This window comes from Hibiscus syriacus, unplaced genomic scaffold (genome assembly GCF_006381635.1).
Source record: "Hibiscus syriacus cultivar Baekdansim isolate YM2019G1 unplaced genomic scaffold, ASM638163v2 tig00111309_pilon, whole genome shotgun sequence".
Taxonomy (NCBI): Eukaryota; Viridiplantae; Streptophyta; class Magnoliopsida; order Malvales; family Malvaceae; genus Hibiscus; species Hibiscus syriacus.
Genome location: NW_024063052.1, coordinates 1,367,461 through 1,439,549, shown reverse-complemented (window position 1 = coordinate 1,439,549; position 72,089 = coordinate 1,367,461). Strand labels below are relative to the sequence as shown.

General features: G+C 35.1%; 2 protein-coding genes and 3 pseudogenes across 5 annotated transcripts; 1 reads left to right on the top strand and 4 right to left on the bottom strand.

Annotated features, from left to right (window-relative positions):
• Window positions 1-24,958: 24,958 nt before the first annotated feature.
• On the bottom strand, window positions 24,959-30,455 carry LOC120158197 (annotated as a pseudogene).
• Window positions 30,456-33,612: 3,157 nt separating this feature from the next.
• Window positions 33,613-34,271, bottom strand: LOC120158247 (annotated as a pseudogene).
• Window positions 34,272-35,907: 1,636 nt separating this feature from the next.
• LOC120158246 (probable galacturonosyltransferase 6) lies at window positions 35,908-40,461 on the bottom strand. Its single transcript, XM_039169136.1, has 9 exons — window positions 40,145-40,461; window positions 39,807-39,841; window positions 39,682-39,723; window positions 39,438-39,585; window positions 39,272-39,342; window positions 38,862-39,094; window positions 38,362-38,719; window positions 37,396-37,911; window positions 35,908-36,599 (listed from the first exon to the last, which is right to left on the bottom strand). Exons 1-9 carry the CDS (start codon window positions 40,254-40,256, stop codon window positions 36,324-36,326), a joined length of 1,791 nt encoding a protein of 596 aa, XP_039025067.1. The 5' UTR covers window positions 40,257-40,461; the 3' UTR covers window positions 35,908-36,323.
• A 5,923-nt stretch (window positions 40,462-46,384) lies between these two features.
• LOC120158253 (E3 ubiquitin protein ligase DRIP2-like) lies at window positions 46,385-52,509 on the top strand. Of its 4 annotated transcripts, none has more exons than XR_005519210.1 (7): window positions 46,385-46,841; window positions 47,458-47,557; window positions 48,341-48,674; window positions 48,837-49,279; window positions 49,384-49,434; window positions 51,255-51,451; window positions 51,496-51,616. XR_005519210.1 is itself a non-coding variant. In XM_039169141.1 (7 exons), exons 1-7 carry the CDS (start codon window positions 46,727-46,729, stop codon window positions 52,246-52,248), a joined length of 1,290 nt encoding a protein of 429 aa, XP_039025072.1. In that variant the 5' UTR covers window positions 46,385-46,726; the 3' UTR covers window positions 52,249-52,509. The 4 variants fall into 4 exon arrangements, 3 of the variants coding, with proteins under 3 accessions (XP_039025072.1, XP_039025073.1, XP_039025074.1); XM_039169141.1 differs by lacking the exon at window positions 51,496-51,616 and adding an exon at window positions 52,075-52,509 and having other exon boundaries at window positions 51,255-51,327; XM_039169142.1 differs by having other exon boundaries at window positions 51,255-51,327; window positions 51,475-51,832.
• A 14,374-nt stretch (window positions 52,510-66,883) lies between these two features.
• LOC120158196 lies at window positions 66,884-68,096 on the bottom strand (annotated as a pseudogene).
• Window positions 68,097-72,089: the final 3,993 nt, after the last annotated feature.

Genomic DNA, 72,089 nt, shown 5'->3' with positions numbered 1-72,089 from the left:
CATGAGAGAACCACGAGAAGAAATTAAGAAAATACTTACAAAATGTTCAAGATTATGGGCTAAAAGATCTCACGTCTAAGCCAGAACAACCTCACAAGCCGAGTTTTTTCAATCGGCTGTGTTTGATGATAAGTTTCTGGTACATAAGGTGCAGTTTGCTGTACAATACGTTCGGAGGTTCGTAGTTGCCAGGTGAATTCTGGGAGTCGAGATCACATATGGTCATCCCACAATCCATGAGTTCAAGAAGAGGTAGTTGAGCAGCGGTGAACTGCATTCCACCTGAGAAATGTAGATAACATGTGGAAGTATTAATGAATAGATTTACCAAAAGTTGGACAAAGAGCAAGGAGTCTTGGACGTTAAGATTACTTGAAGTGATTTTCGGACAAAGAGCAAGGAGGAGTCTTGACAATGTGTTGGGGAACACATTGCATATCATTCCGATGCCACTGTCGGTAATACTTGATCTGAACCAACCAGCAAGCATCATAATGTATGGTGCTGAAGATTGATTGGTATTAGCAATCATTTTGGATGAATAAATCAAAGCTTACAGCAAAACATACCCACTCAGATCAAGTAATTCGAATTTTGAATAGCTTGAAGCAATAGCAGCAACAGATGCATCCGTGATTTCTGATCCAAGAACAAGAGAAAGCATCCGCAAGCCCCTGGATAATGGACAATCGTTATCAAACCGTTAATTACTTATCCTCCATATGCACAAGTCCATGAAACAAAACAGGGAAATGCTAGTACTCGATATAGCGCGGGGCTTTGAAAAGATCCATAAAGGCGGTATGAGATGATTTCGTATGGAAAATAGAAAGGATTATGGAAAATAGAAAGGATTTAAGAAAACAGAGAAGAATAAGATGAAAGGAAGAACTTCATAATATTTTCATTCATAATTTCATTTGTTTTTTACAACCAGTATATAGTTGAATTTGTTAAGAATTTAGTGTCGGTTGTACTGTCTTTGCATAACAACTAGATTCCTTTAACTGTTTTCATCTTTTAAATTCCATGACAGGTTGTTGGGCTCATGTTCTCCACTTTGGCATCGTTATTCTCTGGTCCACACCCGTCTGATCCATGCAGCCCATTCTTCTCTTCAGGTATGTTTCCTGCTTGGTCCATCAAATTAAATCCCTTTTTCCCCAAATCCTTCACATCCCTCTCCATTTCTGCCTCATGAGTCATGACAATACCCCCAGCTGCAGTTGATGCTTGTCTCAAAGGATCGAAGTCAGGAAATTAAGATCGAAGAATCGTGAAATCTTCTCAGGTACCCCTAAATTCAACCACTGTATGAGCAGTTGAGTCACTGCCTTGTTGTTTCTTTTGATAACGCGTTTATCTAAAACAATCGCAGGATAAACCCACAGCTGGCCATCAGTAGTAAGTTCAGGTGGGTCTGTGGAAGCGACATCTTTGTTTCCAATTTTTTTCTTCAAAAGGCTAACGTGAAATATTGGATGTAGCCGAGAATGATTCGGTAATTCCAGTTGATAAGCGACTGACCCAATTCTCTTTGTGATTTTGTAGGGACCATAATAACGAGCAGATAACTTTAGATTCTTGCGCAAGGCTAAGGAAGTTTGTCTATAAGGTTAAAGTTTAAGGTAAACTTCATCTCCTTCTTTAAATTCTCGATCACTGCGCTTTTTATATGCATAATGCTTCATTCGATTTTGTGCCTTAGTAAGTTGATCGAGTAGTATATTGTTTACATTATCCCTTTCTTGTATAAATTGTTGCACATCCGCCACTCTTGATTCAGTCACCCAGGTCATTGTAGGTGGTGTATAACCATATAGGGCAGTAAAGGGAGTAGTACCCAAAGTTGTATGAAAACTAGTGTTGTACCACCATTCTGCATGAGAAATCCACTTAGCCCAAGAATTTGGCTTTAAAAAATAAAGGCCTCTTAGGTACTGCTCCAGGCATTGATTAAGTCTCTCTGTCTGACCATCCGTTTGAGGATGATAAGCAGTTGTAAATAGAGATGTAGTCCCTAATAACTTTAATAGCTCCTTCCAAAATATGCTAGTGAAAATTTTGTCTTGATCAGAAAGAACAACTTTAGTTTGACCATGAAGTTGGTAGACCTGATCTAGGTAAACTTTAGCAACTTCAGTGGCTGTGAAGGAATGAACCAGGGGTAAAAATGCCCATATTTGGTGAATTTATCAATGATCGCCAAAATAGAATTGTATTTATTATAAGTAGGCAAGCCTTCAATAAAATCCATGGTGATAAACTCCCAAGCTTGCTGTGGAATATGTAAAGGCTGTAGTAGCCCTGACTGTAGGACATGTTCAGTTTTGATTCTTTGACAGACATCACATTGTTGAACATATTGTTTAACCAATATTTTCATCCCTTTTAATAAAAATATAGCTTCATTCGATGGTAAGTAGCTTGTATCCCAGAGTGTCCCCCTTGTGGTGAATCATGAAGTGTAGCAAGGAGCTGATTCCTTAAGCCACTTGTCTCACCAATATATACTCTGTCTTTGTAACTTAAGACACCTTTAGTGTAAGATCAAAGTGGCATATCTTGATTACCAAGTAGCAGCTTAGGAATTAAATCCTTTGCAAAAGAATCCCCTTCATAATTGTTTTCAACTTTATGTACCCAAGCAAGAATTATTACTGTTGTAGATAACTGATTTAATTCAGAAGTTTCCTCAAACCTCTTTGATAAAGCATCAACAGCTTTATTGTTTTTCCCTTTCCAAAATTGTATGGAGTAGTCCAATCCCAACAGTTTAGTAAGACCCTTCTTTTGAATAGTAATAGTGAGCTTTTGCTCTAGCAAATGCTTCAAAGACTCATTATCTGTTTTGATTGTAAATGGGCTCCCTTCTAGATAGTGTCTCCATTTAGAGATAGCCATGAGGATCGCTAAATATTATTTCTCATAGATAGACAAGTCAACCTGCTTTGGTCCCAAAGCTTTACTAAGGTAAGCAATTGGCCTACCCTCCTGAGATAGGACTGCCCTTATACCTTTGAAACTAGCATCAGTTTCCAAGCAAAACCTTTTGTTGAAATCAGGTAGGGCCAATACTGGAGCACAACACATAGTCTTTTTAAGGATGAGAAATGCCTCCTTAGCTTCTTCAGTCCACACAAACTGGTCATTCTTTAGCATTGTAGTAAGAGGTTTACTAATTTCTCCATAAGCTTTAATAAACTTTCGATAATAGCCTATGAGGCCCAAAAAACTACGCAAAGACTTCAAATTCTTTGGAATAGGCCACTCCTGGATAGCTTGAATCTTGGAAGGATCTGTAGCTACTCCATATTGAGAAATAGTATGGCCAAGATACTCCACTTCTGTTTTCCCGAAAAAACATTTACTTCTCTTAGCAAAAAATTGATTTGTCCTTAGAATCTGCAAAACAATTCTTAATTGCTGCACATGACTAAGCAAATCAGAACTATAAATTAAAATGTCATAAAAAAAACTAGAACAAATTTTCTAAGGTAGGCACCAAATAGATCATTCATAAGAGCTTGGAAGGTAGCTGGTGCATTAGTTAGCCCAAAGGGCATAACCTTAACCTCAAAATGACCATGATGTGTCCTAAAGGTTGTTTTAGGAATATCTTCAGGTGTATTTTTGATCTTCCAGTAACCAGATCTTAAATCCAACTTAGAAAAATATTTAGCTCCAACTAATTCATCCAAGAGATCATCCACAACAGGAATAGGAAACTTGTTCTTCGCAGTTAGTGCATTTAACTGTCTATAATCAATGCACATTCTCCAGCTACCATCTTTCTTTTTTACTAACAAACATGGTGAGGTAAAAGGACTTTTACTAGTTTGAATGATTGATGCAACTAACATGTCAGCTACTTGTTTTTCAACCTCAGTTTTTTTATGGTAAGGCATTCTGTAAGGTCTTACATTAATTGTTTCAGTTCCTATTTTTAAGGTAATAGAATGGTCATTCTTCCTTCTTGGAGGCATTCCAATAGGTTCTTCAAACACATCTTTAAAGTCAGCTAATATTGCTTGAATTTCAGGAGGTATATCAGTGTTGCTAACCTCTACATTTAACATATAAATTTCCCCCACCAAATCATGATTGTTTTTCATCAGCTTTTGCATTCTGGTGCCTGAAATTATCTTCATTGCAGTAGTGTTCACTCCTCCCTTTAACACAGTATCTTGATCACTCATTTTAAAACTAAGAGTCATATCATTAAAGTCCATCAATATTGGGATGTATTTCTTCATCCAATCAACTCCAATCACCATATCGCTACCTCCAAGAGGTAAAACTCTGAAATAATGGATAAAAGTGAAGTTTTGCATTTCCCAACTTAGCTGGTCACTTTTTGTTGTGCTGTGAAGTTTATCACCATTAGCAATTGTAATTACCAATGGATTAGTTTCTTCCACTTCCAATCCTTCCTTAGCCCACCTGTTAGTGTCAAAGCTATGAGTACTGCCACTGTCAATCAAAATACTGAGTGGTTTCCCTTTAATGAATCCTTGGATCCTTAATGTGCTACTGCCAGAATTGCCAGTTATTGCATTCATAGAAATCTTAGGATCATTTTCCTCCGTTGGCAGTTTATTAGAAATATTTTGCATTGTCTGTAATTCTTCTGATTCTTCTTGTTCATCCACCTCTTCCATTGAATTTAATTGTTTCAGTTTGCATTGATGGCCTGGAGTGAATTTATCACCACATTTATAACACAAATTATTTGCTCATCTATACTCCAACAATTGTTGTTTGTTTTGAGCCAAACCTTGGTTTGCTTTTAAAGGTGAACTCAGGGAGGAATTAGATGTTTTGTAACCAGTGTTATACTCTTGCATTACTGGCCTAGAAACACTTTTTAATTTCTTGTTTTCCACTTCCAAGGGCAGCTTCAGCCACAGTTTTAGGCTCCAAAACCTTTACTTTATGTTTCAGTGCCTCCTTAAGGCCACTCAAAAAACTTGAAACAAAATAGTCCTCTCCTAATTCAGGATTAATCTGAAGAATGAAGGGTTGAAGTTCTTCAAACTGAGCTTCATACTCTTTTACAGAAGATAGTTGAGTTAATTTATTAAACTCATCTATCACATCAATATATCATTTAGCAGAAAATCTATGACATATATCAGAAATAAATTCATGCCAAGTAACTAGCAAGGAATATTTTGTTGAAAGGAATATTTTTCAGGATCATCAATAACTGTAACTAGCAAGGGCAACTTACTTGTTGCTTTAATCTGAGTTGTTGGTAATGGTTGTTGTTCTGCATGAGAAGAATGGTCAGACTCAGTTTCAGTTTTCTGCATCAATCCCAAAAGTTGTTGTAGCAAGTTTTTAGTTTCAGTAGTTGTTGTCTCCAAAGCCTGCATCCTCTGCTCCAACGCACTTTGTTGATGAAGCCACCGTTGGAATTGCTTTTACATCAGAAGACTCTGCTAGATTAGCAGGAATGACCGACGGCTGATCAGTGTGAGGTATTTGTTGATTTTTCCTTGTTTTACCCAATTTGAATTTTTTTTTGATACTTTTGGATCAAAATAACCTTGCTCTAAATACCAATTGAGATGATTTCGTATGGAAAATAGAAAGGATTTAAGAAAACAGAGAAGAATAAGATGAAAGGAAGAACTTCATAATATTTTCATTCATAATTTCATTTGTTTTTTACAACCAGTATATAGTTGAATTTGTTAAGAATTTAGTTTCAACTGTACTGTCCTTGCATAACAACTAGATTCCTTTAATTGTTTTCATCTTTTAAATTCCATGGCAGGCTATTGGGCTCATGTTCTCCACTTTGGGCTCGTTCTTCTCTGGTCCACACCCGTCTGATCCATGCAACCCGTTCTTCTCTTCAGGTATGTTTCCTGCTTGATCCATCAAATTAAATCCCTTTTTCCCAAAATCCCTAATTCTCTCGTTTTCCCCAAATCCTTCTCATCCCTCTCCATTTCTGCCTCATGAGTCAAGACACGGTACTTGATTAAAATGAACATGTAGATCAAAAGATTCAAGAAAACCATAAGTTTGCAGCTGTAAGAGAGCATGTGAAAGTCGAACTGATGCAATGTGTATATTTTGCAACCTTGGACAACTTCCCATAGCATCAACCAGGTTAATGAGATCGGTTGTATCATGTTCTTGGCGAGAAAATTCTAAGGATATCTCCTTCAAGTTGGGACAATTCAGAACCTACAAAAGGAAGCAAATGAAAACACAAATTCGCTTAAATGCCCCAGAAATATTAAATTAAAGCACAAAATGGACTTGATGAAAAATGTTACCGTCTTAGAAAGAGAATAAAGATGAGAAAGCCAAAGCGTAGAAAGACTTGTGAAGACAGCACAAAGCTCCCTAAATTGGAACACCCTTCCATCTTAAGGCTCACTAGACAACGTTTATCGGCAACAAAACAAAATTAAAGAGTAAATCAGAATAAGTTGATCTGGCAATATTTTTCAAATTGTGCCTACTCACCATGCAACCATAAGCAGGATCAATAAGCATTAATCAGCAAATAGTTTGAAATCCAAGATAGATGCAAAACGACTGGATGGTTTTCTAGTCTGTGGGGTGAAAAAACTCAAATCAACTTAAAAAAGTGATTTTTAAATTGATTTTTTTAATTTCAAGTTATTTGAATCAATTTATTTAAGTTATTTGATTACTTGAATTTATTGTTTAGATTTCAAATATAAGTTAAATGTGAATTTATAAAATTCGAATAACCGAAAAATCAAAATCAAAATAAAATTTTGATCTTCAACGAAATACTTTAATTATTTTGTGATTTTTTATTATTGATTTTTTTGTTTTTTGAATTTCTCATTAATTTTAAGTTTATTCTTTTCCCAAATTTGAATTAAATGCTTGTCAACCATTTTAGAATATTATATAATTTTAACTCTTCCTTTCGACTACGTTTTTACAAATTTATCTCTTAACTTTGTGTTTTATTCAATTTGATCCTTTAACTATAACTTTTAACAAATTCTTTATTTCCCTCGCTTACTTGATTCCTTAATACTCTCATCAATACATTATAGACAATTATATTTAAATTTAAACATAAAATCGAACAAATATATTCAATTCAACTCAATAGAAATTTTATAAATTTAATTTGAAAAAAAAAATATCCATACATTCAAATAACTTAAATATTTTACGCTCAAATCAACTTGACAGAATACTCACCTCTACAAATTTCATCATGAAGATGAATTTTAGCCTAGAACACGTTATACATGACAACCTAAAATATTAGGAGACAGTAAAAAGTAAATCCACATATGAAGTACAAAAGTGATTCATCTGAAACATGGGTACATAACTTTACTACCTTTTTTTCCGTTTAGGTTATAACATCTCGAATTAAGAATACCTCTCATGACACTCTTAATATATGACTAAGAAAATGAGCTATCGAAAATATTAATATTTTTTTAATATTTCCGGTAAAACGCTACCTAAAACATTATTTTTTCTACCGAAAATGTTAATATTAGGTGTTGCCTAAAATGTTTAAGATTTTCGGTAAAGCGTTACCTAAAACATTATTTTTTTTTCTATCGAAAATGTTAATATTGGGTTCTACCGGAAATTAATTAGCGAAATTAATTTTTTCGATAAAAAAATAATATTTTAAGTAGCGCTTTACCAGAAATATTAAAAAATATTAACATTTCGATAAAGCGTTCACCTATAATTATCTGTACATTGTTACCCTGGTTTTATCTTCTTAGTGTTAGCCGCTAAAACTGTCCAATAATTTTAATGGTCAGAAGACTGATACATTTCAACCAATTGGCAGGTCTAAAACAATGACTCCGTCGGAAAAATCAAGGGTGGTCAATCAAACAATAATCAAGAATAATGTTAGAAATGACACCCAGTAATCCTATTGACGGCTGCATCCGAGGAAGAAATCTCCATGGACTCCAACTTAGGGTAAGCAAACGCAATGCAGGCCAGCATTGTTGCATCCACATCAATGCAAAAACCACCAAGAAAACAAATTTATAAAAATGTAAACTGATAATATTTTAAAATTTTGAGAGAGCATAAACTTATAAAATTCAAAGAACTAAAAATATATTATCAATAGTTTATAAAATTCAAAGAACTAAAAATATATTATCAATAGAAAATATAAAAAATATTTTAAATATATGATAATTTAAAAAATTTAGAAATTAATCCCCCACCACTAGACTCATCATGGGGTATGGTACTGGTATAGCTCTCCAACTGAATAAAAATGACAAATTTTTGGCTTTTTTTATAACTAATCCAAAAGAACACGGTTAAAACAGTGCTCGGATTGAACACGATTTTTTCTGCTCTCATGGCTTTTCCTAAATCTTTAATTTCGTCCTTATTTCACTGATGATTTTCCTGTGTATATAATTAGATCAACACACATTTCAAGATTTTGATTTTATCTCCATATCAAACATCTGATCCAGTCCATAAAACACTAGATCTGTATAGAATAGTTCGTATTTTTATGATTTTAACATTGATTTCGATAGCTATCAACTAATCCAGTCCATAAAACCTTAGATCTTTCAAGATTAGTTTAGATCGAACCTTTCCACCTTAAGAGAAAGGCTAGTAAAACCGATCCAATGAATCTAAGCTGAGCCTTAGGTGGGACCAAAAGCCTCAGCTCCTCCGCTGCCCTCCACAGTCTCTTTGTGGTTTCTCTCTACCATTTACACACATTACCGGAGATTTAAATAGCATTCGCGGCCGCGTCGCGTTTATCGCGATTATGAACATAACGGATGCAATCGCGGTCATTGCGGGTGTCGCGGTCGTGAATTTTTTTAAATTTCACACAACTTATCCAAAAACATAATAACTATAATTATAATTATAAAGTTTCATTTTTAATAATTTTTAGAATGTTTTCTAAGTGAAAATGACATATATATTATATAGTTTAATCAAACAGAAAACTTTAAAATCCCAGTGATAAGATAAGATTACTAAATCAAATAGAATTAAAATAAAAATATAAAATTTAAATTGTAGAAATTTATATTACTAAAATTAAGACTAAATTAAATAAAATCTAAAGTTTACATTCTAAACTAAATATTCAATTTTAAATTTTAAAGATGGGACTAAATTATAGATTTTAAAAGATTGGAGAGAGTGATGGCAAATAAACATACCATTTAATTTTAGAATTAATTTAAAAAATAAAAAAATGGAAATATGAGGGTAAGAGTGGGACGGACAAAAAAACCTTTAAGATATAAGAGTTGAGGAAAATTCCAGAACCTTTCTTCTTTTATTTTCTAAACTCTCATCTCTCTAAACTCCCTCAAATTCCATCCCAATTCTCTCAACTTTTGACTATCAAATCTTTAAGGCTCTTAATTTTTTACCTTCAATGGAAGCTCGTTCTGTTACTCCTCTTCTTCATCGGCGACAAAACATAACAGACGCAAGATTTGCTTCAAAATAACTTTGTCTTGTCGGTTTTTCCCTTTCTGTTTTAATCTTTATCTCTTTGGTGAGTCTTGATTTTGAACTCTTGATAATCGATATGCTCTCTCTCTTGATTTTTTGGGTGTAAATTTAGGTTTTCTTACTATTTTGGGAGTAACGGTGGAATAGCGTTAATAGCGTACTGTTATCGACGCTATCCACCGTTACCTGCTAGATTGCGGACGCAATAGACCGTTGTCGACGTGAATCCTATACCCACCGTGAAATTCGTTAATATCGGTTTCGGACGGCGGCGCTACCGTGAAATAGCGACCGCTATAGCGTTTGTGGTCCGCTATTTGAATCCCTGCACACTACCAGCTGCCAATAGCCCCACCGGTAGCAACCTCCGCTGAATTTCCCATATACACACTATCGGTAACCCACCAGAGACTATTTCACTATTTGGATCCGGATCCCTACAGGGGAAGGAATTATCGTAACCATCTAAATCCTGTTCCGACGAGTCACAGCGGATATCGATGTCGTCAAAATCAAGAGCATGTCGAAGATGGGAATACAACTGACGTGCAGAGTGAGGATGATGAGGACGGGCTGCAGATAAGAAAGTCTCAGTTGTGATGGTAGCGACAGCTGAGGTTGAGGTTGGTGTGGAAGTTGAAGTAATGGTACTACCGAGGCTTACTTGGAAAACATGGCCTTTCTTGGCAACCCACATCTCCTACAGTTGTAACTATCACAACGCTCGGTGGGTTTTAAGTCAAACGCGACAGAAGCGGCAGTTGCCGATGAAGAAGAAATGTGAGGCTGGGGGCAGTGCATGGTCATCGGGAAATGGACGTAGGGGAAAAGAGTGGGAACGAAGATGTGAAAATGATTGGAACAAAGAGAAAAGAAAAGGAGCGGAGGGTGTGAGTGTTTTAACCAAAAATATCACATTCCTTAAAAAATTCACCCTATCAGACACTTATTTCTAATTATTTCCCGATCTAACACCCTTTTTTAGGAGAGAGAAAGAGCTGTTGTGCACGGAATGTGCCTTTGGTGGGGGAGACAAGGTGCGTCGCATAAACGTGCCTCCCACCTAAGGCGTATCCTAGGAAACATGCCTCCCTTGAATGGCGCATCCTGCGACATGTGCCTCCTTTAATCAGTAGGTTTAAGGTTTAATTTAAGACAATTTTAAGGTTTTGATTAGTGGTTTAGATCATTTTCTTAGTGGTTTAGGTTATATTTGCATGATTTATGGTTTTTAAAGAAATTTAAAATTGGTTGCATGCTAGAATGTTTGTGTTTTTAGTTGTATGTTAGATTGTAAGAAATAAACGTTAAACATTTAATTGGAAAAAATACATAGATATAAGAAATAAAAAATTGAAATCACATTAATTGAAACTATAAGGAAATGAAATAACAGAAGTTGAAACATAAGATGATATGATTACATGAGTGGTGGTCAACGATTACATGATGATAAAAGAGATGGACAATTTTTCCTATTCTGGTCGGGGTTTCTGCAATGGCCACATCTTAAGTTTTGTCTTGATGTCTCTCGAATATTCATATCACAATAAATTTGAGTGTATTTTGGACGACCTAGCTCTCTTAATAAGTCAGATTCGGTATAATTGGTAGCCAAGTCCGAATCTCATTTGGGTCTTTGTCAGTACCTATGGGGGGAAACTCATATTCATATACCTTGAATACTTCAAAAAGTTGGTTTATAGGATCCACATAACGTTTATAGTTTTGACGAGAAAATGAGCAATCTGCTATGACATGGGAGCATGGATACTTCAAAGCTTGGAAAACCGACAATCACATCATCTTTCCCGTAGATTAAATCTGAAAGAGTTAAATTCAATATCTTGCAGGGGTCGTGGCATTTCTGTGACCTGAAATAATTCTTGGGTGCGAGAAAAACTTATTACATATATGATGTTTGATATTGCAACCTTTTGCTATAGATCTGCTACTAATCGTGGGTAATAAACATGATCATTTTGTATTAAAGTAAGAGATTGTCCCCTAAGCTTAGAAAAAAGTTAACCCAAGCGGAAATACGTCGCTTTAGCCAAAGCTGTCACTGGTAAATGATGGACCCCTTTAAGGTTGAATTGATTGCCTTAGCCAAGTTGGTTGTCATATGTCCATATCGATATCTACCGTCGAGTCACAAAAAACCTCTTAATGAGCCATAAACAGATGGTGTTGAAATTGGATTATTCGTTGAACCTGAGTCATCACAATTCAACATGGACTCTAATGATGATGATGATGAAGTTCCTACAAATACGATACAATATGAACCTCCGGCACACATGTATGAAGTTGACTATGATGCGATGTACGAGTGAGAATTTCCTGATATGCCTCATCTTGGAGACTATGAGTGGCATTTATCATTTAATGATGGTGATTTATATCGTGGAATGAAGTTCACATATAAAGAAGAAGAAATGGTGGCAATTAAGAATTAAAATATTCATAATTCAGTTCACTCCAGAATCGACTGATCTACCACTGAAAAGTATACATGTTATTGTGTCCAACCCGATAACGGATGTAGCTGGATGGTTCGTGTTTCAAAGAGAAAAAAGACCGGCATATGGGAACTAACAAAATACAACGGCCCTCATACATATTGTGCACATGGGATCAACCAGGACCATCGAAACTTGGATTCCAACGTCATTTACCAAGCTATCATGCCCTTGGTCAAAGCAAGCTCTCACGTACCTATTGCAGTGTTGATTTCTGCAATACAATCTCAATATGGGCATATTATCTCCTACAAAAAAATGTGTAAGGCAAAACAAAATGTCGTTATAAAACTACACGGCGAATGAGATTCATCTTACAACGAACTACCCAATTGGTTTAACCTGGTTCAACGACTTAATCTTGGGATAGTAGTTGAGTTTGAAACTTGCCATGCCTACTACAATGATCGAGTTCTTTGAGATCGTTGCCAATTTTACCGTGTTTTTTGGACTTACCCATAATGTATTAATGCAGACAAAAATTGTAAACCTGTTGCCCAAATTGATGGTACATTATTGTATAGGAAATACAAGCAAGTTTTATTATTGGCAGTTGTGCAAGATAGTAATCACAACATTCTTCTCGTTGCCTTTGCCCTTGTTGAAGAAGAAGATGCGGAGTCTTGAGCTTTTTTCCTAAGAAATCTACGGCTACATGTCATCACTCGGGATCATATTTATATCATTTCAGATCGAGGAGCTGAGATCAAAGCAGCAATAGACTCTTTGGGTCCAATGTGGAAACCCCCAAACGTCCAACATCATCTCTGTATCTGACATATTGCTGCAAACTATCATGACAGATATAAGAAGAACGATGAATGACAATTAATTATACGCATGGGTATGTTACATTTTTCCCAATTTTATTTTTCACTCATTTTTATTTTTTTTATATTAACTACTTCATTTTGCTTAGGTTACAAACTCTCACCTCAAGTATTTGAGGATATGCTTCAAGAATTGCGAGGAAAAAATGAACATGGATACAATTACATCAATGAAATCATCAAAGAAAAGTGGACAAATGCATATGATTGTGGATATCAATAGGGACATATGACAACCAACTTAGCTGAGGCAATCAATTCAACCTTAAAGGGGCCTTGTCATTTACCAGTGACTACTTTGGATAAAACACCGTATTTCTATTTGGGTCAACTTTTTTCCAAAATCGGGGGACAAGTTATTACTTGGATACAAAATTTTCATGTTTATCACCCACAATTAGTAGCAGATCTGCAGCAAAATGTTGCAGCATCAAACATCATGTTCGTAATAAGTTTTTCTCGCACCCAAGAATTATTTTAGGTCACAGAAATGCTACGACCCCTGAAAGGAATTGAATCTAACTCTTTCAGAGTTAATCTACGGAAAAGATGTTGTGATTGTAGGTTTTTCCAAGCTTTGAAGTATCTATGCTCCCATGTCATGGCAGCTTGCTCATTTTCTCGTCAAGACTATAAGTGTTATGTGAATCTCGTAAACCAACTTTCTGAAGTATTCAAGGTATATGAATATGAGCTTCCCCCATAGGTAATGAAAAATACCCAAATGAGATTCAGACTTGGTTTACAATTATACTGAATCCGAACTTATTAAGGGAGTCAAGTCGTCAAAAATCCACCAGAATTCATTGTGATATGGATATTCGAGAGACGTCAAGACAAAACTTAAGAAAATGACCACTGCTCATATAATCGTATCATCTTATGTTTAAACTTATGTTATTCCATTTTCTTTTAGTTTCGATTAATGTGATTTCAGCTTTTTTATTTCTTATATATATGTATTTTTCCAATTAAATGTTTAACGTTTATTTCTTATAATCTAACATACAAATAAAAACATAAATATCCTAACATACAACCAATTTTAATTTCTTTGAAAGCCCTAAACCATACAAATATAACCTAAACCACTAAGAAAATAACCTAAACCACTAGTCAAACCCTAAAATTATCTTAAACTAAAACCTTAAACCTAAAACCACCGATCAAAGGAGGCGCGTGCCATAAGACGTGCCATTCAAAGGAGACGTGTTTCCTAGGACACGCCTTAGGTGGGAGGCGCATTTCATACAACGTGCCTTCCCCCCACCAAAGGCGTATTTCGTGCACAACGCCTCCTTCTCTTTCTTGAAAAAGGGTGTTATATCGAGAAATAGTTAAAATAGGTGTCTGATAGGGTGATTTTTTTAAGGAATGTATTTTTTTGATCAAAATACCGAGTTTTAGTGGGTAGGGATCATATGGATAAAAAAATAAAGGGAGGGTTTGGTCGTAAAATGTGCGAGAAATGACAAAATTTTGCCCCTTATTTCGAAACCTTAAATACGAGCGTTCTTATGATATTTATTTAGAGAAAATAAACTCAGTGACCGAAAATTCCTTATAATATACGATTTTGACCAACCTTTTTTCGATTTGCCAAAATGACCAACAAAATCGCAATGCGATCTCTAAATCGCAACGCGATCTCTAGTATTGCAAATACGCAATTTTGACTATCGCATTGCTATTTTCCAAATTTGCTTAAAATCGCAATGCGAATATGTAAATCAAAACGCGATAATACATAATCGCAACGCGGTTCTGACTATCGCAACGCGATTCTGACTGTCGCAACGCTGTATTTCAAATTCGCAACAAGTTTTAGTTTCGCAACACAAATGTTTTGGGTATATAACTACACAGCAACAATAACTCATAACCTAAATCCCTAAATCCCTAAATCGTAACTCATTCCATCTCCATCTATCACTCTCTCCGGCGACATCCGTTCCTATATACAACGACATCCTTCCCCATCCGACAATAGGTTTTAGTTTCGCAGCTCGTTTGTTTAGTAAATTAATTTACAATAATGAAATCATCTAATGTTGATCATGTTTGGATAGATTTGTGTTTTGGAGGGTCATGGGAGAATGTTCATGGTGTTTTACAATATATGTCTTTACCCATGAATCTTCAACTAAAACTGTCATTAAAAAAGTTAACTTATGAAACTCTAATGTTATGTGTTGCAAATAAATTGAATTTAGAGCCCTTAAGTGGATTTAGGCTATCTTATCAGAGAAAATATAAAGTTTATTTGTTAACCGACAATGAAGATGTTGAATGATTCATTGCTTACATTAGTGTTTCGCAAGATGATGTTACATTGTATGTTGTTGAACCTAGAAGTAGTGAAGTTGGGTCAGTAGCGGGTAGTAATCAACTAAGTTTTTTAACCCCAGTTTATGGTGCTCAAAATTTAATAGTTCCACCACAATTTCATCACCAATCAAATTTTGTTTCACCACATTTCCAATACCAAACACAATCTCAAAACCCACAACCTTTCCCTAATCCAAATCCCAATCAACTTTCAGCACCAAATTCCAGTTTTCGTATTGACCAGTTAGACGATGATGAGCCAACAGAAAAAATTGTGAGTACTAGTCAGTAATCGAAATTTGATCTTGGTCAATACCCAGGACTTTGATCTTGGTCAATACTCGGATTTTGATGATGTTTCAGAAGAAGAAACAGACCTTGTGTGTAATGATTTTGATATTGGTCAATACCCAAATTTTGATGATGAAACAGCCGCTGCTGAGGAAGATGTTGTTGATGATAATGAGGAGGAAGTTACGACTGTGAATGAACATGTTGAACATTCATTCTGTAATTCATATAACCCTGAAGAAGAAAAAGCAGAAATCCCTAAAGAAAAGTCCCCGAAGAAAATGCCACGGGAGTATAACTGGAATATGCCAGAATTACTTCAGATACCGAAAGAAGAGTTGGTAAAGATAGCAGTTGATTGTTACACAAAAATTATTCGTATCAAGAAAGATGATTGTTTTGATACAAATGAAGACTTGAAGATAGCTTTGTATATGAAATGTGTGGAAGATGGCTATCAACTAAAAGTTAACAAATCAAGCAAAGATCGTTTCGAAACAAGGTGTATGATTGACAAAAACTATACGTGGCGTATGATTGCAAAGAGGATAAAAGATTGTGAAATGTTTCAAGTTAGGACTTTTATTGATAAATATACATGTTCAAGAACCCAAGTTTTTCCTCACCATAGACAGGCAAACAAAAAGGTGTTGGGTGGTTTTCTGGCTGAGTTAATGTTTTTGAATGGCAGGGTATATCGGGGACATGAAATTATGACTGACATGAATGCTCGGTTCAAGATTAGTATCTCATATTCTCAAGCTTGGAGAGCCAAATGTTATACATTGGAATTGTTGAGGGGTAACCAGAAGCATCGTTTGCCCAACTGTCGGCTTTTTGTCACAATTTAAAGCTGAAAAATCCTGGGTCGGTAACTCATATCAAAACAGATAGAGATGGACGCTTTGAGTTGTTGTTTATCGCCATTGGTGCTGCGGTTAGTAAATCAATATAATTTTGTTGACTCATTTTTGTTAGTTACATGCATTTCACATTTAAATGATTATATTTCTTGTGTATATTATTTTGTAGATTCGTTCGTTTATTACTTGCATGTGCCCAGTTATTATAGTTGACGGAGCACATTTGAAAGGTCGATACCTTGGAGTAAACTTATTAGCAGTAGCCATGGATGCTAATAATGAGATATTGCCAATAGCTTACGGGGTTGGCAAATCTGAAACCTCTGATTCATGGACATGGTTTATGGGGCATCATAGGGATTGCATAGGTCCTATTAGCAATCTGACAATCATATCTGATAGGGCAAACTCAATTGACAACGCTGTTAGAAGGTGTTTTCCAGATGTTTTTCATGGACTTTGTGGTGTTCATTTGTATAGAAATCTAAAATCAAGGCCTGCTAGTATAAAAAATCACAAATGTACATACTGGAAGGCTGTAAAAGCTTATCGGGAAGTGGATTTTAATAAGTATATAAATTGTTTAAGACGAGTTTTGCCTCAGTGTGCTCAAACACTAGAAGATGTCAGGTTTGAAAAATGGTCAAAAGTACATCAACTTGGAGTAAGATATGCTTTTATGACGTCTAATAGTGCAGAATCAATCAACACTCTAAGTCGTCATTCCCGCAAATTACCCATTACTATGTTAATGGAGTTTTTTTCGAGCCTCTTTTCAATAGTGGTACTACAAGAAAAGAAACCATGCAGGTATTATTTCTTTAAATTCGTAACTTATCATATATTTTACTAAGTATTATTTATTTAAATTTACAGGAACATTGGAATATCGTGTTACACCATGGACTGAAAAAAAGATAACGAAACGTGTTGTGAAGTCAACGTCATGGAGAGTTGAACCATGTTCAAACACTTTGTTTGAAGTACTGGATAATAACTTAAATGGGATTGTCGATCTAAATGCAAAGACATGTAGTTGTATGAAATGGAAAACATCTGGTTATCAGTGTGGCCATGTTATAAAAGTTGCTCTTCATGTAAAACAAGATGATTCAAGCGCATACGCTATGGATTGCTACACTACAGAAGTATATCAACAAACTTATGCCAAGATTATTTACCCTATTCCACATCCTTCTGAGTGGGACATACCAGATGACTTACAAACAGTTTTGCCACCAACCATGGACAGAAGGCTACATGGCCGACCAAAAAGTCACGATCGTATACCGTTTAAGGGTGAAGAGAAGAAGAGATCGACATGTAGTCGGTGAAAGGAAAGTGGTCATACAAGGTTGACATATGGATCACCAATGCCATCACAATCATCTTTTCCTCTACCAAAATATGGATCCTCATCAAAATCCAAAGCTCATATGGTGTCAAGAAAAAGGTAATCAAAATCGCAATCAAAATCAAAATCCCAATCACAACTGGCTTCACCTTTTGGGACTATTAACTTAGGTGATTTTTAAATGTAAACGTTGTATTATATGTATTTTATGTGTAAACTTTTAACATTTTCAGTTAGGCATGTATTAGTAACTTGAGTTTAAACATTGCTATTATCTGTTCAGTTGTTATCACTTATTACACATTCATTTGAATATCGCAACGCGAATTTGACTATTATGTGTATTTTATGTGTAAACTTTTAACATTTTCAGTTAGGCATGTATTAATAACTTGAGTTTGAACATTGCTATGATTTGTTCAGTTGTTATCACTTATTACACATTCATTTGAATATTGCAACGCGAATTTTACTATCGCAACGCGAATATGACTATCGTAACGAAAAAATCGCAATGCGAATTTGACTATCGCAACGCGAATTTGATTATCGCAACGGGAATTTGACTATCGCAACGAGAAAATCGCAAAGCTTATTAGACTATCGCAACGCGAATTGACTTTCGCGTTGCGATTTTGGCTTTTGCATTGCGATTTTGAGTTTACCATTGCGAAAGTGTACATTCAACAGGTATTTTGCCTTCAATATGATGCAGATTGAAATCAACAAATCAACTTTTACATTTCAATCGATTAAACAAATCAACTCTTACAAATCAATTAAACAAATCAACTTTTACAAATCAATTAAACAAGCAAAAAATGCTAATAATTCTTATTTTCCTCATCAATTAAACAAATCAAACTTTTAAGAATCAATTAAACATTCAAAAAAAAGTGTACCCCAGACAGTTGTTTATGGACCCATACATAAATTTCACGCAGCTCACTTCAGGATTAACCTGCAGAAACCAAACATTTGCTCAAACAACACTTTCTACACATCTAAAACCAACAAACAACAAATTATTATTGAATTCTAGGTACTTAACAACACTTGCATTTGACTTACAAATTGTTTATGGACACTTTCATAACGCGGATGCAGGTAGGCAGCGTCTCACATATATCGCTCTAGCCATAAAATGCCGAAACCACAAGCCTACTGCACCTCTATCTCTATCGGTGGGAGGTAGAAACTGTGTACTTCCTGTCGTCAAACGCTCCAAGCACATGCATACGAGAGGACCACAATCCCCTCTGGCTTCCTACGTTTGTTGTGGCGCTGTCTCGTCTCTTATAACTGTAACATTGAACTTCTTTGGCTTCTTGTTTCCAGAATAAGTCCAATAATTAATCGCATCCAAGAATTTAGCCAAATGAGAGCTCCATCCCTTAATAATATCTCTTAAATCAGACAATGATATGTAATTTATCATGCTGCCATATACTATTATCTTCAGGGATGGGAGCTGAAGCTCGACAAGAAGCCAATGAGTACGTTCCGAAACAGGGATAAACATCTGCAATCATAAGTAATAATTCAATTGCGCACTTATTTATGAACACCTTTAAAATATTTAAAAAATAAATACTAACCTTATCGACCTCCCACCATGCAGGATAAAGTTTAGCTTGTCCATTAGTCAACACATATGATTCATGTCGTTGATTCTTCAAGTGAACTACGTGAAAAGACGTCGGCATAATTGTATATAGCGTATTTTTTTTATTTTTCCTCATTTTCCTTATCATTAGAAGACGTGACACCCATGCATCAATATGCTGTTTTACAAAATAAGACATATATTAGTGAATTACATAAATTTAAAAAAAATTAATCAAAATGAAATATAAGAAAAATATAAGACTTACCCCCATCGAAATAGCCTTTGTCTTCAACCCCTAATAACACACCCCACCAAGACCGATCAATCAACAAATGCATATCATCGTTGAGTTTGTATATGTCAGCGTAACACCCCTGGCTCCGCTCATATAGATAAAAATCAACTGCGGTCTTAGCCCAAAGGGTATTATCCAGAATTGTTTCCGGTAGTTTTTTCCTCTCCACTTCATCTGTCGGAATGGTATTGGTCGGTAACTCATACGAAAGCCAACAGTCATCCATCATGTCCGGCACGTGAGAGGGTTTCTCAATAATTCGACATATTATGCCGTGTGAATCGAGCTCTTGAATGGTGGGAGGGACATCTTCAACGATGACAGGGGCCTCTTGAACGATGAGAGGGGACTCTTGAGGGATGATAGGGGCCTCTTGAACGATGACAGGTGAGTCGGGCTTCTTCTTACGGAGTCTTCGCACTATTGGGGTGAACAGAGACGTAATGGCACGTACACGCCGTCTGATGCGTGAACCCCTCGTGCAAGAAAACCCCGATGTAAAGCATCCACCTTATCAGGCCGCTAAAAATAAATTAATACATAAATCAGTAAATAAACATACATGATATTAAACAGTGAAAACAAAGACAAATATGTTTCAAACTTGCACGGTATTCACCCAAGTCATTATTCTATCATAGTTCACAAAATGCATCAGATAACATTCTAAAAGTAAGCACTTATATAAACATTTAAAAGGACAACATATAGGTTTAGTGCATATTCAAGGACAACATAAAGAGTAGTAGTTTATTCTTGGAACTTAAATTTGCAACACTGTGAAGTTAGTATTTGTCTTTGTCTTTTGGTTGAAGTAATGCAATCCATTCAAGTTTTAATTTGCAGAAGAATAATAGTTTCTGAAACTTAAAATCGCAACACGAAACTTAAAATCGCAACGCGAAAATGACTATCACAACGCGGAAATGACCATCGCAACGCGAATTTGACTATCGCAATGCGATAGTCATTTCCGCGTTGCGATAGTCATTTACGCGTTGCGATTTTAGTTTCGTGTTACGACTATTCTTCTTCTGTAAACTGAAACTTGAATGGATTGCATTACTTCAACCAAAAGACAAAACAAAGACAAATACTAACTTCACAGGGTTATTTCAGAACTGTTTAGCAGTATTGGCAGCAACCGAATGAATTTATTAAGAAATCTAAGTGAAATGGTTAATCTAAGTGAAATTACGAGTAAATCAAGTTAAATATGAAAAATCTTAAACTTACCTCGTTGCGTAGAGTATGAACCTCATTATGCAACGATGCTACCATCTCACGTAGAGCCGCTACCTCACCACGTAAAGTAGATACCTCATCACGCCATGCACCATTATCATCGCGTAAAGTACCGACCTCCTCATGCAAGGCATTGACCTCATCACGTAACTCCCCTAACTCATCCCATAGAGGTGGAGAACAGGGAGATAAATGTCGTGGCATCTTTTCCGGTCGCCTATCATGAGGTGATGGTGGAGAAGAGGCTCGATGATGTGACGGAATAGGTGATGGCTCTCGTTGTAGAGGTGTATAGTGTGGTCGATCAAGTGATAGCTATGGGTGAGGTAATGGCTCTCAAAGTGGAGGCTGCTCACCATCCGTGCCATAAAAAAAAGCTTACTAGCTTACCACCAATCAGTGGCAAGCTCAGCCTCCGTGGGTGTCAGCCTCTGTAATAGAGTGTTGGCCTCCTAACAATATAAAAGCTCAAACAAAGTTAAACGTGTACTAGTAATAACTTGTTTATATGGTAGTATTTGTGTTAACTTACATCATTTATTATCGTATACCGTAGTAACTCTTCCCAAATCAACAACTGTCGTTTCCTCTTCCAGGAAATTGCTCTAGGAATATCATTTGAAGTTTTTAATGCATATGTCTGCATGTCGGGAAAAGCCTCAAATATCCAAATCTACAAACAATATAATACCCAAACATTAGTAATTGTTAAATAATTAATTATAATTTTGGAAACATTATATAGAAATTCTTACCTTAAAGGCCCAAATAAAGCCTGACAAAGTGTATTTGGAACCATCGCCACGCAAACTTTTGCGGTCATCAAAGGCAGACGACAACTTATTCCAGGTAGCTTTCCATAGATACGAACCCCACGGAAACAGGTTCCATGCATTTAGGTCCTCTACCAATAATATTAGGTCCTTAGGAATAGGTTGTCTGGCCTCTATGCCTAAAAATCCGGCATGCAAAAGTACTAAAAGGCATACTCGGACAACATCGACGTCTTCCATCCGAGTAAAACCATATTTCTTATTCAATAATCTTGTCAAGTCGTCGACGTGTAAATTCGGCTTCTCCATTGACAGCTCAGGAAAAACCCGGGATAACCATGATGGGCGGGTAATATGACTAGTGTATCGACCTACATCATCGTGTCCGAAGCGTAGACCAGTGATTAAGTAAAACTCCTCCCGCCCAAAACACGTATACGCCGGTGGAAAATGAAACCATATCTCTTCATTACCACGTTTTATACTCTCGGGTAGATCGCTAGTCATGGTCTGAAGCCACAAATGGGTCAACATAGCATCTCCACCCGGATGTTGTACTATCAGTCATGGCTCGAAGCAAGTATCCTCAAACAATTTTCTTTTTACAGGTGAAAGCTTCGACGCAATTGTAGTGACTAGGCTTATTTTATTCCTTAAGGTCAATTGAGCCGAAAAAAGTTCTACAAAAACAATAAACATACCAAGTTAGATATACCAAAAACTACACTGTGAAGATATACCAAAAACAATAATAAACATAAAGAGTAGTAGTAGTTTATTCTTCAAACTTAAATTTGCAACACTGTGAATTTTGTATTTGTCTTTGTTTTTTGGTTAAAGTAATGCAATTCATTCAAGTTTCAATTTGCAGAAGAAGAATAGTTTCTGAAACTTAAAATCGCAACACGAAAATGAAAATCGCAACATGAAAATGACTATCGCAACGCGAATTTGACTATCGTAATGCGAAACTAAAATTGCGTTGCGGTTTTCATTTCGCGTTGCGATCCTCGGTTTCAAATAGTCATTGTCTAAAATTGAAACTTGAATGAATTGCATTACTTCAACCAAAAGACAAAACAAAGACAAATACTAACTTTACAGGGTTAAAGACTAAACAATTTAGCAGTATTGGCAGCAATCGAATGAATTTAATAAGCAATCTAAGTGAAATGGTTAATCTATTATTGAAATTACCAGTAAACTTATCATCAATTTCAATATGAAAAACCTAATAATAATGCAAAAAATTCAAAATAAAAATAATTAAAAAAAACTAACCCTCGGTGGTTGATTTGGTTGATTTTCCATTTCTGATCGTGAATGATTGTGAGGGTGGCTCTGAGAGATGGAGATAGACGGATTTCATCAGAGATGGGGACGGATTTCGTCGGAGATGGGGACGGATGTTGTCGTAGAGAGTGAGAGATGGAGATGGGATTGAGTTGTGATTTAGGGTTTTAGGTTAAGAGTTGCGATTACGGGATATATTAATATTCGTGTTTGGAATTTGAAAATAAAATACTCGTTACGATACTAATGGCGCTTTGAAAATCGCATTGCGATTTTGTATTATCGCAATGCGATAGTCAGAATCGCATTGCGATAGTCAGAATCGCGTTGCGATAGTCAGAATCGCGTTGCGAAAATCGCAACGCCAATTTGGAAAATCGCAATACGATAGTCAAAATCGCATTGCGAATCTGGAAACTGATTTGCGATACTGGAGATCGCGTTGCGATTTAGAGATCGCATTGCGATTTTGTTGGTCATTTTGGCAAATCGAAAAAAAAAGTTGGTCAAAATCGTATATTATAAGGAATTTTCGATCACTGAGGTTATTTTCTCATTTATTTATTGTTTTACCCTCTTCACATAGGGGTGATAATCTATTTTTAAAAAAAACACATTTTAAATTTATATTATCAATTATCTTATTTTAATTATTATATTTTAGTTATCGTTGTCTTATTGAAATGTCAATTATCGTATTTTATAAGATAGAAGTTGTTAATTTTATTAAAAATAAAAAATATACAAATTATAATAAAATTTTATAATCACAGCTGTAAGATAAAATAACATTTTCTTATATTCATTAACACAAGAAACTAGTCACTTAATATCACAGAAAATGTTAAAAATAACCAAATAAACTAAAAAAAATGTAGATATATATACAGATCTAATCACATCTATAAACAAACCACAAAAGAAGATTAAGCTATTGAAAGATCACCGACAAACTATAAATTAGAATTGAACGACGTGAGAAAACTATTCACGAATACAAATCGTATCCAAATTCAATCTGAGGGTCCAAAACAGGGAATATGTCATTATAAAAAATAAGTGTCATCTTGATGAATCATGTCGATGCCGAATCCAGTCATGAGAAAAAGGATAAACGAAAATAACGGTCAAACGATTGAAAACGTGCTGAAAGGTAGAAGAAACGTACTATAAAGGCATAGGAAAATATGCCATAAATACATAGTTACTAATTTTTTTTTAAAAAAAAGTTACAACATAGTAAAAAAACAATGAATACTGACAGTTGGAGACTAGTACTAAGGTTGGTGTCGTCGTCGATAATAAAGATTGAAGAAGAAAAAAGATTAACGACGACAAATAAAATAAGAGAGCAACCCTTTTTATGGGTAAAGAACGCAAATGGTCACCCGACTATGGGATATTGCTTTATTAAGTCTCTCGACTATTAAAAGTTACAAAATGATCGTTCAACTATAAAGTGTTGCTTTGTTAAGTCCCTCTATTATTAAAAGTTAAAAAATGGTCACCCGACTATTTATTATGTTCCATACTTGTTATTTTTCATTAAAAAATTAGCGGTTGTTTAAGTTGGAGTTAACATGATGACTGAGATATGATAGTCGTTTGAGATTTTGAGATCAAATTTTATCATATCGCAATCAACAGGTTAACGTTCAACTCATAATATTGTTCATTTTTAATGAAAAAGAACAAATTTGGAACATAATGAATAGTCAGATGATCATTTTATATCTTTTAATAGTCGAATGACTCAACAAAGGAACACTCTATAGTCGAGGGACTTAATAAAACAATATCCTATAATCGGGAGACTATTTGCGTTCTTTACCCTTTTTTATTATAAATTTATAATATTAAAATTTAAAAAGCTGTTAACTTTTTATAAAAATCTATTTTATTCTTCAACATTTTATTTTTTTATCAAATAATTACTTTTAAAATGAAAATCGTTAATTGATTGATGATAACCTTTATTATTAACGTGACAATATACCTCATAATTTATGACTATGTATCATCATTTGATTAGTTTACGAATTAATATGAATTTAGATCAAGTGGAATAAAGACCATGTTTAACTACTAGGCCACTTAAAACTTGCTAAATCGAGTGTAATAAAGTTCACAGCGAGGGAACAAATTTCAAATGAAGTGAAGAGGTTGCTCAAATTGTACAAAGATGTAAGCGTCCTAGCAATTCTCAGCGCTTACGATATCGTGGAAACGGGTCTAAACATGCTGCAAGATACAAGAGCTGTGCTGGCGACTGTGATCTCCTTTTCGGGTCCTAGGGCAGGCAACGTGAGGTTCAAGGAACGGATCGAATTGCTGGTAGTTAAATTGTTGAGGGTTTTGAATGTGCATGATATAGTCCTTAAATCCCCAGGGCTGTTCTTCACCGAAAACGTGCCACCATTGTTTAGATCCATGTAGTTTTTACTCTTACTGGACATGGTGTATGGGAAGTTGGAACATGATGCATGACATGACATGACATGGTATGGTCGTACGTCTGACTCAGATGTGGAGGAGAAACTGTCTTGGAACGATTATTTGTACCAACCAGATACTTTGCATCATACTGGAGGTTAACAATCAGCATCAACCTGTCATTGTCATGAATATCTCTGCAATCAGTACCAAGTGTATTATTTAAATGCATAATGAAGAATTTCTTTTAATGGCGATCCTATGTCATGGCTCTCATAGTAGAACTCTCTGCTTCCCATTTTGAAGAAGCAAAGTTACACTACAAATTCACAGCAAAATCATTGCTATACAAGAGTCACATTGAAAACAACATGAAGGGTTGGCTTAAGGAGTGAAAACCCAGAGAGGGAATAAGACAAGACTACGCTTACAGTAAGAACAGAACGGTAACTTGATTTTTATGTTTGCCAAATAATTTACACACAGGCAATATTCTGCATCACTGCCAAAAGTTGTCACTAAGATGCAAATAAATCAATTTCTTATATGAATCCCAACGGGTAGTGTCAACAACATATCCAACAAAGACCTCAGCAATCATCTACAATTATCATTAATATACTCGGTGCTTTCCATATTTTCCTCTGGTAGAGAGGGGATAACAAGAACTCAAAGTAAACAATCATTATGCACGTCATAAGCACAGCAGATCAATTGTTTGCACCTTAAAAGGAACGCCCCAACATGCAACCTATTCAATTGCCCTTGCTAAACCCCTGCTGCAGCTTTTGCCTCGAGACCCGTCTTTCCCTGTGTAACATTAAAAGGAAAAATGATAAAAGGAATAACATTACTGATTTGCATGAATGAAAATTGATTCTTAGTAAATAATCAAAATGTATCAAGGGATAGTTTAACTTGGTTAATATCTAAACTCTAAACTCAAGGCAACATAGAAAAGACAGCGGTGTGGAAATCAACCAATTATAGGGATAGTTTAACTTGGTTAATATCTAAACTCTAAACTCAAGGCAACATAGAAAAGACAGCGGTGTGGAAATCAACCAATTATAGGGATAATTTAACTTGATTAATATCTGCAAGGAGAATTGTTGAAATTAACTTCCTGTATGGTAAAAGCATTGCAAGTACTCAGTAATCATGTTAGATTCCAGTGATTTTCGGTTATAACTGGTAAGATTAGAAATAATTAAACATATTAGTATCAACGCAGAAGGCTGAAAACTATAATAAACCTCAGACTCAGGGCCCTGTCGTATTTTCCTAGTAGGAGTCCTCATCGTGACAAACTCCTCAGCTGATGTCGGATGAATACCCACTGTGGCATCAAAGTCTGCTTTAGTCAAGCCAGCTTTGATAGCAACCGCAAATCCCTGGAAAACAAAGCACACATCAGAAAAAGAGACTGCAGAACTTTAGATGGAAAGCACCAATTTAGCTAAAGGCTTGAACCTGTGTAATTTCAGCTGAATCTTCTCCACACATGTGCAAACCAAGAACCTTGTTTGTCTTCACACAGACTATAAGTTTCATGAAAACTCGATCAGGAAGACCTGAGAGTGTGGCCTTCAATGGCCTGAAGTTTGCGGTGTAGACATCAATATTACCATATTCTTTATAGCCTGTAAAATCCTAAAATATTTGAGCAAAATAAATCACTTTTACTTGTTACAAATATGCCAAACAGTTTCCTCACCTGTTCTTCGGTAAGACCAACTTGTCCAATAGGTGGCTGGGAAAAGACGGCAGAGGGTACAGCGCTACTCCAAGATGTGTGGGAATAAAAGTCAAAAAGCAATTGAGTACAAAATAAAATCTACATCTTGACACTCAAGACCACCGAAATTCATAAAAAAAAGGAAGCATAAACTTATAACATGTCCACTCTAAGATCATAAAATCAAAATGCGTTCTTTTATTTGAGAATAAAGCGCTGTATTACATGCTGTTCATATTCCAGGGATCTATGATTCATTAGTATCGGTAAATTGATAATGAGCAAAATTGGGATCTGGGCCTCCTCCAGTATTGCTCTGCTCAGGTATTTCCAAGGCACCATTAGATGAATCCCACATGGCATGGTATCATAGATTATACTGTATATTATTTCCTTTCTTACTTTTATTATGACCTCTTTAGAAGATTTCTCTAACTAAACATATATTTGATCTTTTCAAGCAACCCAATTCACCCCCAATCATCACCAAATTACGAAATAAATCCAAAGAAAAGGTTTCAATTACTGCAAACATAAAATCCAATAAATCCTGAAAACAAAACTACAAAACAGTAGAGAACATGTTGTCATAATTGGGTACCAGTGAAAAAGAAACACAAAGAAATAGTAAGGGGAAAAGAAACCTGGAATATGCGTGTGTGACCAACAAGACAGGTAAGGAAGACAATGTCCTTGGATGGAAGTTTGATGAAGAGAAGAAAATGAGAAAAAATATATAAAAATAGGATATTAGATCCTATACCATCGAAATTGTAATATGCCACATGGTATTCATCTAACGATGCAATGGAAATAGCTAGACTGTATCTGGAACTAAATTGGTTACAATAGGAAGGTGGTGAAAACTGCCTCAACTGTAGTTACTAGAGGCTAATAAAGAGCCACAGGCCCTTTCCAAATGTACCGAATCCTTTAAACTTGCTCAATCAATCAACCTCCAGTGTAGAGATTACCTGTAATCAGGTTTGGTTGGTTCATTCTGAAAAATCGTTTTTGCTAATGCTCCTCCTTCCATCAAAGCAACAGGTGTCAAATTAATTCTGTCTGTGACATCCCCAACAGCCCAAATGGAAGGTACTGTAGTACGTGAGTATTCATCAACCTAGAGAAAAAAATGAAGCAAGAAAATAGACAAAATAACCGAAATGGTACCAAATACAAAAATAGAGAGAATAGAACAAGACAAACTTTCAAGGTAGGAAGAGCAATTACCTCTATTGCTCCATTCCTGTTCATTTTGACCCCCACGGACTCCAATCCCAAGTTCTGCAATGCAGTACAAGTTAATGTACAATCAATACAAATTCGATCAAATCCATCTTGATTTACATTAAAAAAGAAGTTGCAATTAATAGGAGAGAATCAACATTCTCTACATGCATAACTTCTTAGGTCTCTAAAGTCGCAACGAGAAGATAATGATGAAAAGCAAGAAATCTGACCAAATTTGAAGATGAGGGTTTATAAGATGCAGCTCATAAATTTTCTCCTTTCTCTTTTCTTTTATGTTCTATTTCTCTGGTGAAAGGTTATGTTCGTAAAACTTATGTTATAATTTGGTACCTTTTTGTTAACAATTTGGCTACAAAGGTCATTTACTAGAGATAATCAAGTCACAAAAGTTACTCCAAACCTTAGTGTTAGGCCTTCGACCAGTTGCAAACATTATATGTGAAAAGCCTTCAATTGTTCCTTTCTTGGTCTTCAGTGACAGTGAACTATCAGCTGACTTAACAATTGCCTGAGGAGACTCCTCTATATGAAATTTAATTCCTCGAAGAGACATTTGTTCTCCAACAAATCCCTGATCTGTTCAACAAATGCACTTTTATCACTAAATAATGTAATTTCTAAAACTAGTATAATGCAAATTACCATAACATGTGAAGAAGCTATCATTTTGCACAACTCTTCACCTCTTCATCAAAACCTCGCAAAACTTTTTTTGACGTATAAATACATGGACCTCACTTTGCAGACCATTGAAAATGCCAGCGAATTCTAAAGCTATATATCCCCCACCAACTATAGCAATTTTCTGTGGTTTTGAGGGCAAATCAAGGGCAGCATCAGAATCTATTACGTACTCACTTCCTGGAATATCAGGAATAAATGGACGCCCTCCAACTGAAATCAGTATATGTCTAGCAGTGTAAAGTTTTCCATCTACATCAACAGTATGAGGATCCAGAATCTGCAACACATGTCATCAAAATGAATTCACAATCGAGAACACTAGAAAACACAAATGATTTTAAACATACCATAAAGAGACAATGTGAGTTCTGAACAGATCAACCTACCTTTCCACGACCTTCAATCAACGTGACACCAGCATTGCCAAGAATGTTCTTGTAAATACCAGTAAGTCGCTGTAACTCGGCATTTTTATTAGCCATCAAAGTGCTCCAATCATGATTTGGTTCTGTGTCATATTTCCATCCAAAACCATTACTCTCATCAAATTCATGAGAATATTTTGATGCGTAAACCATTAGTTTCTTTGGCACACATCCTCTAAGAACGCATCTGCAATTGATATAATGGTGAAAATATATTTAATTAGGCTTTTTTTCAATACATTTTAGGCTTTAGAATGGCAAAAGCTTTGTTCATGCAAGTGAAGTTTAATAAATAACTTTAGCGTTGTCCATGAAATTGTCAAATTCAAGTAAAAGTTTCAGAACCCAAAAGGCAAAATTGCAAAAAGCACATGCAAATCCAGTTCATATAATTCAATGTGCGATTAACTCCAAGATTTTCTTCACACACAAATAAATAATTCAAAGATAGTACATAGTTGAATAAAAAAATTTATCTTTACACATGGAGACTTACGTTCCGCCAACGCCGCCGGTGGTCTCGGAAGAAATAGTAGAAAATGGAAGCAGACAGCAACAGAAGCACCAGAATTGGCAGCGAAACGGGAAGCACGAACACCACCACTTCCGCGCCGATAGTGAGAGGTCATCGTAGTGCCGCACGGCTCGGACCCATTCTCGGATTCTGCACGAACAACAAAACCGAGCCGCCGCCGCTGCTGCTGAAGCTGAAAACGATGGTGGTGGCGCGGAAAAGAAAAAGGATGTTGGGTATGGGACGAAAACGGGAAGATTTCTGCAAAGGGTGAGGAAAGTCGGGGAAGAAGTTTGGGAGCTGTAAAAGAAGTGGCCATATTGCTTGGGTGAAATCAGTAATCTCTCTTGGTGGAGAGTAAATATTGGTAATTGTTCGAACGTGGATATCTCGGGGGCGACAATAGTGGGAGGGTGGGAGGGTGGGGTCCGCCCCCTATCAAAAATCTCTAATGGTGGAGATTTTTGCGATGGACGCAGCTGTCGGCCTTTGGGCTCTTTCAACTCTCCCATTGGTGGTCTGCCTTCTTTCGTTCCTTTGCTAATAATAATGGTAAACTATGTATTAGACATTCATCTATTTTGCAGTTTCTTTTTGATCACTTATTTTTTTAGAAAAAGAGTAAGTTACACGTTTATTTATTAAACTTTACTCTGTTTTTTATTTCACTTATCATACTTTTAATTTTCTAAATTTGTTCATTAAACTTTAGACATTGAAATTTTTTATTATTTCGTCGTTAATTTTTTTAAAAGCGTGAATTAAATATATTTTTTTAATTAATAAAAAATAAAATAATTAAAAACTCAGATTCTGACCACCATATTGATGGTCGTTCTAACTACCGTCAGTCAATGTCATCTTAGGTAAATGAAAGTTTAACCTAAAAACCTCAAATTTCATAGATCTAGCGTTGATATAAAAAACCTCAACGAAAATTCAAAAAATGGTCAGTACAAATCGTAAGAAAGAGACATGGAAACTGAAGTGGTTCTCGAAAGAGAGTTTATCCGAGTTTGTGGCATTAGTGAAGGCAATCCATCCAGGGATCACTTTATGTCCTTTGCATGTAAGATTCGAATCATAAGAGGTTTTAGTTTTCTGGTTTTGCATCTCTTGTTCCATATTCATTTCATTTTCTCTTGTGGTTTTCTTTTTCCTACTTTTAAAAGCATGGGATTTTGTTTGCTTGGTTATGGTGTGTGCAGAGTTCGTAAGTGTGTCGGTATTCTTTGATTTGTATTCTTTTAGAAGGTTAAATTTTCACATGTACAGATAGCAAGTATACAGAATAGCAAGCAAGTCAGATGTAGGATATGTTAAGACTTCAGTGATCGTAAAAATTTCTGCAGGTTTTCATAAAAAAAATAGATCTATCGTTGATATTATGTTAGAATTGACCGTCCAGCTCAGTTGGTAGAGCACAAGGCTCTTAACATTGTAGTCGTGGAATCGAGTCTCACGGAAAGCAATTCATAATTCGTAAATCTCCCACGGAAGCTGCTCTCAACCTGACGCTTACCTCTCCTTACCTCATTACGTATGAGAATAAGGTCAGCTAATTTTTGTTTGTTGATATTATGTTAATAAAAAAATAACGTTGATATCACTCATCTGCACATTATTTCTATTTGCCCCTTTCTTTTTTGTTTATATAATCTAATATTTGGCTCTCAAACGAGGATTGGAGGCTTGAGGTTCTGTTTATTCTCAAGGAGGATTCGAGTATTTAGGTTGATCAGTTGGTTTGAGATCAATGGCGAGGGTTATCGGTATCCCCAGTGGAAAGGGTTATTCATCGTGGATGCAAAGTTAAGAAAAAGGAGAAGAAGAAGAACAACTCTCAAGATCTGACCCGATCTCCGAATTTGAGGTAAAAAAGCCCTTCAAGCAACTTGTACTTTAGTATCACCCAAACATTTGCAGAGGAAGCAATTGCATAACTTAGTTTTAAACAATCAATGAAGCTTATAATATATATGGTTGTCCTTTGTTCCCATATGTAATGGGTTAAGGGGAGGTAAGATAGTAAGCTGCCCCAAACATTAGGTTGAGAGCAATTTCCGTAGGAGACCTCCAAATTATGAAATGCCTTCCATGGGACTCGATCCCACGACCTCAAGGTTAAGAACCTTGTACTCTACCAACTGAGCTGGATGGTCATTTAATGAAGCTTATAATATAGTTATGAGTAAATTGAGAGGAGAAACAATGGTGACAAAAATCTTAGAGGGAGAAATATAAGGCGATGAGGGGAAGGTAGGAACCAGATTTGATTTGTTGAAAGAATGAATGGGATGGGAAGGAGTCGGGGATTTGAAATTTGGGGTTTGATAAAATTCAAGAATTTTGTTTTTTTTTATTTTAAATTAATTATATATGGCATGTTTTATTATTAAAATAAGTCATGTCATAACTTTGTTAATGGAAAAAGGTCGAGTGATAAAAAAAATCAATGTCTAATATTTAAAGATCAGTGAGTAAATTGAAAAAAAATTAAAAGTATGTTAAGTGAAATAGGAAAAAAGAGTAAAGTTCAATAAAAAAGCGAGTAATTTATCCTTAAAAATCATATTTGATATTATATTTTTGGTCATATGTAATTAAAAAGTTAATGGTGAGTTTCCATGTCAGTATAAGATAATGCTATGTAATCACTAAAAGGAATAAAAAGATTATCATATTAATAATTTTTTTATTGTGAGTGATCAAAATAAAATCAAAACGCAACGTTAAATATAATTAAAAAATTGAGTGACCAAAATAAAACTACAAGAATAAGTGAATGACTAAATGTGCAATTTACCTTAATAATAATAATTTCTTAATCGTGGCTTTTTTATATACGGCTGGCTGGCTGTCCCTTGTTCCCATATGTAATGGGATAAGGGGAGGTAAGATAATAGGTTGTCCCCAACATCAGATTGAGAGCAGCTTCCGTAGAAGACCTCCGAATAAAATTATTTCGCTAACGAATAAAAAAATGCCTTTTACTAGTCAACAGAAAACAAAGGTCCAATAGAATATATACCACAAGTTAAATTTGCTTTTTATTGTTGAGTGGAGCGAATTAATCTCCGGGCGCATGTCGGTCGTATGGCGGCTCTGAAGGTTGATGCAAGGCTGAAATCACTGCTGATGCCGGTTTATCAGAAGCTTCTCATAAAACAGATCATTTCTGGTGTCTTATGATCAAGAAACTTCGAACATGATCAACCTTTATGATTCAATTTCTAGCCGCCTCTCGATGATGAAAAGAAAAACAAATAATGTTTTATTTCATCTTCTGCCACTGATTTGTGTTTCTAATCAAAAGTTCAAAATAACTGAACTCTTTACGTTAAGATTCGATCTTTCACTTTCTACGAAGGAGGTCGCAATTTGCAAACTGGTCAAAAGAGAGAATATTATGAAGCAATGGTTCAATGCGGTTGATTTAAAGGCTTAATGTTAAGATTATTTGCTTGAAGAAAATAGGTCTAATTCTATATTCAGTCCCTTTCCTCTCCATATGTTTGAAATTCAGCCCTTTTACTTTTAATCTTAGGAATTAAAGTAATGGGACTAAATTTCAAATATGAAAATATTTGCCAAATATACCAATACCATTCTCTCCTGTATCTCCCGTATTCATTTTAACAAAATCAAGTAATCAATGAAGAAACCATATAGAATCGAGATTATAGATTATTACACATAGGGCGATGCAGGCGGAGTTCTACAACATTATCCTAAATCCAACATGATAATGTCAATGGAACAACGTACAACTGAATGAAATGAGTCATTTCGGCTTAGAGCGACAAATCAGAATCTTCATCCTCGTCGAGGGAAGAAGTGTAAACAAAATAAAGTGCCGAAAACACCAAACAGAATCCACCCGAGAAGGTTGTTGCTCAAACCGAATGGAAGTCCGGTCCCTTAGGTCGACAGTTTCTCGTCCACCAAAGCCAATGCCAGGGGACTCGACACGGCTGCTGCTGCTGCCGCCAGCAACGATGCACTCATGCCCATGGTCGTCGACACATTCCCCTCCACCGAACCCTTCTTCTCCATGGAACACATCACCTTTCCCTTCCTTGCAATTGTGGGCAACCCTGGATGCAAAATTTTGCAGTTGAGATCATAACTGAAAATGCAAATTATGTTTTTATATGTATATGTATATATATACATACCAGTGGCAAGTGGGGCGGCAAGCCTTGTTGATGTTTTGAGGGCAGGGGCGATTGATGAGGTGAGGGTGGTAGCAGATATGGTTGCCATATTCCTACAATTGGGTGAAAGACTGCAGATTTTGCTACACTTGGGGCACTTCTATTTCATTGACACAGACGGTTCACAGATTAATACCGTGACTGATTAGTAGCCCTTCCTTTGATATCCCCTATCCACATAGATCCAATCAGTTTCTTCCAAGTGTCACACCATCCTCCTACAGACAAAGATCGGTCCAAAGGGATTTTTTTAATCAAAACTGTCATAATGGAACAATGGTAACATTAACTTATACAATCTTAAAATTACAGTAATAATTATGGCATCTTTATATATGAAACTATTGTTTGATATGTTAATTGGTTTTAATTCTGCAAGCGATATTAATCTATGACAATATTATCTTTACATATTCGTACAATATGACGGCCTCGTTAAGATTTAAAATTATTCATTTGTGTTGTACTTCTGCCGCAAATTACATCTCCACTCTCATTCTTTCGCTCAAAAATCTCGAAGCTTCTGGAATTTTCCTTAAGATTTCACATACTTTACACCAACGTAATCTCCTTTAGTGCCTACAATCTCTCGGGCTCGGATACGATTATTTTAATTCTATTATCAACTAAATTTATTATTTGACAGTTTGAATATATATATCAACTTATCGATAGCTATTAATCCTATGATTAATATTAATCTCAGTGACAGATTCACAATTACAGATGTCTATCTTAAAATTTAAATTTTCTTTGATTAATTGTATATTCTACTTATTAGGGTTCAAATCCTAGTACTCTCATTTTCGGCCACCCGTAATACCCGGTACTAAAATTTTGACCCGTTCCTCGACATGTTAACTCCGGGTACCAGTATTTTTAGTTCACGCGTGCTCGATTTATATATATATTTTTAAAATTATATTATTTTAAGAAAAATAAAATAAAAAACTAAAATTTAAATGTCTTATAAAATTAAAAACTAAAATTACATAATTAAAAATTAAAATTTATTAAAATAAAATTAAAGAAATATAATTAAACTTAAAACATTTTAAAGTTAAAAGAAATAATTTAGATTGTTAAGGTGAAATAATTTTAGAATTTTGAATAAAAAATTAATATAAAATAAAAATAAAAATAAAAATATAAGAAAACGGGTATCCGGTTAATCATTACCCACAAAAATTAATAGGTCAGGTACTTAGCCCAAAAATCCGAATATTTTCACTAATAATACCCGATAATTTTAGACTGGATCGACATGTCAACAAATCGGGCAATTCGATCGGATATTTTTTAACACCCCTACTACTTACTAATGGTGCTAATCTTGAAACGTTATTTGTTCCCACCCCATTCAAAGAAAACTTTGTTATTAACATATACGTATCTACCATGAAAAATATTTTTGAATTCATTTGAACCACCCTACTGCCTGATGTCATGGACATATGTACTCGCACAAGTTTTGGGCATATATACTTGCACAAGTAAAACTAAGAAAGGAGAGCTCCAACCTCGCATTCATTTTTCATAGTCTTCTCTAATCTTTTTCTCTTTTTTCTTAGATCAAACATCGACTACGACTCCATCTAAATCAAAATGAATGAACCGTCAAAAATCACCATAATCCCAATTGTTCCATCAACAATTTGTTGTTGAAGAGTATAATTATATGAAAAGAGAAAAATGTAGCAATGTGAACCAAAAAGAAGAGAAGAAACATAATTTTTCGATCTGTTAATAAAATAATGAATTCCTCTAAAAGATGCATCACAAGATACAAGAACAAGTGCCGCCACACAACCGGTATCCTATAGCTGAAAATGGTGAATCAACATATCAAGTAGTCCAATAGTACAAGTTACATAGTTCTTCCTACATTTCAAGAATCTATGCTTCAATACAAGTGGAAATTGTGATCAGTTACAAATGAATACTTGCAAGACAGCCAGAATCCCTGCAGAAACTTGTTTGCTTCGGTTATTGCCCATAAATTAACTTGATCCCAAAGAAGATTATAGCCGGAACATACGGGGAAACATGAACTGAAAAATTATACGAAAGATTGTTAAAGAATCAGATTGATACTAGAAGTTCCTGAGAGACCGTAGTTTTGGTATGAATCGAAGAATTCCGCTTGTAAGTGGCGAGCTTCAATTACTCACGGATATTGCACTGTTGTAAGTAAGGGTGGTCATACAGCAAATGTTTGCTCCAATAGCCTTTGTATTTAGCTATTCCAATTTCCAACCAGGGTTTCATGAATCCATCATAGTGTATAACTGCTGCATTCTCGATATCACCCTGAGCAATACCCGAATTATAACCTAGCCCAAGTGTATGCCATCTTTTTTCTAAAGCAACAGTCTGGTTGTAGAAGGTAATCCAACCTATAGGCAAGCCTCCAGCCTTCCACAATCGACTCTTAAGTCCCTGTCACAAGACAAGATACGAACAAGCCTGAGAAATGTGCAGCATGGAATAGGTTGTATGCCTACTATGATAACCATAGTTAATCCTTTAAACATGCAAAAGAATTCACAATGAAATTGGTGATAGCTTTTGAATTAGAATTTTTACAGATTCCTTGCACTAGAGCAAGGCAACATCAAAATGGAAAACATGCAATCAGGTCAATTAAAAAATTTACTGTGGACATCTTTGGAGACAAATTTATTTCCAGAACTTTGAATTTACAAAAAAGGAGAAAAAAAGGATAAAGGAACCGTTAGATCATTTAACATACATCATGCAAATCACTTCAAATAGAAATTACTAACTATTATGAATATACCTAACTGCTGATATGGATTTTAGGGTTGAAGAAGTTCTGGTAGAGATTTTTGATTGCATATATCATTCGATGATCACACTAATACAAAGCTGCTGATGTATATTTTAATCAAATTCATGATTTTATCAACAGACCAAAAATGCAAACACAAACGTGCTGCTTTTGAGTGAAAGAGGAACCCCCCCCTGCGGTTAATAATGGATAAGGGGTAAGAAAGATTATCCTATATTGAAATTTTAGACGGATCAAAGGAAATTTCAAGCGCTCTCAGTTGACAAACATAACCTAAAGCACCCGATAATGTTTACCATATTTTCGAGGAACAAATGTGCAGCTTCAGAGAACTATAGAATCAATATAAAATTCACAAGCATATAATATTAGCATGAAGAACACAAATACAAATAGAAATACAACAGAAGTATAAGCCCATACCAGTTGCAAGTAATCTCGGTAGAGCATGGTTAATTTTTTTCTTCTCCATGCATGAAGATCAAGCAAATTCATACCAAATGCCCATGAGCAAACATTGCCATTAAACTTCGCCGAAAATGGGTCTGAAAAGTTCACAAACATGTGCATTGCACCAAATGAGGCTTCACTTTCTACACAAGTCTCCACTGCTGCATTTACTTTCCCTTTCATGTCAACATTCCAAATTTCAGTTAAATCTCTTTGCACAACTACATCATGATCAAAGAGTACAATCTTATTCAGTGCTGGAAAGATATCAGGCAGATAGAACCGTAGGTTAAAAGCAGACGAATATCTTGGATCATAGGACTTTTGTTCCTTCAATGTTGAATTATACTTGGAGTACAACCAATCAAAATTTTCTATGCTCTGAACATGAATTGTAGCTTTGCCAGGAGGATTTAACAAAAACCACATCGAAATTGCTGGGTGGTTGAGAGAATCGGTCACCACATGAAAAACAATTTTCCCAGGCTCCTGCATAACCGAAATAAGTTATCAGGGACACCACATCCACTGAGGTAAAATTAGTGGCTGAATCCTGAGGTGATTGCAAATAACTCATCAAAATGAATGGGAGAAACAACAGAAGAGTATTATCTTTTTGAAGGGGAAATTTATCTAAGGCAGGATAGGGATAAACTTATATGGTAAAGATGCTAAGGTAAATGAACACCATTGCAACTTCGGAAAGCTTAGGTCACAAAAATCCAAGCCATTATTATTCATTATAATAACTGTATCAATTAGTATCAAGCATTGCAAACTACAGAATCAATGCAAGAATTAACACAATTTTTATGTGAATGTAATAACAAACACTTTCGATGAGCAAAACCATGTTAACATTATAACATAAGAGAGATTCAAAGTTAATGAAAATAATAACACAACAATAAAGAAGGTAAGTGGACAAAGGCAGTTTACCTTCGCAGATGAAATTGTGGAATTAACAACAACTGAACAAGCCAGAACATTGTCTGAGAATACTGCATAGTGATAAAGGTCTGGATCATTCAAGTTTTGTTGGTTAGAGAATTGCCTTTCCTCAGGTTGAAGCAAAAAATATTCAGCTGTGAGCCGCATGGAGAGACAGTGAAGGCCTTTAGGCTTAGTCCTTCCGGCAAGTTGAAGAAGGTATGACTCTTGATTCTTCAGTACTTGAACCTGTTCTTCAGCATTATAAGCCATGGCCTGAAGTTTTGTAGTCATTGCAGAGCAGTCAGGGTATACCTGACTTGCTTTGGCCAAAGTAATCTCCATTGATCTCATTTTCTGAGAAGCACTGAAAATTTAGCTGTTTTTCAGTTATACAATTTAAGCAATTCAACCCAAATCAAAGCTAATACTAGTCAAAAATTCAAGTAGATTATTGAGTACAAAAAGCTTTGGTAAAATATTATTAAAAGAATTGTCTGTTTCCTTACCTCCTTGGCAAATCTGAATCCCTGCTGGCTTCACTAACTACTCGTTCCAACTCTCTGATTCGAGCTCGCAACGCTTTCATCAAGCGAGAGGTACTACCTGGTGGTGCAAAATTTAAGTATGCTTTTGCTGCAATAAGATGATCTCTCATCTGCTTTACCTTTTCATCCACAACCCTGAATGGTTGGGACTGCAAATGCTGATCATCTCTACCTATTTCTTGATTGAACTGCTCCTGCAACAAATGAGTTAGTGTCAACCATATGCTACGAAAAGCAATAAACTAACTTGACTCCTATTGCTCTGACCATTCTGGAAAACAGCTAAGCCGTACTCCATAACTGCAACCATCTATAATCTAAACTTACATTCAAATATTCAACATCTCATGAAACATCAGATTCATACACACCTTTTCACTTGAGTTCATCTGTATTATAGTCTGCTGAATTTGATGATCCTCTTTTCCTTTCTCATTAGTTTCTGATTTAGAAAGTATAGCAACTCAGAGTCAAATTCAACTTGGTAAACTATAATTCTAGGATAAAAGACACTACATGCACCCAAGTAATGCTAACCATTTGCTTCTAATAATTCATAACCATCTTGTGCATTCCCAAATTGATCTGAATCACCATATTCATAAGAACTGTGTCTAAGTACAGAAATAAAATCCTTGTCTTTGAAAACATCTAGTTCTGGACCTTTTAATCCTTCAGCAGCTTCCTATGTAAGAAAGCAACAAACATCGATAAACTGCCAGAATTGATTAGTGCTAAAATGTTTAAGCAAAATAAATGAAATCCAGAATATTAAAGCTACCTGTTCAATGGAATTGAGTCTTAAAACATCTGTCATATGCTTCTGAATCAAACAAAGCAAAACCCATTAGAAATTTAGCCTCAAAAAACAAAAAAACAACACATTCAAGGAAGAGAGATTCATACAATACTAGGCGAATCCTCCATGAACTCCTTCTGGCCTGCCGTTACAGAATCACAAAAGATCAGTCAACATCAGAAATTTTCAAAAATAAAAGAAGAAATCAAATCACGAAAGGACAAAACTATATATATAAGAGCAATAGTTTCTTTTTCAATGAAGTACTTCGATCAGTGAATACATCTTAGGCTAAAAATTATACAATTCTTTCTTTAACATAAAATACGAAAAGTGCTAAGTAATACTCATTGGCTTTGTTGTCTGATCAACAACTATATTAACGGTAAAATTGTTCGAATTCTCATTACAAACAATTTAGCTTGACGGATTTGAAAAACTTTACCAATGGAAGTAAAGACTTTGAATCTCCAAGAGACGAACACGATTGGAGCGCATACAGAGAAAAAGAGCAATGAGAGGATCAGAAGCCTCTGCCATCCACGATGTTTCTTCATCAAATACGAGATTTGCTTATTGAGGTTCCTTGTGATCACTTAATCGTTCTCCAGAAAAACAGAATACATAGATTCAAATAGGCAACGATTCGATGCTTTGGTAACAAGAAAGAGGAGTTAAAGAAGAAACAAAAGTAGGGTTTTGGGGAGTTCCCCGCTCTTTCAAAGGGATAACATTAGTTTTCGAGCTTCTTCCACAGTTTTTTGGGTGTCGGCCGTTAATTAAGGTGAAAAAGAAATAGTCTAATCCTTCGATCTCATGATTGATGTTGAGGATGATATTTTTACTAGCTATTTGACTCGTGTCGGCGGGAAAATCTCTCACTGTCCGAGTCCAACACTCGTGCTTAGCTGCTTAACAATTAACCTTTAGATGAGGAAGCTCAATTTAATGTTCGTAAAAGAAAAATCAAAAGATTCACAAATAAAAATAATATTGTCATCGATTAATGTTAATTCTTTGGTGTTATCAAAATCTTAATTTAATTTTACCTGTTTAACATTTAGGTTATATATACAAAAAAAATATTAACTTTTTGTGTCAAAATGTTCAATATACATGATTTATGCAATTAATAATATCTTAAAAGTATCCGGAAAATTACAATATTGTAATGATTTAAGTATCTTCGATAATATTTATCTATTATCTTCTGATAAAATGTTTTTACCTTACAATAAGGTTCTTCAATGTAGAGTTTCTCATGAAATTGTCATCAATCATCATTTGAATGCTTAAAATTATTTAATTTTATTTGAAATTTGATAAAAAAAATACATTAATAGTAAAAGATTTGTTTATTATTGTATTTTAAATAGAAAGATAAATCCATCATCTATTACATTACATTTTTTATTTTTTATATTTTGCTTTCGATTGTTATCTAATTTAGATATGTTACTTTTTATCGGATATATTGTGTCTTGACTGTTGATGTTTACAATCAGAGACTTAGAAATTCTTATATATATATATGATTTTTTGTAAAGATTGTGGGGTTGTGATGACAAGATTGATGAGAAATCGAAATTTAGGTGGCGTTTGGTTCGCTGGAATGTTTCTGAGGGAATTGGAATCTGTGAAGGAATTGAAATCTGTCAGGAATTGGAATGTGAATCTGAAACATGTTTGGTTGGCTAGAAATTGAATTGGAATTCAATTCTATATTATGTTTGGTTCGCAAACATGTCAGATGAATTTGATTTCAGTAATGTAAAATGACAGAATTATCTTTCTTGTTTTTTTGCTTTATTTTAGTTTGTTTTATAACTGACATGTAGCAATATATTATAAAAAATTTAAAAAATATTAACTTTTCATTTTATTGATTGATTATTCATTTCAATAAATTATAAAAATCGTGCTAATAAACATCATAAGTTAAAATTATTGTAATTAGGGATGGCCATGGGTCGGGTTGGGTCAGGTTTTTGGTCCACCCGACCGAGAACAAGGGAACCTCCACCCGAGACCCGACCCTACCAAAATAAAGTTTCACCAACCCGACCCGAATATATGAATTAGAAACCCGACCCGACATGAAATAATAAAAAAGTATTTTTATTCAATAAAAATAGTGACTTATAAAACCCTAAAACTGACCCGAACCATAAACCCTAAACCAACTCAAATATCACACTTAAAAAAACCCGACCCAAATACCAAAAATTGATGAGGTAGTATGATCAAATTTCACATTCCCTCCTCCAAAGGATTTCAATTCCATCATGTTATCGATGAAATTTACTTTTCTTCATTTGATGGAATTGGATTCCAATTCTCCATTTGAAACTTGAACCAAATATGGGAAAGTGGTGAAATTGGATTCCAATTCCCCCTAATTCCAAGGGATTCCAGCGAACCAAATGTCACCTTAAGGTTTGGGGTGGTCTGTAGTGTCAGATCCAGAAATATATTTTAAGTGGGTATATATGTTAATAATATTTTTTTTAAATAGATGATACAAATAAAATTTTAGGATGACATCGTCCGAAAAATAATAATTAATTTAAAAAAAATAATTTCAAGTGTGTATAAAAAAATTTAAAATAAACATCATTAAAATGAGTAATTAATCGAAGTGATCAAAGTGTGGCTCCGCCATATGTGGTTTGTAAGGGTTTCGAGATTGGAATAATGGAAGCGAGATCGGTAATGGTTTGAAGTGATTGGTGAGGGTTTGGGAGTGAGATGACGTGAGGTGGTCTATGAGGTTTTGGGATGATCAGTAGGGTTTAGGTGGTTAGTTGGAATTAGGGTTTGGCTTTTAGGGTTAAAACTTGACTTTAGATTAGGATTTAGTTATTTTAATTTTATTTTTTAAAATTTTAAATCCTACATAATATTGTCGTTAATTTTATTCGCTAATTGACATGTTTCACATTTTGGTAATTTTGATTTTTAAAATAAAAAAAATTAAAATTTTATTATATTTATAAAAAAACCTAATTTTTTCATTACAATAAAAAATCTAAATCCCTAAAAATCCTAAATCCCTTACCCCTAACTTATCGCCATCGACCTTTTCGCCCACAACCACCACTGTCAACATAGTCCCTTCTGTCTTCCTAATCATATGTTGTCATACTTACCCCCGATTGACCGTCGGGATTGCGTGTGGACGCGATTTTCAACCTAAGGTCTACGGGGTAAAAAACGTCGATTGGCTATAATTTCATGGGTTATCGATTAAATTTTTAAAATTACCGACACATGTCACTTAACGAATAAAATTAATGGTATATATGGACCAGATACCTAAAGTGATAATGTTTACAACGTTAGACACCTAAATCATTCAAAAAATAATTTAAATACTTATTCGTGAAAGTTTTTATAGTTTATGCATCTATTTTATTATTAAGTCTTCCATTAAATACCGAAAGAGAGCTACAGTTACATGTTCAAATGGGTATCGACACACTATTATGTTCTCTCGTTTTTGCATGACTCTTATGGGAACCAAAATTATAATAATGAAAAGATGCTTTAATTAATTTAGGAAGTCATAGTCATCCTCACGGGAGCACTATGTTGGTCAACTCTCACATCAATAAGAATTTCTGGTATGTATATTGTCATGCTTAATTTGTGGTCGGATGATAAACTTTGTAAATTTATTGTGAATATGATTTTTTAAAAAATCGTTTATTTGATTCGAGGTTTGATATGTATTTAACTGCGATGGTTCAAGTATGATTTTACTAAAAATAAATTAGATTGAATCAATTAATATGATTAGTTTATATGCATTGAATTTGACCCGAATCGAAAATAACTCGATCTAAAAATAATCTAAAACTGAAAGTAATTCGAATTGAAAATAATTCAATATTTAATTTGTTCAAATTCGATCCGAACTGAACATTGACATGGTTTTAACCCAACAAATGAGTAAAAGTAAATTAATAATTAATTTTTTATTATATATTTTTAATGTAATAAATAGTAAAATATTATACTTTCTATTCTCTTTATTATTACACTAATAGTTAATAACCACATTTGGTAATAGCTTAATATTATTTTATTACTAGTTAACCATCATTTTTGTATTTTTTCTTCTAATTTTATTGGACTCATACACAACTTAATTCAAATAGACCTGAAGATCCAAATATTGATATGAACTAAAAATTAATTGATTTGATATTGATTCGATTAAAAAGTCAATCGATTCAATATTGACTCGATTTGAAAAGATATTGATCTACTATTGCTTCAAACTAAAAATTAATCAATTTGATATTGATATGACCTAAAGATTAATTTATTTGATATTGATCTGACTCGATATCTAATTTAATCTGATTTACCATAAACCCAAATTAAATCTGAATTAAATCTAATATGACTTGAATCAAATTAAATATAATTCAGACTAGAAATAATCTGATTCAAAACGACTCAATTCAAACTATACGGTTGTCACCTTTAATGGTCCACATGGTTAATAGAGAGGGTAGTTCTTCCTTTGGTGATTACTTAAATTGTATTTGGTTGAAGAAAATGATATCAAATATGTTGCATATATATAATAGTTGCTAGGTAGCAAAGTCTGACAACGGTTAACACAACCATTTAAGACATCGTAAATGTCTTGTCATTTTTTTGGGTGGGTGATGATACATGCTCATCATGTGGTACGCCACTTTAAAAATGTTGTATAAGAAGTCCACCGTTAATTTTATACAGTGATAAATTTATAAATATTTTTTTAGAATAAAAATATGAGTTAGTAACATAAAATTTGTAAATGGATGAACACAAATAAAATTAATAAAATTTTAAGATAGATACTATTAATAAAATAAAAAATTAATAAAAAAATTTAAATTTCAAGATGTATACGTATCACGAACTATATGTGTATCTGCCACCATCTTTGCATGTTAGTGTTATCGGAAGGAAAGTGAGGAGCATGCTACCCATCATCAACTATCATTTGCTGTTATAGCTGCTGTTGCCTTTTTTTTTTCTCGTAAAAGAAATGTAATGTTTTTCTTTTCCACTATTAGTTGGGTAGTTTTACTGTACGATACTCTAATATAAAGTTAAGAAAATGTATTATCATAAATGTTAATATTTTTTAAAGATTTTTTATAGAGCGCTATCTAAAATATTATTTTTATACTAAAAATATTAATTTCGCTACCTAAAATAAATATTTCTGTAAAAAAATAATATTTTAAGTAACACCCAATATTAATATTTTCGATAAAAAAATAACATTTTAGATTGTACTTTACTAAAAATATTAAAACAATATTAATATTTTTGATAATACTTTTATTTAACCTTATATTATGATGTCTTTCCTTAGACAAATGATGATTAAATAATCTGTTTAGTACTAAAACAAGCATTTTTTACTAACAACATTTCTGGAATTTCGTTTTTCCCCAGGTAGCTTTGCCTCGTACCGTTCCCATTATGTGCCAAGTTGACTGCCCACGCCCATCGGGAAGTTCTACAAGTTTTACAATGTTACAACCTTAATATATAATTAAAAAATTGTTATTAATTTATTATTATTTAAATAATAAAATTGATAAAAATTACCTAAAATACTATTATTTATACCTAAAAATTAATGTTTTTTAATATTTTCGATAAAGTACCCAACAATAACAAAACTGATAGAAAAAATAATAAAATCGGTAGAAATAACAAAATCAATAGCACATTTTTTTAACTGTATATTAAGACTGCCGCACGTGATCATTTCCCACACACATGCCATTGCACGCCTACCCACCATCCTTTTTTTCCTTCCTTGTTTCTTACTAATTGACAATAATAATCATTTTGGCATAGGTTTCATTTTCTTCAATGCTTTATGTCTCATTTTCCTTTAAAGATTCAGTTAGAGGGAAAACAAACACTTCTAACTTCATACAACTTCTAACTTCATACAATCTATGGATAACTCCTCAATATTTTAGTTACTCCAATACATAATGTCTTATAAAATATATTACATTGAAAGTTTTATAACTTACAATGACTATTGTTGATTGGTAATCTCACTCATAGATTCATAATAGGTCAAGAAAAATATTTACCAAGAATTTTTTAAATATTAACCTCCTTACTAATCAACTTTGAAAGAGTTTGTTCGATTGATTTTAAGTAAAAGCAACATCGTAAACATCACTTGGTGAATTTTATAAAATGTAATTACTCGTAGTGATCTTCAAGCATCTCATTAGTCATGGTCATATGCAATCTGCATATAACATTTTATATATTAGATTGAGAAAAAACAGCAATGCTTCAAATCTCTAATCATCTATTTATATTTATATCAAGCAAAAAAACCATTTCCGTTTTCTTTTAATTGTATATCTTCATCGTAGGGATTTTGTCACACATTTGACAACAAAGTATCCAAACTCATAAGTTTTTTAACATAATGTGATAGCATATACTATTTCCTTACTTTATGACTTTAATATCAATATATCAGAAATATCAGTGACTTTGATGTAATTTACCCAAGTGTAAATTTACATACAAGAAAAAACTAGATTCATCTTTCTGTCGACGACGTCTTCCTAAAGTCTTATATTTTCTCTTTCTATTTGTTTTGTTGTTAGATTCAGATCATCGTTTGGCTTGTTCTCACCGTCCCTTCTCCTCTTTCCTCCACTTCAAAAATCACGCATTCCCTCTTTCTCTTCCCGTTTATCTCTCTCCCCTTCTTTCTCAGATCAGAAAACATTCCCCATCTTGCTTATTCATCCATATCTCTCGCCGTTCCCGTTTACCATCGACCTCTCTGTTTCTAATCCCCTTTTCTCATCAGTGTTTCCGTCATGGGTTTTAATGCCGGTTTTTATGAAGATATGCACGTAAAGTTCCCTTTGCCTTTTGCTTCTCGTTGACGTGCAGTGATACGAAGAGGGGTTTTATTGAGATTGAAAGTGAGAGAAGGAGAAGCCGAAGGGAAAAGGAAAGCAAAAGGAAGATGGCGATTCGGGTCGTGAAAGTGAGGAGAGAAGCGATTGCGGCATGCATGACTTGTCCTCTTTGCAATAAGCTTCTCAGAGACGCCACCACCATATCTGAATGCCTTCATACGTGTGAGTCTCAACCTCCCCTTTTGATATTTCTCTTTCCTTTCCTCGTTTCCCTTTCAAGTTTCGTTCATTTTTGCGTCATTTTTCTTAATTTTTCAAAAATTTCACTTTTGCCCCTCTTGATCTGGCTTGCTCTTCTTTTCCCCGTTTTCGTATCTGTTCCCCCCCCCCCAAATGCGTACGGATAAATTATAAAAACCAGAGGGGAACAGTCATATTGCTTTTGTTTATTTATAATGCCTACTTTTGGAAATACTGTTGATTTGATTATGAGCTTGTTTGTTTATAATCTGCTGCTCCTAATTTTTGTTTTCCACGGCTTCTTACTGTCATATACTTCACATTTAGAGTCTTCTCCAAAGATTAGAACTTTCCTTCTTTACTTTTCAAGTGCATAACAGGGTTCAAACTTTAAAATGATTTTTCAATTTTGAAATATAATGGAACCAAACTCTTTTCCTAGCTATGTAAGAGTTTAAATTGCTTCACTTCCTAAGCTTGTTTTCAGTTAAAATCTTTTCTACAATTGGTGCATGTGATATTTATTTCAGTGCCTTGTGACTCTGTTGAATTAATAAAATAGAAATTTACGATAGATTTCTCTTTTCGTTTTATATAGTTTGCAGAAAGTGCATCTATGGTAAGATAGAAGATGAAGAACTAGAGTGTTGTCCGATATGCAACATCGATTTGGGTTGCGTTCCTCTAGAGAAATTAAGGTATCGTTCGTTTACATATTGTTCTGTGTTTTTTACTTTCTTCATGACACACAATTAGCCATTCTAGTTTTAGTCTTGTCGACGCTCCAAAAGATATCTACTTGAGCACTTGTTTCAAGTGGTCACCGGCAATGTTCACTGATTTCTTCTGTATTCGTTAGGATCATCAATATTCATGAATTAAGAATCATATTTAAAGGCATGGAATGAAAAGCCTGAAGTGGAAAATGTAGAAATTGCAATGAATCTCATTAGAGTTCATTGTTTACAAGTTTTCAAAGAAGATAGAAAAATATGAATATCTTTACTAGCAGCCAATATTTCTTGGACTCTCATCCATCTCCCGATGTTTATTTGTTTCCCCTTATCTAAGTGATATGAATATATGTAACTTAGCCAATTTCAAGTGAAATATTTAAACACAAATTATCTCTGTTATGCAAACCTAAGAACTCATTGCTTTAATGGAATTGTGCGAGTTCAGGTGCAAAACCATGGGAAAATATGTTGAATTGGAAAAAATTGCACATATCTTTTGGTTTTCCTGAATAATCATTTTGTATCTTTCTTTGTTGAGTATCGACACATGCTTTATGTTGGTCAATCAAAATCCGGGATAAATAAATGTTTATTGGAATTGGAAACAGTTGCACACATATTTTAGTTTTCCTGAATAATCATTTTGCATCTTTCTTTGTTGAATATCCACACATGCTTTATGTTCAAACAAAATTTGGGATAAATAAATGTGTATTGAGATTCATCTGTGCTTCTGGAAATCAGACCAGACCATAATTTGCAAGATGTGAGGTCCAAAATCTTTCCTCTTAAAAGAAGAAAAGTGAAGGCACCTGAAGTTCTATCCCCTGTTACAATGCCTACTAGAAGAAAAGAGAGATCACTCTCTTCTTTGGTGGTTAATGCCCCCAAAGTATCAACAGAAACTACCATGACTGGAAGGAGGACAAAATCTGTTGCCAGAAAGGCCAGTGCTTTGCGAGGTTCCAGTTTTTCGGTGGATAGGCTTCTTAAAAGAGAGGAAGACTCTCTGGAGGATCACCAGGAGAGTTCAAGCTCACCTGAAACACTAAATAAATTCACGCAAAATAAAAGACAGGTAAATTGAGCGAAAGTATATTTATAATTTAATTGGTTTCTTCTCTCACAGTACCAAATATTGTTTAATAATGCTCCTTTTCCAAACACCCATTTACTTGAACATAATTTATGTATTGATTCAACTAACGATATCTGCTGTTTTTATAAAACTGAAAAACAGTGTACTTCTTCTGCTGAACCTACCCAACACATAAATAAAGATGCCGAGAATGGTGATGAATCGTGGGATGGGAAATTGGATCTCTGGAAACCTTTGAATTGTTTGGTGGAGGTTGCAAATAGGACCAAGGCCTTCAAGTCTAATTCACAAGGTTCTGATTCTAAATTAGAACCTAACCATGTTGCTATCGCTGAAGCTCAAATAGGCAAAAGAAAAAATAAGGAAGATAAATGCAAATCAAAAGTGGAGGATGAAAAGAATATTGCTGGTCCTGTAGTGCCAGAATCTGTAACTCCTAAAAGGTTACGAAGGATCCGTCGGAAGAGGGCTTCTGGATTTGGGGATTATGGAATTTCTCTGCAAGCTGTGCTAAATGCAGCTGGTCCAAAGCATGAAAGAAGAATTGGTCCTGTTTGGCTCTCTTTAGTGGCTTCCGAAGACCAGTAAGAATTTATTTTAGCCTTCAAACTCAAATTGATGGAAAACAGAGTTATCTTAAGATTTTTTTCTCTTGGTCATAAACTTATTAAAATTTCAATGCTTTCAGGGAAGGAGGTGTATCCCTACCTCAGTTTCCTGCAAATTACCTAAGGATAAAGTAAGTTCTTTTAGCAAATTCCTTCTGGAGTCCTGCAATATCATGCTCTATATGTTCTTCCGTTTGTCTGAATATTGTTAATTTGATCTGTTGCTTGTTAGCACTGTGATTCTTACCAGTCAATTATCAACATTTTTGGTACCATAATATCATAGTATTTGGCTTGGCATATGGAAAAGGGAACATACATGTGGGTTGTTACCAACTCTAGACTGGTAAAGGGATTTGATAAATATCATATGCTGGAGTCTATAAGGTAATAGGTAACTTGGAGTTGTTACCTAAGGACAAAGCTACTGAACTCATGGACAATTATAGGCTTTGCTGGTTGACTTACAATTATTCGTGTGTTCTTTAGTTTACAGCTTGGATTTATCTAAAGGACCTGATATGTTGACTGTGACCAAATATTTATAGCAACTGATGCTCATAAACATTGGTCATGATGTAAAAAGGATAGCCATTCGTTTTAACTAGAGTATAGCTAGAGATAAAGCACTGGCGAGATCAACAACCATTATTAGAAGTCAAGTGTAACCTGCTTAGACAGCATTTTGTTAGCCATCTTCTGTAATGTTAATATTAATCAACATGTTCAAGAAAGAATTTGGGCGGGGTGTGGATGTTATAAAATGATCAGGTATGAGCTTAAGAAAAAAATGCAAAATGTTTATAAAAGCACGGTTAGACAAGTAATAGTTGGATTTTTTTTTTTAGATTGTTATATATGAATAAGGTCCCTCCAGTCACTTCCTATCGTTAATCCAGCTTCTATCCACCGATTACAACACAACCCCCTCTTTTTTTTAAGATATCTTTAAAGGTTGTGTTTCTTTGACTTGGTGAAATCGTTTTTTGACAATAGTTATTTACTCTCATTATCTACTTTAACGGCAAATCATCTGGGCATGCCTTCCAGACATTTTCCCCTAGATCTTAGCTTTAATTATCAGGTACATAATGGTGAAGTTAGCGTCGTGCAGATCATGTAATTAAAAGGTGCACTTTGATCCTGATATTTATTTACTTTTAAGTTCCTTATACTGTAAGGAGTGAGGACTTATCATTGACGGACTTCACATTAGATTCCATATTGGAATCCTAAACCAATAATGACAAAACTGCAAGCTGAGTACATCTTTTACATCATGCTTGAGTACTACTCGATATAAATTTGAGAACTGGAAGAAAAGAGTGACATGATGAACAGTTATGTCCCAAATGACCTGTGAATTGTAATTTGTAAGGTGAATAAAAAAGGTAATACTGATACATATGCAATTTTGTTTCTTTTGCCAATTTACTTTGTTATTTTTACCATTTTTATTTAAGTACCGTGGACTGTGGTCTTCTGTCACCAGCTATAGCTAAATCCCAAATATCCATTTGTTTCAACTAAAGGTGCTTACTCCTGCCTGTTTTTGTTCTCTTTTTTGTTCAATCTATGGCACAGAAAATTCACATTTTACATCAACTAAATAGATTAATGACCATATGTCACTTAATTTTTAACTGACTTATAGTTATCTATCGGTGTCTCTTTAGATATGGGTCAATCCAGGGATGAAGCCAGAAATCTTATATTGGGGGACCAGGATTGAATTATACAATTTTGAGGGGCAAAAATGAAATTTTACCATTTATTATTAGCTTACAACTTTCTAAATTTTGAAGGGACTAAAATACAATTTTAACATTTTAGGGGTAACCGTTTTGGTTAAACTGTTATTTTCATTAAAGTTTTGGTACAAAAACTGAGAAGTTCAACTTTTTTGACTTTTGAAATGATAGAATGGTTCATATTTGTTCCTTTGTGGCAGGGATGGAAATATGCCTGTGTCTTTTATTCAAAAATACCTCACGAAGAAATTGGACCTCACCAATGAAGCTGAGGTGAGTTGATCTCTTTTTGAACGTTCTCTGATGATACACTAAGCAGAAATTTGGTCAAAATGATTTCTACCTTTCTCTTTGGTTTTTTAATGCCTACATATTTCAAAGAGGCTCTTTGCACAATGTGATGGGCTGCTTTGTTTTTAGGCGTGTTGTACAAGTTGGTACCTGACAACTTTTCTCAACTTGGTACCTGAAATTGTCAAATTTTCTCAAATTGGTATCTGTTTTGACTTGGCATCTCAACACCCAATCAAGCTGCTGACATGGCGTTGACAGGTCAAAATGATGATGTCATTAAGCACCACGAGTTACAACTTGATTGGTTGTTGAAATATCACATCAACACCATGTAGCATTTTGACAAAATATTCCAAGTTTAAGTACCAATATGAGAATTCTTTTCAAGTTCTGGTACCAACTTGAGACCAAAAGAAAAAGTTCATTTCCCAATTTGTATAATAAGCCTTATTTTTATGCTTGGAAATATGGTTAGAAAACAATAGTCGATAGGTATTCTTCAGTTTTCTAAGAACATATTAATGGGATACCCCCAATTATGAATGGCAAACACCTCTACCCACATAAACAAATTTCTTCATTATTTTAACCTCAAGAATTACTTTGGTCGTTTGTTGTTTGAGGTTATAGTGGTTTATGAGAAACTACAATAATTTGAAGTTTAGAACTGCGAGTCTCAAGTCTCCAACCAAACGTGAGAAGAAAGTAGCATACTTGTTTTGGCAGGTTGAGATTAAATGCATGGGACAACCTGTACTTCCCACACTGCAGTTGTATAATTTAGTCGACCTGTGGCAACAAACAGCATCGACATCACAGCGGGTTGCAGCATCCGTTGGGTCCAGTGCAAAGGATTTTGTGATGGTATTGGCATATGCTCGGAAAGTCCCAGCTCAATGATAATTCATTCTTTCGCCCACCACATCAATCTTAAAGCATATATTATCCTTATTAAAACCTTAACCGGCAATAGAGTAGGACATTTTGATACATGACATGTAATTCTATGGAAGTCGTACGTTGAGTGAGTTGTTTTTTAGTATTCCATGAAAGGTATACGGTGAGTGAGTTGTTCTTTATACAGTTGTTTATTTTTCACTCTGCTTACAAGCATAGAGCTCTGTTTGCGGGCAAGCAATGGAGTAAACTACCCTAACCGTATTGACATGATTTTCTAGGCCATAGATTTCTATTTTTACGTCTACAGCTTCAATTGGCGTCATTAACCCAATAGGCTACATAAATATCCAAAACAAAACTGCACTCTATCAACCAATATAGCAAATATTCATCAGAAAAACCAGCTTATACATGGTAAAATTCCAAAACCGAGCGATTACCACTCCCACTCTAACCCAAGCGGTTTTGACAAACGTTGCACCTGGTGAATGGAAATGCTCTACTTCTTCAATCTCTTTCGGTTTTACTCCAGTAAGCTTTTCTTATTTTCCTATCAATATAATGTTGTTGCTCCATTATTCGTTTGTTTAGCGACATAAGTCAGCTCTACTTTTTAAGTACATGTCCCCACTAGTAGATTAGCAAAAAGAAAATACATTCTCCCAATGCACTGCTTTTTGGTAAAAGAAAATCAACGAAGATGCTGGGAGAAGATTCGGATTCACAGAGCTAGATATTGTAGAAGAACAACCTGGTGCTAGAGCTGTGTTTGGTGATGAAAGAAGAGGCAGGGGCAGTGAACTCTTTGGATGAGAGAGCAGGTTTAATTTGGAGTCGGGAGGTGTCGAAGAAGATGAGGCAGTAGAAAGTAAGTGCGAGAGATTTGGGGATGTTAGGAGTTTAAGAAATGCAACGACATGAGTGGTGGATGGAATATAGATGAGTTTGTTTTAGATGGGTACAATATTTAAAATATTAAGGATTGTTGTATTAAAATGTAAATGTAAGTATTGAAAATTAACTGAAATGTAACTTTCCATCTAAAAATTAACCGTTAGTAATAACTTTCAGTAACTCAAATGAACATCTAATAATTTTTCATAGTCAAGAGAGCTAAAAAAAAAATACTCCAATAGCCTTTTAGTAATTTTTCATAATCAAGAGAACTAAAAATCACCTTATAGTGAAAGGACTATCCAGGAATTTACCCTTTTTTGATATTACATTGGATTAGTACAACATAAGCATGCTTTCACATGTTATATATGATTAATCAAAGGAAAAAAATATTAATTTAAATGTAATTAGCATACGGTAAAATAATTTTTCATTACCAATCTTCAATGGCTCAAGCCTTGACATCATCCTAGTTTCAAGGCACATTTTCAGCACGTAGAGATCAGTACGTGCCAATGCACGTCTGCTAAGAACAATACATATATCCTATGATCAAAACGAACATTTTGAGCTCAATCTAAATTCAGCTTCCCTCCCACTCAAGCATTCATGTCGCATTAACCTAAAACAGAAGTAACAAAATTACCTTTATACCATTCGTATGATTAACTCCGTTCCCCAGATTTGTTTAAGTATTGTACTACAAAAACATATAGCAGTCAAATTCCAAACCCACGGGGAACCAGTATCAAGAGTACTTAAGTTTAATTGGAGCCATAGTAAAATGTTTATCATCTTCATCCGTGCTTGCGTTTGGCTTCAATAGCATCCCTGTAAACAGAAACAACTATATAGATATAAAGAGCCGAATAAAATTAAAGGTACAAATATAAATAAAAACAATAACAAGAAATTGAAGTTTATGATCAAAGGAACTAGGGTACATTATGCATTTAGCAATTAAACTATCAGTTTTGATCCGTTTTAATACATGAACTTTCAATTTTTTTCAACACCATACCTAAAATTTAATTTTTGTTTTAATTTAGTTGTCTTATTCAAAATTTAACATCAATTTTTTTTTAAAAGTTTAGGTACTAAAACGGATTAAAACTGATTGAGAAATAAAGAATTTGAGATCAAAGAAAAGAGGGAGATTGAAGAACAGAAAAAGATTGAAGAAGAAGGTATGTTTTCATTCATAAAATGCATAATCTATGTATTACAACCGTTGGCCTATATATATTCTTATGTAAAGGACTAACTAAACCTATTATTTTCATACAGCTGTCCATTTTGTCTGTTTCTAAAATAAACTTCTCAACTAGATACGTAGGACCCACTGGTAATAATAACTATTTCCCCAGCCTGTTGCGCCAGCCCGCATATCATTGTTAGATATCAATGCGTTGCCATTTCCATCTCCAGGTATAATTAGGGTCGGCATGAGATCCGAACCCGATGCGTTCTAATTGTTGCGGAAGACGGTTATTGAATAGAGTAAAATCGTAATTAATAATTTGAGAAAATAAAAATGAAGATAAAAGAAACACAAAATTTACGTAAAAAACCCCTAAATAATATAGGGTAAAAATCACGGGCAACGGTAGAAGAATTTCACTATGAGAAAAATATAAATTACAACCTCTCTCGATTTACCAAGGAGAAAACAATGATAATTCTCTCTTGATAAAAAGGAGAAAACAATTCTCAAGAAACTCTCTAAATTCTCTCTAGTATTGGAAGAAAGCTAGAATGCTTTGGGATGGTTTTGAAACTAAATGAGCTAGAGTATTTATAATTGAAGCTTTAAGGACTAATTTGTAAATACCCTAAATTATAATGACTAATTGCATAGTTTTACCATCCAAAATTTTCAACAATTTGGTGGCCAAATTTGACCAATTTTGCCGCCCCATTAATGCCACCAAATTGCCACCCATAATATTAACTAATTATGCAATTTGGTGTGCCAATTTTCAACAATCTCCCACTTGAAGATTTGATTGGAACAATCATATCTTCACACCATTCTTTCTACCTTGTACATTTCATGTTGCTTACGTCTCTGACAGGCCACAGGAGGATCGACACCAGGTAAATTTATCAGCGTTGATCGCCTTCGTCATAAAATCTGCTATGTTGTATTTGGTATGGATCTTTTGCATATCTACTGTCCCTTCTTCCACATTTTCACGAATGAAATGGTACTGAACTCATATGTGCTTTGTCCTTAAATGAAATGCTGGATTCCTTGCTAGATGCAAGGCGCTTTGACTGTCACAAAACAGAGAGACATACTCTTGATTGTGCCCAAGCTCCTCCAATAACATATTCAACCATATTGCTTCTTTACTGACTTGTGTAGCTGCTACATATTCTGCTTCTGTTGTGGATGTAGCCACAACTGACTGCAATTTTGAAACCCAACTTACAGCTCCACCATCAACTTTAAACACATATCCTGTAGTAGATTTGCTTTTATCCAAGTCCCCTGCATAGTCAGAATCTACATACCCATTGATTAGTAAGTTTCATCCTCCGTAATATAATGCAACATTTGAGGTCCCTTTGATGTATCTCAGGATCCTCTTTACTATATTCCAATGCTCTTTTCCTGGATTCGCCATGTACCGACTAACCACTCCCACTGCTTGTGCAATGTCTGGTCTTGTGCATATCATAGCGAACATTAAACTTCCCACTGCCGATGCATACGGTACTCGAGACATCTCCATCCTCTCTTCTTCACTGCTAGGACTCATACTGGAGGATAATTTGAAGTTAATAGGAAGATGGATAGAAATTGGCTTACAATCTTGCATGCTGAATCGTGACAAGATTTTCTTCAAGTAATTCTTTTGTGAAAGCCAAATCTTCCTATTACTTCTGTCTTGGTGAATTTGCATCTCTAGAATCTTGTTTGCTGATCCCAAGTCCTTCATTTCAAATTCCCTAGCCAATTGTGCCTTAAATTCTTCAATATGATCTTTTTTGGGTCCTGCAACCAATATATCATCCACATACAACAGCAAAATAACAAAATCGTTATCACCAGACCTCTTGAAATAAGCACAAGGGTCTGCATTAAGTCTGTTGTATCCAAGGCACATAATGAAAGAATCAAATCTCTTATACCAACACCTCGGCGCCTGCTTTAGACCGTACAGAGATTTGTTCAACCTGCAAACCAAGTTCTTCTTTTCTTTTTCTTCAAAACCTTCAGGCTGGAGCATATAAATTTCTTCTTCAAGATTTCCATGAAGAAAAGCTGTTTTAACATCTAGCCGCTCTAGATGTAAGTCCAATGTAGAACACATTGCCAAAACTACTCGAACTGTTGTTAGTCGAACCACAGGAGAAAATATTTCATTGAAATCAATACATTCTTTTTGAGCATATCCTTTGACCACCAGTCTTGCACGATACCTCTCAACTTGATCGTCACCATTTTCGCTTGATTTTGAAGACCTATTTGTTACCAATTGGCTTCCTTCCTTGTGGTAGTGGCACAAGGTCTCATGTATTATTTTTATGAAGGGCTTCAATTTCTTCTTGCATCGCCATCATCCACAGTGAAGCATCTGAGTTGTTTATTGCCTCCTGGTATGTTGATGGCTCACCGTCCTCTGTTAAAAGGTAATATGCAATATTACCTTCTATAACATAATCTGAGTGCCAATTGGGACATCTTCTCACATGATCTGATTGACGAGTTGTTGGAGCTTCAGAATTCTCTAGTTCTTGTTCATCATGTGCTAGTTCTGCTTTAGAAAAATCTCCTTGTTCAAACTCTTTTTCCACATGTATCTGAGTAGTCTCTGACTTTTCAGCGCTATCATCTTCTTCTTTTCTTTGTAGATTATCTTCTACAAAGATAACATCTCTACTGATGATCACTTTGCGGGCAGTGGGATCCCACAAGCGATACCCCTTTACTCCATCAACATACCCCAAGAATTTGCATTTCCTGGATTTTGGATCCAACTTTGAAATTTCTTAGGAGTTGTACATCACGTACACTATACTTCCAAATACATGGAGGTTTGAATAATCAGCTGGTTTTCCAGTCCACATCTCCATTGGTGTCTTCAACTCTATTGCAGTTAATGGAGCTCGATTTACCAAATAACAGGCGATATTGACTGCTTCTGTCCACAATGATTTTTCTAGGTTTGCATCCTCAACATTGCTCTTGTTCTTTCTAACAAGGTTCTGTTCATCTGCTCTGCCACTCCATTTTGTTGAGGAGTGTTCGCCACTGTGAACTGTCTTTTGATGCATTCTTTCCTGCAAAAGTCATCAAATTCTTCGCTTGTGTATTCTCCTCCATTATTTGTTCTGAAACACTTGATCTTATTTCTAGAATCAAGTTCCACCCACGCTTTGAAGTTTTTGAAAGTTGAAAACACGTCTGACTTCTTCTTAATAGGGTGCACCCAACATCTCCTGGAGTATTCATCAATAAATGAGACAAAGTATTTTGCTCCACCTAGGGATGTTACTTGTAACACCCCCAACCCGTACCCGACCCGGATACGAGTCCGACGTGTCACATTGACTTTTCAAATCTTGACTCTTAAGAAAAATCCCGGGAAATTTAAAACTTTATTTAAAACAAAATACAAACTTGATCAGAGTGCTCGTACTTAATGACTTATTACATGCCAACACTTTTTACATAACCAAATACATACTTTGTCAAATACTTCTGATCTGATCTTTTAGTAGTGATACTGTCTTTGCCACTTCTATTCTTTCACTTCTCGTTCTTGGTACCTACGTGTAAATCACTTACACGCTAAGTCATAGACTTAGTGAGGCATATAAAACATATAATATAACCATATATCATTTCATATAAATAAAAGACATACATATGCAAACACTATCAATAATCCTTTCCACTTACCATATACTCATCATATAACACATATATCACTATACCCAGAAACACACATAACATCCTATAATTCATGTATATTGAATCATGACATATCAATATGCATGAATCTATTGTATGATAACAATATACAATCAGGTCATGCACACATGCAACTTACCTTCTTTTATCACTTTCACTTTCATTTGTCTTTCAATTTCATTGCCCATGTATATTATTGAGAATAGAGGTATGTGAGTACATTGAGGTTGTGCACTAATGCTGTCACCACAGCTCGTATAAATTCCCTCATGGGGCACCGAACATTCGTTCAGTATTCGTCCCGAAGGACCTGTCTAGAGGTTACAAAGAACCCCGGTAACTATCCAGAGGTCATAAAGATCCTCGGCAACTATCCATATGTTCCTTTCAACATAGGTAAACCCTCGACTCTTGGCATGCCAACTATACCTATAGCTCTCGTATCATATACTATGGGCATTTATTTATACATTTCGTATCACTTGTTCTTTCTCTTCTGTCACATACCACATGTATGTGTAACCATATATCTCATATCATATCACATGTATTTATATATACATGTATTCACGTAAATCATTTCATGTAGTTCATATCACATATATCACATGTGCATATAAGCTTATAGCTTCTTTCACATATACACGTAGTCACATAGCTTTCTTTCATGTAACCATGCATGTCATGTCAAATAACATATATCATATGTTGCATTTTCACTTAAGCATATAAATCATATAACATAGCATCAATCTATTTCTATGTATTAATGCATACATGGTAATCACATAACAATTTAGAAATTTCTTCTTACCATAATAACTACATCACTGGCTCATCGCAAGCCAATGTTAATTCAATCAAATAAGTACAAAATAAATTGCACTCACCTTAGCTTTGCTTTGATTCGATTCTAATTCCTCAATTGTCCTGAAACGGATCACGTTCTATCTCTACATAACAATACACATATTCATATTAATATTCGAATTGATATATTCTAAACTGTCACTTCTTAGGCTAAGAGAAAAGCCAATTTCCTCTTTTAATGAAGGTATGCATCGATGCACTACTTGTGCATCGATGCATAAAATGCATTCGATGTTTCATTAATAACGGGATGCATCGATGCACTACTTATGCATCGATGCACGAATTACATTCGATGTTGTATTATCACTGGGATGCATCGATGCATGACTTATGCATCGATGCACTAATTGCATTCGATGTTTGTATTTTAAAAGAGTGCATCGATGCACTACCTATGCATCGATACATCTTCAAACAAAATTCTGGGTTTTAACCTTGATGCATCGATGCACAATGAATATGCATCGATGCACTCTGCCCAGAATCCTCTTTTTGAACCCGAAAATCATTCATTTTGGATTAAATCCTTCATGATTCATCCCCTTTTTCATTCTTAACTATAGTACACATACTTAAAACAATCTATACTCATTTATTTCACCTTAAACCTCAAAATCCTATCTTCCATATGTAATTCAATAATTACATCAATTTTGCAACATGTTTCAAATCCAATTATAGCACTTCATATCTCTTACTTAGATTGATGACAAGTCAAATCCAACTTTCAATTCTTATTATAAACTCTATTTCAAGATTTCATTCAAGAACCACTAATCTTTAATCTTCTCTATCCCCTTTATCTTTTGATTTTAGGACAACCTAAGCTTTCCATAATCTTAAGTATTACCTAAGGATCAAAACCCACTCTTAAAATCAACAAATCATCAGCTAACAAGGAATCTTACCTTTGCCTTGGAGCTTTCACGGGAGGAAAAAGAAAATGAAGAAGAAAAGAGAGAAGAGATTTCTGGAAAATCTCTCATCCTTATCCATATATATATATATCATTATTTAATACATCTCTTGGTCAAATGACCCTTTTGCCCTTTAATACCATTTATAATTACTAATATCTTTTATGATTTATTTCCAGATAAATCATTGAACTAATCCATTCTTCTACTTTAATCACCAAATTCTGAAACTTTATAATTTAGTCACTAACCCCTAGTTTGGGATGTTACAATTCTCCCCTCCTCAAGAAAATTCGTCCTCGAATTTTCATTTTATAACAATATGAAGCAATCCTTATAGCATAACTAAACCATATATTTTCTCATGTTCTCATACGCTATTTAATCCACTCAAGTAACCACAAATCTTATTTACCTGAACATTATACCTTAATGGGTTTATATCAATAAAACTATTACAATTAACTCATAACTAAAATTAGTACTTCTCTCATCAATTTACTGTTCAAATGTAATTATGCTAGTCTAAATCAACCAATATCATAACGTATTTACTATACAACCGAAAGATACCTGCTAATAATTCTGGGTCCTCACAGTCTTCATTAGCATTAAGATTATATATTCTAGCAGTGGAGCGCATCTCCTGTTGAGTAGAAGATTCTGTTTGATTTCTTTCTCTACCTCTACCCCTACCTCTTTGAGACATCAAAACAGATCATTCTGATTGTGCAAGCTCTCTGTCCTTCAATGGACAATCTCTCATGAAATGTCCTATTTCCCCACATCGGAAACAAGCTCCAGATTTAATTCTACATATCCCACCATGATATCTTCCATAATTCTAACAATGTCTCAATTGTGCTCTTCTATCACCAGACTCTACAAATTGAGTCTGTCTATCTCTCATCTCACTTGATCCTCTAGCAGAGGATGTCATCGACTCTGACCGTGCTTGCGATCGAAAATCAAAATCTCTACTTCTTTTGGGTGATACTAAACTCGATGAAGGCCCCGTTCTTTTAAAAAATTGAACTCTTTGATCCCCATAACGTTCATTCTGAGCCCTTTCAAGAGCTTTTGCACGATTCACTACCTCTTGAAACGAGGACAGATTTAACACAATCAACATCTCATTTAATCTCGGGCGTAAGCCCTCCACAAACCATTCGCATGCATCTTTTTCTGTTGGAACTAACTCAGCCGCAAAACGACTCAACTTATTGAATTCACACTCATATTCATATATAGTGTGATCCAATTGCTTCAGATTCAAGAATTCTTGTTTCATTTGCTTGATGAACTGGTCTCCTATATACTTGTGTTTGAACTCTTCTAAAAACAAGAACCAGGTCACTTGGTCACTTGTCATTCTTAGAGTAACGTTCGTCCACCATATTCTCGCTTGTCCACGAAGCAAGGAGACTACTCCGTCTAACTTTTCCATATCAGAACAATGAAGTCCATCTAGCATAATCTTTACGTCATTGAGCCAAAAGTCCGCTTCAACAGGACTCTCCTCAACTTCACCTTTGAATTCAGGAGCTCCTAATCCTTTTAAATCTTTTGCTATATTCCTTCTCGGAGTGGAAGGAGCAGGAGATTGGAAACGCATCAACACCACATCTAACGTTCTAAAGAAAACGTCTTGGTCATGCACAGTCACTCCAGAAAGTGTCTGTCCTTCACCTTGCCTGGCCAGGGCAGGTGAATTACTACCTTCAGCTAATCTATCATTTCCCGCTATGTATCCGGAGTTGTCTTATCCAGACATCTAATAAAATACAATCATATCATTCTATTAGCAAAACAGTATACTTACTTTCTATCAGATCAGAAGTTTTCACTATTTCGTTGGCATGTATACTTTTTAAAATACTTTTGACTTCGTTTTTAGCCTAGAATCGGCTAAACCGTAGCTCTGATACCATTAAATGTAACACCCCCAACCCGTACCCGACCCGGATACGAGTCTGACGTGTCACATTGACTTTTCAAATCTTGACTCTTAAGAAAAATCCCGGGAAATTTAAAACTTTATTTAAAAAAAAATACAAACTTGATCAGAGTGCTCGTACTTAATGACTTATTACATGCCAACACTTTATACATAACCAAATACATACTTTTTCAAATACTTCTGATCTGATCTTTTAGTAGTGATACTGTCTTTGCCACTTCTATTCTTTCACTTCTCGTTCTTGGTACCTACGTGTAAATCACTTACACGCTAAGTCATAGACTTAGTGAGGCATATAAAACATATAATATAACCATATATCATTTCATATAAATAAAAGACATACATATGCAAACACTATCAATAATCCTTTCCACTTACCATATACTCATCATATAACACATATATCACTATACCCAGAAACACACATAACATCCTATAATTCATGTATATGCATTCATATCATTGAATCATGACATATCAATATGCATGAATCTATTGTATGATAACAATATACAATCAGGTCAAGCACACATGCAACTTACCTTCTTTTATCACTTTCACTTTCATTTGTCTTTCAATTTCATTGCCCATGTATATTATTGAGAATAGAGGTATGTGATTACATTGAGGTTGTGCACTAATGCTGTCACCACAGCTCGTATAAATTCCCTCATGGGGCACCGAACATTCGTTCAGTATTCGTCCCGAAGGACCTGTCCAGAGGTTACAAAGAACCCCGGTAACTATCCAGAGGTCATAAAGATCCTCGGCAACTATCCATATGTTCCTTTCAACATAGGTAAACCCTCGACTCTTGGCATGCCAACTATACCTATAGCTCTCGTATCATATACTATGGGCATTTATTTATACATTTCGTATCACTTGTTCTTTCTCTTCTGTCACATACCACATGTATGTGTAACCATATCTCATATCATATCACATGTATTATATACATGTATTCACGTAAATCATTTCATGTAGTTCATATCACATATATCACATGTGCATATAAGCTTATAGCTTCTTTCACATATACATGTAGTCACATAGCTTTCTTTCATGTAACCATGCATGTCATGTCAAATAACATATATCATATGTTGCATTTTCACTTAAGCATATAAATCATATAACATAGCATCCATCTATTTCTATGTATTAATGCATACATGGTAATCACATAACAATTTAGAAATTTCTTCTTACCATAATAACTACATCACTGGCTCATCGCAAGCCAATGTTAATTCAATCAAATAAGTACAAAATAAATTGCACTCACCTTAGCTTTGCTTTGATTCGATTCTAATTCCTCAATTGTCCTGAAACGGATCACGTTCTATCTCTATATAATAATACACAGATTCATATCAATATTCCAATTGATATATTCTAAACTGTCACTTCTTAGGCTAAGAGAAAAGCCAATTTTCTCTTTTAATGAAGGTATGCATCGATGCACTACTTGTGCATCGATGCATAAAATGCATTCGATGTTTCATTAATAACGGGATGCATCGATGCACTACTTATGCATCGATGCACGAATTACATTCGATGTTGTATTATCACTGGGATGCATCGATGCATGACTTATGCATCGATGCACTAATTGCATTTGATGTTTGTATTTTAAAAGAGTGCATCGATGCACTACCTATGCATCGATACACCTTCAAACAAAATTCTGGGTTTTAACCTTGATGCATCGATGCACAATGAATATGCATCGATGCACTCTGCCCAGAATCCTCTTTTTGAACCCAAAAATCATTCATTTTGGATTAAATCCTTCATGATTCATCCCCTTTTTCATTCTTAACTCTAGTACACATACTTAAAACAATCTATACTCATTTATTTCACCTTAAACCTCAAAATCCTATCTTCCATATGTAATTCAATAATTACATCAATTTTGCAACATGTTTCAAATCCAATTATAGCACTTCATATCTCTTACTTAGATTGATGAAAAGTCAAATCCAACTTTCAATTCTTATTATAAACTCTATTTCAAGATTTCATTCAAGAACCACTAATCTTTAATATTCTCTATCTCCTTTATCTTTTGATTTTAGGACAACCTAAGCTTTCCATAATCTTAAGTATTACCTAAGGATCAAAACCCACTCTTAAAATCAACAAATCATAAGCTAACAAGGAATCTTACCTTTGCCTTGGAGCTTTCACGGGAGGAAAAAGAAAATGAAGAAGAAAAGAGAGAAGAGATTTCTGGAAAATCTCTCATCCTTATCCATATATATATATATCATTATTTAATACATCTCTTGGTCAAATGACCCTTTTTCCCTTTAATACCTTTTATAATTACTAATATCTTTTATGATTTATTTCCAGATAAATCATTGAACTAATCCATTCTTCTACTTTAATCACCAAATTCTGAAACTTTATAATTTAGTCACTAACCCCTAGTTTGGGATGTTACATTACTGGTGCTTGCCATACGTCAGAGTGAACCAATTCTAGAACACATTTGCATCTAGAATTTAATGTGTTGAATTTCAACCGGTGTTGCTTACTTGTTATGCAATGCTCACACAAAGTAAGTGATACCTTTGTTAAGCCTGGAAGTAGCTTTTGCTCCACAAGGACTTTCATTCCTTGTTCTGACTCCAAGTTTCTTATGCCATAGCATTGCAGAATCTGAACTACATGCGGCAACAGAGGCTTTTGCTTCTAGCAATGTCTCTCCCTTCAGTATGTACAAGTTTGCAGCTATCTTTTCACCTTTCAGCACCACAAGCGCTCCACGGAACACCTTCATGATTCCTTTCCGTGTTTCAATCTTGCTAGCATTATTATCCAACAATCCATAGGATAATAAAATTTTCTTCAGACCTTTCACGTGCCGCACATCTCGAACAACTTTAATTGTTCCATCATACATCTTCAATTTGATGGTTCCCACGCCAACAATCTCTAAGGCATGATCATTGCAACTATACACAGATCCTCCTTAGACAGGTTCATAATGATGAAACCATTCTCTTCTTGAGGTCATGTGATATGTTGTTCTCGAATCAATGAGCCATATATCTGTAAATCGTTTTCTTTCTTCCACGGTGGTTGACGCTTCACAGCATAGAGCATCTCCATCATCTGAAGTGTTTGCGGTATTGCCTTGTGGATTGGAGTTTTTATTTAGACTCCAACAATCCTTCTTCAAGTGACCCTTCTTTCCACAGTTGTAACACTTTAAATTCTTCTTGCTTCTCGACTTCGATCTACCATGTTTGTGACTGCTGCTTTGGCCACGTTCGGTTGATCTCCCTCTCATCGTTGTCATCGTTGTCAACGCTTCTGCTTGTTGCGGATTTACTTGTCTGTCTTCCTTGTCCTTGCGCCAATTTTCTTCTTGTAGAACAACAGCTGCAACGTCATCGAAGACTAGATTGGTGACATTACTGTTTGTCAAGTTGATGATGAGTTGATCATACGAATCCGGTAGACTTTGAAGTAGAAGTTCAGCACGTTCTTGTTCTCTTATTTTACAGCTTAAGGATGTAAGCTGAGAAAATAAAGTGTTCAGTGTATTTAAGTGCTCCGTCACTGAAGTAGATTCTGGCATACGGAGAGTGTACAATTTTCTCTTAAGGAAAATTTTATTGTGCATCGATGTGGCCTCGTACAGTTTGGTGAGATGATCCCATATCTCCTTAGCTGTCTTCTTCTCCTCGATACTTGACAATACTTCATCTGCTAATGCTCGATGAAAGTTTACCATAGCATTTTCGTCCATTTCGATCCATTTGTTGTCGTCTGTGAAATCTACTGGCCTTTCGCTGATAGCTTCTAGACAACAGTCTTTCCTCAGGATGACTTTCATCTTCAATTTCCACAATGAGAAATTTCTCCCATTGAACTTTTCAATATCAAATTTCGATGCCATTGCTTCGTTTACGGATAGCTCCCACTATTTCACTATCGTGAATAATTCTCTAGAACTTTCAAAGAATGGGTAATAACTTCTTACTTTCTTATGTTGGAGGATCCACTTTTTGGTGGCAACCACAAAGACAATAAGCAGATATTATACACTCTAATCTGGCTCGGATACCAATTATTGCGGAAGACGGCTATCGGATAGAGTAAAATCGCAACTAATAATTTGAGAAAATAAAAATGAAGATAAAAGAAACACAAAATTTACGTGGAAAACCCCTAAATAATATATGGTAAAAACCACGGGCAACGGTAGAAGAATTTCACTATGAGAAAAATAGGAATTACAACCTCTCTCGATCTACCAAGGAGAAAACAATGATAATTCTCTCTTGATAAAAAAGAGAAAACAACTCTCAAGAAACTCTCTAAATTCTCTCTAGTATTGGAAGAAAGCTAGAATGCTTTGGGATGATTTTGAAGCTAAATGAGCTAGAGTATTTATAGTTGAAGCTTTAAGGACTAATTTATAAATACCCTAAATTACAATGACTAATTGCATAGTTTTACTATCCAAAATTTTTAACAAATTGGTGGCCAAATTTGACCAATTTTGCCGCCCCCTTAATGCTACCAAATTGACACCCATAATGTTGACTAATGATGCAATATGGGTGTGCCAATTTTCGACACTAATTCGACCCGATCGAGTAGAGTTATTTTAAAAAAATTGGGTTTGAGTTGGATCAGATTTTTTAAATATGATGTTTGGATCGGGTTGAGTTCGAGTTTAGGATGAAAAATACCCGAACCAACCCGAAAAGAATTTATAATTTTACCTTATATATTTAGGAATAATTTATAATAATACCCCTTTATATATTATTTTTTTCCAATTAAGTCATTGTTTTTATTAAATAAAAATAATTTTTTTACTATTTCGAGTCGGGTCGAGTCGAATTTTTAAGTTATATATCGAGTCGGGGTCGGGTGAAATCTTATTCTGATCGGATCGGGTGTGGACCAAAAACCCGACCCGACCCATGCCCATCCCTAGGTATAATGCTCAATTTTTCCCAATTCTCGATTTTCTCCAATTTCAGTTTACAACCAAACCCTTGACTTACTTCGATTCTCTCTTCGTTCTCAGCACCGACCATGACGATTACTCCCCTTTAGACGATCCTTGTCCCCAAGGATTAAAGTCTTGTGATAGCAGCACTGTAAAATCCTTCCAAGTTGCACAAGAAGTCCCTTTCTCGATATATATCTGAAGCGATGAATGTCCAGATCAATCTTATAAAAATTGTGCTGAGGGCGTGAGAGAACCGGCTTTTCGTTATAAGAATTTACGAGTTTCTTCTCGGTAGAACTCAAATTGAGATCATCAGGAGCTGGCCATGATCTTTATGCTTTTTCTGAAGGGAACAATAGTGTCTATTGCGAAACCTTTAACTTTTTCCATCTCATCATTGACCAATTTCTTGATGCTCTCCTGATATTGAGGAGAGATGAGTCCTTCAAAATCCTCGGAAACTTTGAAATAAAGAACAAGACTCATTCCTTCATCATCACCAGCGCCGAGGAACATTGCAGCAGGATAAGTAGGCAATGAATATTAATAATTAGAAGGGGAGGGATTTTCCCATTTGCTTTCACATTAGGAAGCTCACTATGTTGGGCAATATGATTTATCTTTCTCGGGCAGATAAATAAGTCGATGCCTATTCGAGTATACGGGGAGTAATGCGGTGCCGGACACTTCCGTTTATCTTTAAAATAGGTCTCGCCTCGAAGTTTAAAAGTTGAGGGCGAAATCCCGGACCAACATCCTCGACTTACCTTGTCATCCTTGCCACATGGAATTATATATTCTGCTCTGGGACGATATAAAAATCGTTTTAATGTACATTCTTCGAGTTTGTCTTCAGCATGACATGATCTCTTCTTAAAAAAAGCCTTAAACTGCTGATTTCTTTCTTTGGGATTTTGGAGCCGAACCCGATGTTAAAATATTCTCGTTGAAACTCACAGAAGGAATCATTCTTGATAATGCTGATCTTAAGTTTTTCTCTTCGGAATTACGCCTATCCTCTTTCTGACCTTTAAAGCTTCCATAACGATGGTCTAATGGTTTCTTCTTCCTATTACAAATTTCATCTGCGTTTCCTTCACACTGAAGCAGCTGACCACTTGACATATTCCCAATCGCATTACCCAACGGAAAACCATCTGCTATGGGTGTCACCTTGCCATCAGTTAAGCTATAAGGTTTAGTCTGAGTAGTCTCGGGAATAATATCATCTTCATGGCTAGCCTTCTTGCCTAACGGAGCAAAACCCAAACTGTAAATTCTCATTCTTCCAAAATTATAGGCAGCAATATACTTATATCCACCTGAATTAATTACCACGATATGTTCATCACCAGCAGACACACAAATAACAAGAAAACCCTTTCTTTTTAATGTTCGGATTATGTATGGAATTTAGTTTGTTGTTCCGAATGACCTTTATCACTACTTAGTTTCTTCCTAGTCCCATTGATTTTCAAGCTGCACAATGCATGAAAACAATCTATGCCAAAACAGAGACTACACAGTGCATTAATGGAGTCATAAAATAATATTAGGAGACCACTTAAATTGCTCCATATACCCAACTTCAATAGAGAAAGCATAAGGTGCAACCTTTGATTCACACTCCAATTCCAAGCCAAATAAATTATATTTTTTCCCATCAACAAAAGTCTAAACAAATAGAGATCAAGGATTGAGATACGTTCACTGATATTCATAAGAGAAAATAACCTCAGTGACCAAAAATCTCATATAATATACGATTTTAACCAACTTTTTCCGGATTTGCCAAAATGACCAACAAAATCGCAATGCGATCGCTAATTCGCAACGCGATCTCCATTATCGCAAATTCGCGTTGCATTTCGCGTTGCGATAGTTGAAAATCGCGTTGCGATGGTATACAGTGTCGTTGCGATTTTCCCAATTCGCAATGCGAATAAGTAAATCGCAACGCGAATTGGGAAAATCGCAATGCGATACTGACTATCGCAATGAGATACTTACTATCGCAATGCGATAATACAAAATCGCAACGAGATACTGACTTTCGCAACGCGATTCTGACTTTCGCAACGCGATAATACATAATCGCAATGCGATTTTCAAAGCGCCATTAGTATCCTGGCCAAGTATTTTATTTTTAAATTCCAAACACGAATATTAATATATTAGAACACTGAACCGTCCACAGTATATCCCGTAATCGCAACTCATAACCTAAAACCTAAAATCACAACTCAGTCCCATCTCCATCTCTCACTCTCTCACCCATCTCCGACGAAATCCGTCCCCATCTCCGACGAAATCCGTCTATCTCCATCTCTCAGAGCCACCCTCAGAATCAGAAATGGAAAATCAACCAACGAGGGTTAGTTTTTTTAATTATTTTCTTTTTGAAATTTTTGCATTATTATTAGGTTTTTCATATTGAAATTGATGATAAGTTTACTGGTAATTTCAATAATAGATTAACCATTTCACTTAGATTGCTTATTAAATCAACCGAGAATCGCAACGCGAAACTAAAATCGCGTTTACGCGATTTTAGTTTCGCGTTGCGATTCTCTTGTTGCGATAGTCAAATTCGCGTTGCGATAGTCATTTTCGTGTTGCGATTTTCATTTTCAGAAACTATTCTTCTTCTGCAAATTGAAACTTGAATGAATTGCATTACTTCAACCAAAAAACAAAGACAAATACGAAATTCACAGTGTTGCAAATTTAAGTTTGAAGAATAAACTACTACTCTTTATGTTTATTATTGTTTTTGGTATATCTTCACAGTGTAGTTTTTGGTATATCTAACTTAGTATGTTTATTGTTTTTGTAGAACTTTTATTCGGCTCAATTGACCTTAAGAAATAAAGTCAGCCTGGCCAAAACAATTGCGTCGAAGCTTTCACCTGCACAAAGAAAAATGTTTGAGGATACATACTTCGGGCCATGGCTGAAAGTACAACATCCCGGTGGAGATGCGATGTTGACACACCTGTTTCTTCAAACCATGACTAGCGATCTACCAGAGACTATACAACGTCGTGATGAAGAGATATGGTTTGATTTTTCACCGGCGTATACGTGTTTTGGGCGGGAGGAGTTTTGCTTAATCACCGGTCTACGCTTCGGACATGATGATGTAGGTCGGTACACTAGACACATTACCCGCCCATCATGGCTATCCCGGGTTTTTCTTGAGCTGGAGAGGCCGAATCTACATGTAGAAGACCTGACAAGATTGTTGAATAAGAAAGATGGTTTTACTCGGATGGATGACGTCGACGTTGTCCGAGTATGCCTTCTAATTCTTTTGCTTGCCGGCTTTTTAGGCAGAGAGGCCAGACAACCTATTCCAAATGATCTAATCAAATTGGTAGAAGACCTAAATACGTGGAACCTGTTTCCGTGGGGCTCGTATTTATGGAAAGCTACATGGAATAAGTTATCGTCTGCCTTGGATGATCGAAAAAGTTTGCATGGCGATGGTTCCAAATACACTTTGACAGGCTTTATTTGGGCCTTTAAGGTAAGAATTTTTATATAATGTTTCCAAAATTATAAGTAATTATTTAACAATTACTAATGTTTGTTATTATATTGTTTGTAGATTTGGATATTTGAGGCCTTTCCCACCATGAAGACATATGCAATAAAAACTTCAAATGATATTCCCAGGGCTATTTCCTGGAAGAGGAAACGTACCTTGCAATGGGAAGATTTACTACAGTATACGACAATAAATAATGTAAGTTAACATAAATACTACCATATGTTTATAAACAAGTTATTACTAGTACACGTTTAACTTTGTTTGAGCTTTTATATTGTTAGGAGGCCAACACTCCTCTACAGAGGCTGACACCCACGGAAGCTGAGCTTGCCACTGATTGGTGGCAAGCTAGTAAGCATTTTTTTGATGGAACGATTGATGAGAAGCCTCCACTTCGGGAGCCATCACCTCGCCCAGAGCTATCACCTCACCCAGAGCCATCATCTGATCGACCCGACTATACACCTCCACAACGACAACCATCACCTATTCTGTCACATCATCGAGCCTCTTCTCCACCATCACCGCAATATAGGCAACCGGCAAAGATGCCACGACGTTTATCTCCCTGTTCTCCACCTCCATCTCAACGGGATGAGTTAGGGGAGTTACGTGATGAGGTCAATGCCTTGCGTGAGGAGGTCGGTACTTTACGCAAAGACGATGGTGCATGGCGTGTTGAGGTGTCTACATTACGCGGTGATGTAGCCGCTCTACGTGAGATGGTAGCATCATTGTAGAATGAGGTTCATACTCTACGCAACGAGGTAAGTTTAAGATTTTTCATACTCGTGATTTCATTCGGTTGCTGCCAATACTGCTAAACTGTTTTTGTTAGTATTTGTTTTTGGTTTTGTTTTTGTCTTTTGGTTGAAGTAATGCAATCCATTCAAGTTTCAATTTGCAGAAGAAGAATAGTTTACTTTCGCAACATGAAAATGACTATCGCAATGCGAAATGAAAATCGCAAAGACAAAATCGCAATGCGAAATGAAAATCGCAACGACAAAATCTCAATGCGAAATGAAAGTCGCAATGCGATTTGTGTTTTGCGTTGCGATTTTGTCGTTGCGATTTGATTTCGCATTACGATTTTGTCGTTGCGATTTTCATTTCGCATTGCGATTTTGTCGTTGCGATTTGCATTTCGCATTGCGATAGCCATTTCCGCGTTGAGATAGTCATTTTCGCGTTGCGATTTTAAGTTTCGTGTTGCGAAAGTAAACTATTCTTCTTCTGGAATGTTTATATATGTTGTCCTTTTAAATGTTTATATAAGTGCTTACTTTTGGAATGTTATCTGAGCATTTTGTGAACTATGATAGAATAATGACTTGGGTGAATACAATGCTAGTTTGAAACATATTTGTCTTTGTTTAATATCATGTCTGTTTATTTACTGATTTATGTATTAATTTTTTTAGCAGCCCGATAAGGTGGATGCTTTATGTCGGGTTTTCCTTGCACGACGGAGTTCACGCATCAGACGGCGTGGACGTGCTATTACGTCTCCGTTCACCCCAATGGTACGAAGACTTCGTAAGAAGAAGCCCGAATCACCTGTCATCCCTCAAGAGTCCCCTCCAATCGTTCAAGAGGCCCCTATCCTCCCTCAAGAGTCCCCCCCACCGTTCAAGAGGCCACTGTCATCGTTGAAGAGGTCCCTCCCACCATTCCAGAGCCCGATTCACATGGGGTAATATATCAAAGTATTGAGAAACCCC

What these genes read in the sequence shown, in the direction of transcription:
- LOC120158246 (XM_039169136.1), bottom strand. Translation starts at nt 40,256, where the DNA reads ATGAAGAAACATCGTGGATGGCAGAGGCTTCTGATCCTCTCATTGCTC. An exon ending in AGATGAACTCAAGTGAAAAG is followed by an intron (nt 39,095 to 39,271) that starts GTGTGTATGAAT and finishes CATTTGTTGCAG; the next exon opens with GAGCAGTTCAATCAAGAAAT. An exon ending in ACCGAGATTACTTGCAACTG is followed by an intron (nt 36,600 to 37,395) that starts GTATGGGCTTAT and finishes GTCTTGTGACAG; the next exon opens with GGACTTAAGAGTCGATTGTG.
- LOC120158253 (XM_039169141.1), top strand. Translation starts at nt 46,727, where the DNA reads ATGGCGATTCGGGTCGTGAAAGTGAGGAGAGAAGCGATTGCGGCATGC. An exon ending in GTTCCTCTAGAGAAATTAAG is followed by an intron (nt 47,558 to 48,340) that starts GTATCGTTCGTT and finishes TCTGGAAATCAG; the next exon opens with ACCAGACCATAATTTGCAAG. An exon ending in TCACGCAAAATAAAAGACAG is followed by an intron (nt 48,675 to 48,836) that starts GTAAATTGAGCG and finishes ACTGAAAAACAG; the next exon opens with TGTACTTCTTCTGCTGAACC.